Genomic DNA, 67,572 nt, shown 5'->3' with positions numbered 1-67,572 from the left:
CAGAGAGAGAGGGAGACACAGAATCTGAAGAAGGCTCCAGGCTCTGAGCTGTCAGCACAGCCTGACGTGGGGCTCGAACCCACAACTGTGAGATCATGACCTGAGCCGAAGTCAGTCGCCCAACCAACTGAGCCACCCAGGAGCCCCAATACTTGTTTCTTGGTAGAAAAGGATAAATGTGTCTTCGTGTTTATGGGGAACTGATGTTCTGTTCACGTAACAATTTGAGGAGTAAATGGGCCCTACGTGTCGGATACCTGGGAATCAAAGAATGCATACTAAGAATGGTTGGAAGGATTTTCATACACAGGTACCTCTTGATGGTGGGCCCCTGCCACAGGAGAGGTTCAAGTACAGTGGAAAAGAACACTGGTAATGAGTCTGTTATATAAGGCAGTGTCAGGCATCGTGTGCACAGGTGCTTGCCAAAACAGGCTACACACCAAATCACATGGGAAGCTTTTAAACAAAAAAATCTACTATGGATGGAGTCAGAAATCACTTTTTTTAAAAGCATCCAGGTGATTTAATTGGTCCATGATCTGCTTTGGGTAGCAGTGAGTGAGCTTACCTTAAGGCCTCTTCCAATTCTGAGATTCTGGACTGGTTTAGGAATAAGAGTCAAAACTAAAACTGAAAGCAATTTTAGGTTGCATTTGTAAAATTACAACATTAAGGTCTCCAGATCTGACAAATACTTCAAGAGCAGCCAACTTGCCAGAGTAGAGAGCACTGGAGGTATCCGGAAATCATGGTACAAGAGAAATGATTGAAAGAATTAGAAGTATTTAGCCTTGAGAAAACCTACAATGGGAGTCTGAGTGCTGTTCTTAAAAGCTAAAAGCATATTGTCAAGGAACTATCCTAGCAGATTAGGATAAAGGTTTGGAAGCTAAGAAAGATTTCCTTCTTGAACTCAACTGCTGTGACCAAGGTGGGATGGGTTACAGACAGGGCTCTTTAATGGAAATGAGTAAGAATCTGAACATGGATACTGTATAGTAGGGATTGCCACTATGGGACAAAGTTTTCTCTCGTCTTTTTCTGTTACTGAAAGACTCTTTGTTTTTTAAATTTTTTTTTTTAACGTTTATTTATTTTTGAGACAGAGAGAGACAGAACATGAACGGGGGAGGGTCAGAGAGAGAGGGAGACACAGAATCTGAAATAGGCTCCAGGCTCAGAGCTGTCAGCACAGAGCCCGACGCGGAGCTTGAACTCACGGACGGTGAGATCATGACCTGAGCCGAAGTCGGACGCTGAACCGACTGAGCCACCCAGGCGCCCCAAAAGACTCTTTGAATACAAGTGCTATCTCACATATTTTTCTGTCCCACATAATATCTTTACAAAGTAGGGGCTGAATAAATGACTACTGAATTGAAGGTGGAAAAATTAGTGACTTTTCAGACAATCCCCACTGTCCAGGCCTCAGAGAAATATTCCCATTTTGGTTGGTGGAGGTTCACATTCACAGGTATTTATTCAGTAACTACAGAGTAGCAGGCACTGGTAGCTGAGGGATACAGAAAGGAATTCAGTCATGGTACCTATCCTTAAGAGGCTTATATTCTAGCAGAGGAGGCAAACATTACCTAATTCATCAATAGTTACACATCCTATTATATAAGCTGCTGTGGGGGGGGAAGTACAGGCAGCTGTGAGAACTTGAAATAGGGGAGTCCTGACCCATTGGGTTGGGGAGGGCTCCCTGAGGAAGCCTTACATGAAGATTGGATCAATAGCAATTGGCCAGATAAAAGAATGAGAAGCCTTGGAAAAAGTGTTAAAGCATGTGTGTTTAAAGAAAAAGGCCAGTGTGACTGAAGAGTGGGGAGCACAGAAGAACAAGAAAACCTTCAGTTCTTTCAGAAACTCCTGGTTTATTGTTTTCTCGAAAGAGATCCCATCCTGACATCTGCTGGCTACTGTATATACTGCAGTTCCAAATTACACAAGAACAACGCTCAGTAACCTGTTTTCTTGGCTGCAGTAGGAAATTACAAATAAAGCACCAGGTCTTTTCCCTGCCCTGTGTTATGGACTTCACGAAGGGCCAAACGCGTGCTGTATTACAGGTATGCTTATGTGGTGCCACTTGCCTACGCTTACACAAGTTCACAAAAACGTAGAAATCGCATTTTGAAAAGTTGATTTGTTACTGAGATGTGAAAACATTACAAAACCACTTACTTTGCCTTTTAAACACAGTATCGGGGGGCGCCTGGGTGGCGCAGTCGGTTAAGCGTCCGACTTCAGCCAGGTCACGATCTCGCGGTCCGTGAGTTCGAGCCCCGCATCAGGCTCTGGGCTGATGGCTCGGAGCCTGGAGCCTGTTTCCGATTCTGTGTCTCCCTCTCTCTCTGCCCCTCCCCCGTTCATGCTCTGTCTCTCTCTGTCCCAAAAATAAATAAAAAACGTTGAAAAAAAAAATTTAAACACAGTATCGGAAGTGTTGCATGAAACGCTCTTAAATGGTTTCCGTCACAAAACACAGCTGACTTTAATCCAGTAAGCATTCTACTGAGGCTAAAGATGTGCTTTAAGCACACCTGATAATTTTCATCTTTTTCTCAGCCATATTAGTCATAGTACCTTCATTTTCCACTTCTGTCTATAAAGGACAAAATTGCAAAACAAACAAACATTACCTAAGCAGCTGTACTGACTGATACGGCTACATTTCACACTGTTGTACTGGCAATTGCCTCATCATGCAGTCGTTTGAAATATTCGTTAATCAACTGGCACTAAAAGGATAAATGGTGAACCGAGTGATTTCGAGACACAAATATGTACTGTAAAAAATGCATTGTTGGAGGTAGAGGTCTATTGGTTTGGAAAGAACACTAGAATTAGTTAAAAGTCCTCAGTTATAGCTTCAGTTCTGCTCTTAATTATGTGACTATATGAGTCATATTTTTTTTACTTGAAACACCCAAATCCAGTTTGGGTAGATTTAAAGAGAAAGGTAATTCATTGAAAGGATTATAGGTAATTTAGCAACACCAGGAGGCCTGGAGAACCAGGCTTGGAGACTAGGCAACTGGAACATCACTCCTTGTTACTTGGTCACCGCGTACAACCCAGTGCAGTGAAGAGATCTCTGCTGAGGATTAGATGCCACCACTTGCCAAAGCCACAGACCCAGAGCCCTGCACTATCCTGACAGCCAGTGTTCTAAGAACTTCATCTTGCTGTTTGACATGGCCACCAAAGAATTATGCCAAGTCTCCACTTTGTTGTCTCGCTTCCAACTGATGGTCCAGGAATATCTAATTTGTAGTGTCCGGGTCATGTGGAGAAGCAGAGGAAATAACTGGATTTTTGGCTTTTACAGTGAAAGATCTCAAAGATGAGGAATTCCCAAATGTAGGGAGTTCAGATAACTGGGCAGCCAATGGGATGACACGTCTATTATGTGGACCCTGAACAAATCACAGTCAGCCTCACTTTCTATAAAGCAGGGTAAATAAAGTTCACGTGGCTGAAGAGATCGTGCATGTTTACTTACTCATTTTGCAATGAATACCAACTGTGCTAGTTGAGCAAAGATGAGCAAGTCCTCTCTAGTCTAATAGAGGAGAGAAGTCAGTAGACAGCAAGTGCTAGAATAGAGGCATATATGAACGAGGTGTGGTCAGAAAGGAGAACTCAGTTGCAGTTTGCAAATGTTCTTATATTTAAGTACCTAAAGTTACATTTTCCGTGGAGCAACCGAGGCTTGCATCATTATTGGGAAAGGCAGACGGCACGCTCTTGTAGGGAGTTGCTGTTGCACTCTTTTGAAGGGCTTAGCTGTTCTATAGAAACACCAAAACAATGTTGGCTGGCACAAATCCAGAAAGTCAGGCTTTTGATTGCTTATTGACACATATCTAGACTGCCAGTTTCATACAATGGGACACTTTTCAAAGGATTAAACATGTCACACCTTTGCCAGTCATCAATTAGATAAATCATCAAGCTCATTGTATTGTGAACCACCCCTATTCTGATCTGACCTAAATCAGAGTGGTCTTTCTACTATATCTGGCTACTGTGTGTACAGCTTTGTGTCTTTGCTCAAAAGAAATTGTTGGCTTGGGGCTAAGGGTGTTTTTTGTTTTGTTTCAATTTGTAAAAGAAAGCAGCTGCATGGTAACTTGGGCCTCATCCAGAATCTGTAATACCAAATTCATCATGTGGTAGTAACAGATGGAATACATTTTTTATAGACTACATTCTATAGAACCAGGGACTAAAAGAGGTCAATGGGACCACAGGGGTCAGCTATTACCTCAGTCCAGTGCAATAATTTCTTTTTCACAGTATTCTCAAGTTAGATTTCGGTAGCTGACATTCTCTTTTAAAATTCAGAGGTCTAGGGGCGCCTGGGTGGCTCATTGGTTGAGCGTCCGACTTTGGCTCAGGTCATGATCTCACAGTTCATGAGTTTGAGCCCCGCGTCGGGCTCTGTGCTGACCGCTCAGAGCCTGGAGCCTGCTTCAGATTCTGTGTCTTCCTCTCTCTCTGCCCCTTCCCCGCTCATACTCTGTCTCTCTCTGTCTCTCAAAAATGAATAAACGTTTAAAAAAATTTTTTTTAAATAAAATTCAGAGGTCTATATCCAACTGCCTTTTTGATCACTTCATTTGGTGACACAGCATCTTAAATTTAACAAGTCCAAAAGTGATTTCTTAATCTCCCCCCACCTCTAAATATGTTCCCCTTACAGTAGTTAGCCATTTCAATAAATAGCACCTCCATGGGCCCCAGTCAGTGGATTAAGCTAGACTAGGAATCCCCTTAATGACCCCACATCAAACCGGTTTGATTACCTGAAAAAAACAAAAACAAAAACCATCAAATCTATTCCTCTTTGTCTTCACTATCATTACTGCAGTCCAAGTCCTAACCAAGCTCCCTGCTTTCACTCTTACTTTTGTCTATTATCCACATAGTAGCCAGCATCCTATTTTTAAAAGATACCAAACCACCCACACCCTCCACTTTAGTGGCTTCCTTTTACATAAAATTTTAAAATCCTTTATCATGGCCTACTAAGTGATGCATGATCTGGCACCAACCTACCTAAGTTCACTTACACTGTTTTCTTTTAACACAATAAGCTTCAGACGAACTGGACATCTTACATTTACCCAAAGAGCAGTCCTCTCCTCTGCCCCCCGCACCCCACCCAAAAGCCTTCCTTGAGGTTTTCCTTGCCTCTCATCAATCTGGCTATCTCCTTACCTTCCTCTGAGAAGTCTTCCCTGACCACCCTCCCTTGACCCATAATTTAAAATCAGGGTTCCTTCGGTGAACTATAATTTTAAACACATGTTTATTTAAATGGTATGTGATTGTCTACCTTACCGCTCAAGAATTTAGCTTCAGGAGGAGAGGAGCCATATCAGCTTCGTTCATTTCTGTGCCCATGATAATGCCAGCAGCAACAACACCTATGCAACATTTATTATGTGTTAAACGCTATGCATATAAGAATTTAATACATACTCCCAATATATCGCCTGGCCCATAGCCAGTGGTTAGTTTGTTGAATGGATGAACTCCGCTCCTGCGTGCACACCGAGTTGTTCACCACCTCCTGGAACAGCCCATTATCTTGACAGATAATTCTGATGATTGGAAGAATCTTTATATTGACCCCAGCATACCTCCCTGCAGTTTCCTCCCACTGATTCTATTTCTGCCCCTCTGGGGCCACGCAGTACAAGCCATAATCGTCCTTCCACAAGCTCGACTTGGCAGCATCCGAGGACCCACCCGCCCCCGGCGTCTCCCTCCCGCTCCCCTCCCTGCAGAGACTCCAGGCTCCTTGTCCGCTGCGGTGGTCGGGGAGCCCAGCTCCGGCAGCCAGCCCGCCCGGCTCCCGGCATCCCCCGCCTCGCGCGTCACGTGACGGCGCCCGCCCGCACGAGCCCCGCAGCTGTCCGCCTCCGGGCGGGGCTCTCGCGCCGCGTCCGCCCGCCCCTGGCCGAGCGCCGCAGTCCTCGCGGCTCGGCTGCGGCTCGGCTCCGGCTCCGGCTCCGGCTCCGGCTCCGGCTCTGGCTCCGGCTCGGCTCCCGCGGCCCGGACTGCTGTGGGCGAGCGCTCCGGGGAGCTCCCGGCAAGGTAAGAGAAGGCCGGCCCGCGGAGGCTGAGGGCGAAGTTATTCCGCGCGCGTCCCCGGGATGCCCGGGGCCCGGAGCAGGGGGCGGCCCGGGCGCCTGGCGGCGCCGCTAGGTCCTGGCAGAAGCTGAGCACCTGGCCCTGGCGGGACCAGGAGAGGGTGCCCTCAGGCCGCCCGCGGCCCCGCGCTCTGCTGGCACCTGGAGGCTCAGCCGCGCCTAGTGCTTCGTTTTCCCCTCCTGTAAAACGACCCGGCTGGAAAGGTGGATCTCCTCGGTTGCCTTCAGCCTTGAGGTTTTGCGAGTGTGTACGCGAAGCCCAAGAGGAAGAAGCCGACTCCTGGGGTGGGAAGAGCCCCCCTCCCAGGAATGCTGGGGCACTGGTCTGGGACCGGGCAGCTACTATTAAGTGTCCCCTGTGTTTTGTGCAAATCGCAAGCCTCTCGGAGAGTCTGTTTCTCCATCTTTAAAGTAAAGGTGGTAACACCTGCTCTGCCTCCCTCATAGGACTACGGCGGAGCACGGGTGGGAAAGCGATGGGAGGAGCCGGAACTCTGGAGTAAGTTAGACGTGGGTTCAAGTCCTAGTTCTGTCAGTTACCAGCTGTTGACCTTGAGCCAGACAGACCCCTCATCTGTTAAAAGACGATAATAATACTTAGCTCATGAGGTTGCTGTGAGGTTCAGTATAAAGAGCTTAGCACAGTGTCCGGCACAGAAATGTTCAATGGATAGTCCTTTTCATATAAATATTATTCAATTAATTTAGTAAGCTAGAGAGTGCTTCGCGTGAGAGGTGTTTAGAATAATCGCACTTCAGTTTCCCAATAGTTAGTCCTAAAAAGAGTGCTGCTTTGGTTTCCTAAGAAAGAGGCCAAGTGGGATCCTTTCCCTGTTTCTCTTTCTGGGCCCCCTTTGCCTTCTCATTTACCACTGGCCTGTGAACCTGTTGTTCCTACCAAATGAGTCAGGCAGGATGGGAACATTAATGTACTGGAGCAGATGGGTATCAGATTCCCTCTGAGGGGAAAGAAAAGTGCCAGGCATGTGCTGCCACCAAAAAAAGCACAGTACAGTGATTGACTGTTAGAGTAGGAAGATGCCTGGGAAACTGTCTAATCCAGCTGTCTCCTCTTGCACATGGAGAAACTGGACCCAGAATGAGGACAGGACTTCAGGCCTCAGCACCCAACAGGTTGTTGGCCCTAGGTGGTAGAAAGAACACACACTGTTAACCAGATGCTGTGCTTCCCCTTAGTCCTAACCTGATTCTTCATTATTCAGCAGGTATTTATGGAGCACGTACTGTGTGCTTGTACACCTACTAGGAGCTAGAGATGAAATATGTTTCTCTCCCTTTGCTTGTTCTCAATACATTGTATGATAACAATAAGTTCTGTCTCCCAGCGAGCTTTTGCCTTAGCAGCTGGCCCCAAGAGACAGAAGCACATAGAGAGGTCTGAATTATTTCATGATCTGTCAAGGCAGTCCCTGAGCCTTTCTTGAAGCCTCTGGAAACTGAAGAAAATGCTGCTTTGTCAGGGCTTTTAGGAAAGGATTTCCTTCTGGCCTGGAGCACTTGGATTTCTTTGTCTTTCTGGTTTCAGGCCTCTTATTGTGTATTATTTCTGAAAAGAGCCACCCTCACCACAGTGCCTTCGTTTTGGTTTCCATGGTTATCAGAAGAATTGTTTTTATGATAGCACAAGTAGCTGTTAAGTAAAATGTGGTCAAGCAATCCCCAGTTCGCTGTGGGTGTCTGTATTCTGGTGGTGGCCCTCAATTTTTTTTTTCAGTTGCAGTGCGTTCATACTATTCCTTCCTCCTTTATTCTTTCCTTTAACAAATATGTATTGGTTCTAGGCCCAAGAAGAGTGGGAATAAGCAGAAACAGATAAAAACAAAGATAGACCCTGGTTTGGGGAACTCGGAATCTTTGGGGGAATAATCTGTGGACATTCCCACATGCAAGAGGCAGGCAGATCTGTGGGGCTCTGATAAAGGTGTGGATTAGAAGCCAGCAGGAGTTCTCAGGTGAGAGGGAGTGTCCTGGGCAACCAAGAAGACATCACATAGTAATGATGCTCTTCAAGGAAGATGTAAAAGAAACCAGTTCCTTTTATGTGCCTCAGCCACATAGTAATAATACAGGGTACAAGAAGCCCTTGTTCTTTCCATTTGTCTTAGTGAATGAACCCTCTCTTAAGTCACCTCTCATGGGCTTTGTTTGAAATGCCTGCTAATTTCTCTCATTTCCCTCTGTGTGTTAGCTTAGTGAGTGACTTATTAGTTTCCTACTCATACATATGGTATTGCATGTATAAAGGTAGATAATAGAGCCATTTGATTAAGAGTTTGTTTCAGATGTTTAACCTGTGTGTCTTGTTTCACCTGTTGGGTTCTAATGCAGTCAAAAATTTATCTTTCCAAGTCATCTCTTAAGTCCTTTAATGCCCTCATTAGTGAGAATTCCAATATCTCCTACTTTCAAACTTTCTGGGAGCTTAGACGATCCAAAGAAGTCAGTCTTCCACTCTCCAGAGGAGAGAGAACTGCAGAGTCTGAGCAGCCCATCCACCTTGTTATTTCTGACACAGCTATATGGTATCACTATTGAAGAGCTGTCCTGCACAGTCCAAGGATGTGTGGTCACTGCTGCTCAACGCCCTTATTGGACCAGGTTCCCGCCAGCTTGATCCCATGCTTGGATTCCAAGGTTAGAGCTTTTTTTAGTTTGTGCTTACATGCTTAGCCATTCTCCCCAAAGCACCTCACTCTGGGCAGTGTGTTGAGCATGTCACCAGGCTGGGTTCCCCCAGTCCTCACGTGAGTTCCCTTTGGGGGCATATGGGACCCTTTTGTGCTAGCAGCCTTTGTCAGGGTCATCCCAGACCACCTAGATTTCCCTATTTTTCAAACCTTTTGTCAAGGTTTGGAGATTCAGTCCCTTCCTTACCCTAACCCAGGGCTTTTTGGCAAATTGGTTCTACTTTCCCTCCAGGATTCTGCCTACCAAGGATTCTCAGGAATGGCAGTTAGCTACCCCAGAACTTTGTGTGCCTATTCAACTTTTCATGTATAAGAGGGGTCCTCTGGTAACTCTTGGCAAAAACGATCTGTTCCCAGGAGACTGTTTCTCCACCTGTAGTGGAGAAAAGTCGGCATAGGGGCGCCTGGGTGGCGCAGTCGGTTAAGCGTCCGACTTCAACCAGGTCACGATCTCGCGGTCCGTGAGTTCGAGCCCCGCGTCAGGCTCTGGGCTGATGGCTCAGAGCCTGGAGCCTGTTTCCGATTCTGTGTCTCCCTCTCTCTCTGCCCCTCTCCCGTTCATGCTCTGTCTCTCTCTGTCCCAAAAATAAATAAACGTTGAAAAAAAATTTAAAAAAAAAAGAAAAGTCAGCATTATTGCAAAATTTAAGTGGTATATACCCTGTTAAAGATTTGGGGACAAGGTTTTAATTTAAAAATGAAATTCCCTCAACTTTTCTAAGGATCAAACAATAATTGATATATTTGTTTCATTGTCTTTATTTTAAACTTTAAAAATATTAGCTGTAACAAGAATGCATGCAAGGAAACCCCTCAAATGTGCATAAGGAAAATATACAGGGAACCACAGCCCATGTCAAGAAGTGGAACATTGCCAATACTCAGTAGTCTCCCTTCCAAATCATAACCTCCTTCCCAGAAGAAACCACTATTTTGACTTACGTGATAACCATTTGTTTTTCTTTGTAGTTTTGTCACCTATATCTGCATCCCTAAAACAGTATAGTTGAATTTTACTAGTTTTTTAAGTTCTTACAGAAAATCCTACCGTAGTGTGTGTTTTGTGTTTGCTTCTTTTGCCATACTTGTTTGTGTGTTGCATCCATGAGGTTACCACACTTATTTTCATTGCTAACAGTGTTTCATGATATATGTCACATTGAATTTGTGTCATTTGGTTTACGTACTTGTGTTGCTTATAGCTTCTGAATACCAAGAACAGTGCAGCCAAGCATATCCTTAGACATTTGCTATTGTGTTTGTGAAGCTTCTTTAGGTTATATATGTCAAAGTGGAATTGCTTTGCTAGATAATTCCAGTTTTCTAAGTGATTGTAGCAGTTTACTTTCTTACCAGCAGCATGTCAGAGTTCTAGCTGCTTTGTATCCTTGCAGATACTCAGTATTGTCTATTTAAAAATTTTAAACTATTCTCGTGGGCCTAGAGTGATATCCTATGTGGTTTTAATTTTTTTTTCCTTGGTTATAACTAATGTTGAGCACTTTTTTATTGATTAATTGGGTGGCCTCTTTTGTGAACTGCCTAATTCAAGCCTTTTGCCTGCTTTTCAGTTTTTCTTATTAATTTTTGGAGGGTTTTTTGTTTTTTTTTTTTTTTTTTTTTTTTTGGTTAGTGGTCCCTTGTCAGTTATATGGGGTTTTTTTTAAGTTTTTTTTTTTTTCCAAAAAATTTTAAAGTGTATTTGAGAGAGAACTAGCAAGCAGGGAAGGGACAGAGGAGAGGGAGACAGAGGATCCCAAGCAAGCTCCAGCACTGTCAGCGTGGAGCCTGATGCCGGGCCCAAACTCACAAACCGTGAGCTCATGACCTGAGTCAAAATCAAGAGTTGGCTGCTTAACAGACTGAGGCACCCAGATGCCCTGAGTTATGTGTGTGTGTTTTTTTTTTAATTTTTTTTTACATTTATTTATTTTTGATAGAGACAGAGCACAAGTGGGGGAGGGCCAGAGAGAGAAGAAGACACAGAATCTGAAGCAGGCTCCAAGCTCCAAGCTGTCAGCACAGAGCCCGACAGGGGGCTTGAACTCACAAACCACGTGATCATGACCTGAGCCGAAGACAGGTGCTTAACTGACTGAGCCACCCAGGCGCACCGAGTTATGTGTTTTTAAAGTATCTTTTCCTATTCTGTGACTCTCTTTTTACCCTCTTAAATGGTGATATCTTAGATCCTGTTTTCTAGAAGCAGGGCCTGAAATGGGGATTCTTGTTCAAGTGGTATATTGGGAAAAGTGCTCAGGAAAAGGAGAATGAGGGAAGCAGTATGGGGGGCAGGAGTGGGGGAGAAGTATAACCAGGTGAAGTGGCAGTTTTCTGAAGGGACATCTGTGAGTCCCTATGTGACACTCCATCTGGAGGATGCTAGCTAGTAAAGAGACACTGGTTAGGTTACTAATAGTATTCTCTACACTCCATTGAAATACATTCTTTTCTTTTGTTAAATTTACTCCATCCAGATACAGCTCCCCGATTCTGGTTGGTCACAATTTCTGGGAAAACTTACTAGAGGAAAGTTAGTGGGACAAATTACAATCCCTGCTGCTGTAGCTAGTGCAAAAGTGTAACTAAAGCCGTTATCTTCCTCCTCCACCATCCATTCTAGTTTCCTTTCCATGGTCCCCTGAGTTTTGGGGAGAACTCGGTGATGAAGCCATCAGGGTCTGGAACTGTATTTTCTTTTGTTGTGTTATTTTCGACTACAGATTCAATGTTTGTTTTTTAATTTTTATTTATTTTTGAAAGAGAGAGAACGAGAGTGAGCAGGTGAGGGACAGAGAGAGAGGGAGACACAGAATCTGAAGCAGACTCCAGGCTTTGAGCTGTTAGCGCAGAGCCCAGCGTGGGGCCTAAACGCACGAACCGTGAGACCATGATCTGAGCAAAAATCAGATGCTGAACCGACTGAGTCACTCAGACATCCCTTTGGTTTTTTTCTTTTAAATGTTTATTTTTGAGAGAAGGACAGACAGAGTGTGGGGTGGGGGTGGGAGACAGAGAGGGAGACACAGAATCTGAAGCAGGCTCCAGGCTCTGAGCTGTCAGCACAGAACCCAACACGGGGCTCAAACTCACAAACCGTGAGATCATGACCTGAGCCAAAGTCTGAAGCTTAACCAACTGAGCCACCCAGGAGCCCCCAGATTCAATGTTTTTAATGATTCCAACACAATTAAAAATTTTTCTTCTTTAGTTTTATCAAGTTATATTTTTCCAGGAATTGGTTCCTTTTAAGGTTTCAAATTTATATAAAATTGTTCATAATATTTCCTTGTTATTTTAATGTTTTCAGTGTCTGTAGAGATGTCCCCCTTCTCATTACAGTTCATTTTTATATTTTATCCCTTTAATTCTTTAGTTTCAGTAGAAGTTACTTTCAAAGAACTAGTTTTGTCTTCACTGATATTCTCCATAGTAAGTTGGTTTTCTCTTTCTTTCATTAAGTTTTGCTCTTTTTTCATTCTTTCCTTGGAAATATTTTGGGTTTTTTTTCCCCAAACTTCTTGAAAAGTTCATTCATTTTTGTCCTTTTTATTCTTTCCATTTTAGGCTGCACATTGTCCTCCAGATGGTACTTAGTATGTGCTCAGAGTTTTGATACGTGGTATTTTAGTCATTTATTTCCAGATGTTTTCCAATTTCCATTGTGATTTCCCCTTTGACTCATAGGTATCTTAGAAATGTGTTTCTTGATTTTCAAACATACAAGTATTTTCTAGTTATCTTTTTTAAGTGATTATGGTCAGTGAGTTCTGTATAATTTTAATCCTTTGAGATTTTTGTTAGGGCTCTTTGTGGTCTATTTTTATAAATGTTACAGGTGTGCTTGAAAGTAATATGACTTCGGCAGTTATTGAATTCAAATTTATTAATTATATTCCAATCTTCTTTGTTGTTACTACTTTATTTTTATCTATTCTAGCTATTACAGAGAGAAATGTGTTAAAATATCCAACTATGGTTATGAATTTGCCTATTTCACCTTTTAATTTTTTGCATTATATCTTTGAGCCCTATTATCAAGTGTACACAAATACGAAGTTATATCTTCCTGGTGAATTAACCTTTTATCATTATGAGGTTGCCTTTTTTATCTCTAGTAAAAGAATGGTGGGTTTTTGTTTGTTTGTTTGTCTGTTTGTTTGTTTGGAGGAGGGGAGGCCTTAAATTCTATTTTATCTGATACCAGTGTAGCTACACCAACTGTTTTTAGTTAGTCTATGCCAGGTATATCTTTTTCCATCCGTTTCATTTCATCCTTTCTGTGCTGCTTGTTTTAGATTTGTCTTTTATAAGCAGCATGTGGGTTTTGTTTTTTTTATCACCTGTTTTTGTCTCTTTGGAAAATTTAGTCTATATTTGTTTAATATAACCACTGATGTATTTAGGTTTACGTCTGTCTTCGTATTTTATGCTTTTAATGTATTTGTCCTGCAAGTACTCCATTTTGTTCTAGCCCTTTCTTCCCTTCTTTTGGGATAGTTTTAGTCACTTGCTCTTTTTCTAGTTTGGACATTTTGCACTTGCTCTTCTTTAATGGTTACCCTTGAAACTTTAACCAAAGTTGATAAATTATGGAGTGATAAATATCCCTATGCTTTTTTTGGATGGTATGGGGACCTTAGACCACTTGATCTCTTATTTATCCCCATCCTGCTTAGTGGTAGACTAGTTGTAACACAGTGTGCCAGCTTTGACTAGACACATATATGGACCCACAGATGGAACAAATGTAATGAGGGAGGAAAAAGGTGAGAGAGCAAAGAATTTACTTGAGAAAATGATATGATTTTGTCAGGACTCTGAACTCCCTGAACTCTAAAAAGAAAATCTGTTTGCTTATAAGACTGCATAGCTGGGGCGCCTGGGTGGCGCAGTCGGTTAAGCGTTTGACTTCAGCCAGGTCACGATCTTGCGGTCCGGGAGTTCGAGCCCCGCGTCAAGCTCTGGGCTGATGGCTCAGAGCCTGGAGCCTGTTTCCGATTCTGTGTCTCCCTCTCTCTCTGCCCCTCCCCCGTTCATCCTCTGTCTCTCTCTGTCCCAAAAATAAATAAACGTTGGAAAAAAAAAAAATTAAAAAAAAAAAAAAAAAAAGACTGCATAGCTGGATCCAAGAGTTCAAAAAAAATCTTTTTAGGACTATCTCCTCTCCATCTCTCTCAGTCAGTCAGCCTTGCTTGTCTTAATCCGGCTTCATTCCTCAGATGAACTCTTCTGAGTTGTCCCCATCCCTGGCAGGAGGGATGGGATCTTTTTGATTCTACTTTGGGTCAAGGATGAGGTGGAGGGTGGAGGCACTATGAATGACAGCCCCACCTCTAACTGGACTAAATGGAGCGGGAGTGTGTGGAGCTCCTCTAAGGAACCAGAAGAGGGAAGGTGTGCTGGGAGACAAAAGTGACAGCCACCACAGTCCACTGTGCCAAGTAGTGGCTTGGAAGAGTGACATGCAGAAAAAAGAGGACGTGATCGGAATTAAACTCTACAAGGAAAAGTGGGAGGACGTCACCTCCTCATGAGCCCACTGACAGGGAAGGAGGAGTCTGGTCAGACCATTCCTTCACCACCAACCAATGCCAGCCGGTGTTTTGGCATTGTTGGCTGAGGACAGCTTGGTAGTCCACAGCAGCAGAGACGAGGGAGAGCTAACGTGAGCCTGTCTGATATGCGGAGGTGTAATCAACAGGTCAGCCGTGGTGCTTGCCATTCCCATGGCCTTTCTAAGAGAAACTTCTACATCCACAACTTCTGTTCACGTCATCCCCACATAACCATGTTTTCTACCATAAGACCTTGCTCTGTCCCTGCTCCCTAGACAGAACTTACTGGGCCAGAGCTGGATGTCAGACCTAAAAACAGCCAATTCCTAGGCTCACCAAGGACCTGTGATATGACATGACTAGTGGAAAAGAGATGCATGTTCTTAGAAATTTGAACTGGGGATTATAGAAGAGCACTTAGCTACAGAAATGGAAGCTGACATGGTATGTAGAGAGAAGCCATGAGGTAGAGTCAGGCCTTTGAGGAGTCCTGGCTAGCTGGTACTATGAGGAAGCAGAAGCACTGAGGTAGAGAAAAGTGTGTAGAGACTCCAGGTGAAAGGAGATTGGAGCCAGCCCTTGGGGAGCGGCTGAGCCATGTGGTGAGTGAAGACCCACAGGCTAGCTGCTGATCCAGCCCTTTCATTCTAGACTCTGGGAGACCCAGCCCTACTGTGGTCCTATTCTATAAAATCCTTTATCCTTAATAGTCCACACAAACCCTTATGATAAATCACCCCCCATCCCTTATTTGCACTTGCTGTGATCAGAAGACTCACTAGAACAGATATTCAGAACTTAGGAGCCGTGCCCATGTGGTTGAATTTCCATTGCTGCTGATGACTTGTTCTGAAAAGAAAACTCACTCTCTCTGTCATTGGATGGTCAGCCGCTACAAAACTTGTTGGCTCCGTTATAATAAAGAACACACCCACTCTTTGGCCTGGTGTCAATGTCTGCATTGTTGGCCAGGGAGCTCCCCTCCCTCCATGGTCTCCTTGTTCCTGACCTCACTACAGAAAACCCTAACTTATTGCCTATAATTAATTTTTGTTTCTAAGATGTCGGAGGGTTGGTTCAAATGCATTACAATGAAAGAAAGGCATTTAGGGAAAGAAAAGGGTCCTAGGAGAGAAGGAATTCATCACCATTTATTGTGTGTTTGCTATGTGTCTGGCACGATGTTAAGTGATTTCCATCCATTCCCTCATTTCATCCTCACAACAACTCCCTAAGGTATTATTATCCCCACTTTTATAGATAAGGAAGCTGAGACATAGGATGGTCTGACTCCATTGAATGTGTAATTTGTGGTGTAAAGCAACAATCACTTGGTGTGGAATTGCCTCAAGCTGAGATTGATTAAGGAGAAATGGCTGGGAACGGGTGTGTGGTCGAGTGGGGGGCAGGAGGTGGTGAAAAAGGAGCTGGTCAGGTGTTCCCTCTACACGCTGTGCCTGCCAAGAGTCCCATTGCTCTAACACTGCATAACAATTGCAGGATTAAATTCATTCATATTTCATGATCTGTGAGTTTATGTGTCTGCAAAGTGAGGTTAGAAAGTCCTCTACCATGATTTCACAAGTTAAGAACCCCTGAATCTCAGGAAGGGAACCAGGAGGCAGGCTGTTGTAGTGGAAAGAACAGAGACTTTGGACTCAGTCCAGGTTAGGAACCACAGCTGTCTTGCTTACTAACTGAAGAGCAGAGGCACTTTATTCCTGGAACTGTGGATAAGAAGCCACTGCCTCTTAAGTTGTGTTAATTGCTCCTTGAGATAACATAAAAAGCACCTGGTACTTAGTCCTCAACACACCTTTTCCTGCCCCCTCAAGGTCACTTAGTTTATTAGAATCAGGACTAAAACCCAGGTTTTGGGATTCCCACCCCAGTGCACTCTGTAGGTGAACAGCAATGGATGGGCAGTGCATTGAAGGAGGGAGAGAGGGCCCTCAGGGCTCCCAGCCACGCTCAGCACCAAACACACATCAAAACACAGCGTTCTGGTCTGTGCCATCAAATTTCAAAGCTGAAATAAGAAACAGCTGGTTATTTTTCAGGCTGCTGAAGAGCTGAGGTTTGAAGAAATGATGAAAAGCCCAGCTGAGATGTTTGTCATCTTCAAAGTTTTAGGTTTTGTCTCATTTCCAATAGTACATGTGTAGGTATATATGCAGGGCTCTTTCTTGGTTTACAGTATTTTACTCTGTGTGCTTTCAGACTAAAATCCACAGAACTCTAGAAAAGTTTACTTTTATTTGAAGAAAGATCTAAAATCATGAACCTGTTACAACTGCTTAATACAGTGTGTAGTTACACTGGTGTTTAGTATGCTTCGTAATGTGAGAAGATATATCTTTTTTTCCCCCTTTGTGCATACTAGAGTTCTGAGCTGTTCTAAATCCACCCCCCCCCCCCCGCATTTTTTCTTTATTAAAAGCAAAATTCTTGCCACTTTGACACTGATATGGTCTTCTCTGGGTAGGAAGTAAGTGCATTTTCTTCAGTAAACAATGAAGAACATGAAAGCTGTTTGCATAATGTGCAAAGCTGAGTTGTGGAGTCCCCTGTGTTCAAGATTACCCAGTGAGGGAGTCGCAGAACCCAAACTAGAAGCCTTTTGAGTCCCTTTTGAGTCCTCTTGTTATGGGGTAGGTTCTTTTGTGCTGGAACTCAGCACAGTTCCCCACTGACTTCCAAGTTAACGAAAGCTCTGTGAACCCATCAGTTGGTCTTTCTTCCTGACTCTTTCAGGCTTCTGGAGCTGCAGCCAGACTGAGCTTCTTCCCGTGTACTCAGCCTGGCTAGAGGTTTCTTACCCTGCAGCTTTGTGGACACTCTTTTCCTCTGCCTATGGTCCCCTTTTCTGCATTCTCTGGATGCCCCAGCCCTACCCATATCTCAGAGTGCAGCTCAGATGCCCGCTCTTGTTAAAAACCTAGTCTTTGGGGTCAGACCTGGTTCACAAGGGGATTCTACTGCACTCTAGCAAAGTGATTTGGGGTAAGTCGTTTGTCACATTAGTTTCTCCCAGACTTAGTTTCTTCATTTGTAAAATGAAGACAGTAATACTTTAGGTCAGTGCTTCTCAAACATAAGTGTGCCCATCAGTGCCCTGGTGATCCTTGTTAAAATGGCAATTCTGATCCATTGGTAACGGGACAGTGCCCAAGATTCGGCATTTCTTTTTTTTTTTTTTTAAGTCTTTTTTATTTATTTTGAGAGAGCCAGAAACAGCACAAGTCGGGGAGGGGAGGAGAGAGAGGGAGACAGAGAATGCCAGCACGGAGCCTGACATGGGACTCGAACTCATGAAACTGTGAGCCCATGGCCTGAGCCAAAACCAAGAGTCGGACATTCTACCGACTCCCAAGAGTTGGCATTTCTAACCAGCTTCTAGGTCCTAGGAACAGCATTCTGAGTTGTAGGGCTTTGAAGGAATGTTGAGAGAATAAAATGAAATAATGCATGAAGAATGCTTAATGTGGTGTCCTTCAAATATTTGTGCTTAGTAAATGGTAGCTGTTGCTGCTTTTGTTACTTTCTGTTACTATTGGCTGATTCCCCTAGCTGGAGGTCACATTTACAGTCTTTAAACAAAGGCTTTCCCTCTTATGGCAGCTGAGTAATTTTTCACATATACTGTGGTTTTGTGTTTTTTTAAGGGGTTGTTTTTTTGGGTAGAGATACCTTTGTCTCCTACCAGACTTGAGGATAGGATCTTTGTCTTATTCCTGATTTGCTCACAGTGTTCACCACACAGCCTTATACATTGTAAGTGTGGACTATGTACTTGGGTTTTATTTACTTATTTTTTTATTCCATAGGGATCTATATGTCACAGAAGGAATTCTGTGGCTAATAGTCTCAGCTATTCTAATATACCAGATAATGATGATGGTGATTACTCATTTATTTGGTAAATGTTTATTGAGCGCCTATGACGGGCAAGACAGAGTTCCAGGTATAATACAAAGCAATGATATAAAGTTTCTGCCCTTATAAGACTTGCTCAGGAGAGGTACACAATAAAGAAAAGCATATTATTTAGAAAAAGATAAGCTCCTTGAGGGCAGAGAGTGTGTCTAATTCATCACAGTGAATTTCCTCATGGTAGGTATTCAGACACTGAGTCACCTGGCCAGTCTACATCTGCATACACCCTCTGGCGTTTCACACGGGTAGTCCTTGTGGTGTAACGCGGCACTCCCTCGTGTCCCTCCCACCCACCCCACAAATCCCCTCACAGAAGCCTAGGTGAAATATATAGATGTTACTAAAGGTTTTAGTCCTGACCCCACCTTGCCTGCCCATCATGACGCACAGCAAACTGGCCAGTATTCCTGGACTGACTCCTGTTCCATTTCATGCCCTTTAGGTGTTAGGCTGGCGAGGACTTGGTCATCAGACTTCTCTCTCTTTCTCTCTAGTGATCTCATCCCATCCCGTGACTTTAAATGTCATTCAGGTCTCTGTTCAAATGTCACTTCCTCAGAGACCTTCCTTGACAATGCTGTCTAAAATGGCACATGTGCACGCATACCCCTTAGCCTGCTTTATTTCTCCTTATAGCATTTATGCTTTTGTTATTTGTTAAGTTTATTTATTTTGAGAGGGACAGAGAGAGAGAGCGCAAGCCAGGGAAGGGCAGAGAGAGAGAGGACAGAGGATCCAAAGCAGGCTCTGTGCTGAGAGCAGAGCCACCCAGGCTCCCCAGTGTTATTATTTTTAAAATGTATTGTCTGTCTCTAAAGGTAGGGACTCTGTCTTGTTTATTGCTTGTTAGTACTTAAAATAATGTCTAGCACAACAGTAAACAATCTATGACTATTTGTTGAATAAACGATTATTTGTCTTTGGAAATTCTCAAAATTCTCATGAGGTGTTGCAGGACAGCCATCATTAGCCTGTTTACAGATGAGGAAATAGGCTCAGAGAAGTTAAAGTATTTGTCTCAAAATCACAGGGCTGGGAAGCAGTAGAGCTTGCTTGTTGAGAACCAAGTCTTAAGGGACTCACCTCCCAGGAGGGCGGCCTCTGCCCACCCACTGAGGCTGGGGACACCAGGTGGCCCAGAGGGTTAGGAGGGTGCCACACAGAAGCCCTAAGTTCTCACACTCTTGGGAACACACAAACAAAAGGAAACAGCTTGAGCCCTACCACAGGACCTGCTCCCTCCTATCCCAAACAAGTGCCCACTGTTGTTTCTCCAGCTCCTTACAGGCTGACACTCCAGGTGCATGAGCCCTGGGAGACACTTGTTACTTTTAATTCCATAGCTCAGAGGCCCCAGTGGCAAAAAGGAAGGGCAAAACTTGAATACCTTTTTTTTTTTTTTAAGTGTTACCTGGTTATGGAAATCCCTATTGCTGCATGAATCCCCATGGATTAGTGTAAAGATACAGTAAATAAAGCCAAATGGAACAACAGGGAATGGGACGGTTGAATAAAAGGAAATACTCTTTGAGTTCAGAGGGGTTCTGAGGGTAGAATTGTCAGCCTCATTCTAGATTCAGCCCGTGAGGTATTGCTAGCATTGAGGACATGGCCAAGTTTGGAGGAAGGCAAGTGCTGAAGGGTAGAAAATCCCCTGCTGGCATGTCTTCCTTCCCTTGACAGGCCTGCTACTAGACCCTTAGCTTTCCACTATTGGGTAGGCTTCTTGGAATCCTGAGCAAACTGAAGTTCCAATAGTTTCTCTGGCAGGGACCTTTGCCCCAAATCCCCTGGAGATCCTCACATCATCCTAAGGGAAAGAAACTGTCATTTTATATTTGCAAAGTTGTGAGTTTCTGCCCTCACCGTTCTTCCTGACATACCTCTGCTGGATGAATCTCCTTGAAATATAGCTCTGATCAGGCCACTCCCCTCCTGAGCAACCTACACTAGACAGAGTACAAGCTTCCAAGTTTGGCATCCAAGGCCTATGCCAAACATGCAACATGTAAAAGAGACCAGAATTCCAGTGGTCCCGGGGTAACAGAACTGAGACTAACTGAGGAAGTAACTAAGAGCTAGATTTTGGCTCAGTTGTAGGAAATACACTGAAGTTGCTGCAGACAAGCCATGGAATGGGCAATCTCATGGTGTCCAAGGGCTTCATACTAGTGCCCTTTAGAGTTTCACATGCTCTATCAGTCGAGAAGGGCTAGGTTATACTGTAGTAACAGTCCCCAGATTCTTAGTGCCTTAACCCAAAACAAAGGATTATATTTTATAAATGGTATGCGTCTATTTTGGGTCAGCATGGGGATTCTGCTTATCCTACCAGAGTAGCCATCATCGCAAATGTTGCCAGTTGCTATGCCAGAGAAAAACAGAGCTCCGGATGATCTTGCATAGTCGAGAAGTAGCACATACCTCTTCTACTCAAAACTCATTAATTGGGACACATGGGTGGATCAGTCGGTTGAGCATCCAACTCTTGATTTCAGCTAAGGACATGATCCCAGGGTTGTGGAATCGAGCCCCACATGGGGCTCTGTGCTGAGTGTGGAGCCTACTTGGGATTCTCTCTCCTCTCTCTGCCCCACTCCCCAACTAATATATTCTCTCTCTCTCTGTCTGTCTCTGTCTCTGTCTCTCTAAAAAACAAAAAACCTCATTGATTAATACTAGCTATGTGGCCCCACCCAACCATAGGAAGGACCAGTGCAATCCTATCAAGTGCCCAGGAGGGGAAACTGGGAATGGTTGGTGAAAAGCACTGATTACCAGCACAAGGTGCATTGGATCTTATTCATTGTTACAGCTGTCCTTTGGGGGTAGTATCAAGGTCTCCAATTTATATATGAGGAAACTGTAGCCCAGGGTATTAAGTGACTTGCTCAAGGTTTCATACAAGACGGTCCAGGTCTTCTGACTTCAAGATGATACAGGGGGGCCGTATCACCCAGAAGGTTGAAAGTTGAGGAGAGCCATTCATTGAGGATGCTGCACCAAAGTTTGGAATAGGGGCCCTTTTTATGCATTCACCAGGAAGCCTGATGAGCATGCAGGCAATTGGTTCCATTCCAAAGATTCTCATTTTGAAGATGCGAAGTGGAGCTAGGAACAGGCCCCGGGTGATTTTGAGGTAGGTGGTCAAGAGTCACTTTAAGAACCACTGTTATGGGAAGTCTCACCAAGTCTGGTTTAAAAATGTTCTTTCTTAATGTTAATGTTCTCCTTAAGATTCTCTCTCTCCCTCTGCCCCTCTCCTGGCTCATGCTGTCTCTTTGTCTCTCAAAAAAATAAAAGATGTTCTTTCCTTTTGAGCTCTGTAAGCTGCAGTACTCCAATTCTTTCTATCCTAGGTTGTCCATTTTCTATCACTTTTTTCTCATCCCAGTATCCCCCACACTCCATAAGGGCTATATTGACAAAACAAAGGAACCAAGGAATAAAAGGGATTTTTATTATTTAATTTTTTTTATTCACCGTGGAACTTTAAGAATTTCTACACAGGAGTTTCTGTGTGGATACAGGAAACTTGAATGGAGAGGGAAGGTCTTTGAAACTGGGTTTACATAGTAAACTTACGTAAGTTTACAAAAATAAATTAACTAAAAATTGGGGTGGGGGCATGATGGAAATTGACCTCTGCTTATTCGTTTACTTAAAAACACTATTATTAAGCATGTAGTTTGTGCAGGTATTCGATAGTATGTTTGGTTCTTGCTGTAGTCTCTATAATGCAGTTGTGGTGACCCAGTGTATTGCTTATTGATGGACTGCTATGGTAACTGGGAAAACTCATCTGGGATAGAAGTTGACAGTGCTGGGTGCTGTGAGATGTCACATGGGGCATACATATGGTAGGTTGGCTGTTATATAATGAACAAGGTTCAAGTCAGCAGTGAGGTAAGATGTGGTTATCAGGGTGAGTAGTTGTAATTTGGGTATAGTGACCATTAGCAATAGGTCCCAGAGGAGGCCCTACCGGGCAGACCTACAAAAGGCCATATGGGAGTCTCTCACCTGGAAGGCTATACAGGTTAGGTCCCTTAAGGTTAGCTGATCCACTCTCAAACAGCTATCAGAGTTGTCCCTAGTGGAAGGAAAGAACATCATGGATAAGGTATGTCAGAAAGTACACAGTGTATGGTGCTTCCAGGAAGAACACCATACAGTTCTAATCAGAGAAGCTAATAACTTGGGAAGTGGGAGGTAGAGACAAAGAACAAGGAGCATAAGAGATAAGTCAAAGCTCTTAATGATCAAAAGATACTCCTTCAAGGGGCGCCTGGGTGGCTCAATTGGTTGAGTGTCGGACTCTTGATTTCAACTCAGGTCATGATATCATGGTTCGTGAGATCGAGCCTATACTGGGCTCCACGCTGATGGTGCAGGATTCTCTTTCTCTTTTGTGCCCCTCTCTCCTGTGCACCACAAGGCAAAACTCTTGGTTTTCTGCTCAGGTCATGATCTCACGGTTTGTGAGTTCGAGCCCTGTATTGGACTCTGCTCCAACAGTGCGGAACCTGCTTGGGATTCTCTCTCTCCGTCTCTCTGCACCCCCCCTCCTCTCAAAGTAGGTAAACTTAAAAAAAAAGAAGAAGATAACCCTTTGGGAAGAAATGCTTGGGTGGTTAATAATTTACATGCTTTCATATAGGAACTTGTTAAAATGAGGATAATAGTGTTCTTCTGATGATTTTACATTGAAGTGCAAAATAATAAAGAAAAAACAGGTGAAGCAAAGACAGCTTAAAAAGTATTATAAATGAGCTCCTTTTAATAGGGAGCTAAAAAATTGAAAAAGATAAATGTAAACCATATGGGACACAGACGATTAGAGGGGCATCTAGTATTTGGGAGAAGGAGGCTGTATCTGAGCTAGTCACAAGAAAGGGACTGTGTGAAGGGTCAAGACCAGCTAGAAGCAATGTGATAGATGAAGTCACTGAATTCAGAGAACCCTGTACAGGTCACCAAGACCTAATGGGAAAACAGCAAAATAATTTTGTTGTTGTTATCTTTTTTTTTTTAATGTTTATTTATTTCTGAGACAGAGAGCATGAATGGAGGAGGGGCTGAGAGAGAGGGAGACACAGAATGGGAAGCAGGCTTCAGGCTCTGAGCTGTCAGCACAGAGCCCAACACAGGGCTTGAACCCATGAACCATGAGATCATGCCTGAGCCAAAATGGGACGTTTAACCAACTAAGCCACCCAGACACCCATATTGTTGTTATCTTATGAGTGAAGTGAGCCAAAAACAGTTGGAAGAGAGGGCCTAATTGAGACTGAACTACATCTAACCCACTCAGAGTGGCCCTGGCATCAGAGCTCCTTCTTCATGCAAATGACATCATAATGAGAAGAGCAACATTCAAATTGGGAAATGAGTAATTAGAGGCAGAGCCACCTAAGGTCTGGGAAGAAGTTTGAGAGGGATGTGGAGTGCAAAGATAGGAAGTCGTGAGGGAAAGAAGGAGTTCTGTGAGAGTTAAATATATATAGAAGGGTTAACTTAATCTTATCAAAAGTTCTGCTGACCTGTTTCTTTTCCCACTGACTCTGGTCAAGTCAGTTATGGGTAATAATAAATCATGTAGTTATCTCCTCTGGTTTACTTATTGTCATCATTTCCTGTAAGAACCCAGAACCTGGGAAAAACCAGTCTCACTCTCGTCGTATCTGGGGAGAGTGGACCTGGTTTTAGAGTATCCTAATATCCTGTCTAATATTCTAAACTAGGTATCCCGTTGCTTAGAATGATTTTCTTGTCTGTTCTGTTGCCCTGAATAGTTGGAGTAGAAAAGGGGGTCAGACCAGGTATTGAGCCTTCTGAGGTCAAAGTATCCAGTCCCTATCCCCAAAGAACCCCTCAATCTAACAGAGGAAATAGAAGTCTACTGAGAGGCCTTAGAAACAGGGTGGAAGTAAACATCATTAATACCCTGGTTGTGGTCTTGAAATAGTGCTTCCATTTAAAGATACCAGGATACGAGTACCTGGGTGACTCAGTTGGTTAAGCATCTGATCATGATCTCGCATCGCAGTTCATGGGTTTGAGCCCGTGTCAGGCTCTGTGCTGACAGCTCAGAGCCTGAAACCTGCTTCAGATTCTGTGTCTCCCTCTCACTGCCCCTCTTCTGTCTCTCTGTCTCACTCTCTCTCAAGAATAAATAAACATTTTAAAAATATTAAAAAAATAAAGATACCAGGACAGAAATAAACTCAACTGATTTTTGTCAAAAGTGCAAAAGCAATTCAATGGAGAAAGGATAGTCTTTTCCACAAACAGTGCTGGAACAGTTGGACAACCATAGGCCAAAAAACAAAAAAAAACAAAAACAAAAAACCCAAACCTTCAACCTAAGCCTTACACTTTAATCGAAAATTAAATCAAAATGGATCACAGACCTAAATGTAAAAACTAATATTATAAAACATTTAGGAAAAGCACAGGAGAAAGTCTTCAGGATTCAGAGCTAGGTGAAGTGTTCTTAGACTTGACACCAGAAGCACATTTCATAAAAGGAAAAGTGTCAGAAGCATAGTGCTAGTGTGGTGCTGTCATAAGGATTAACAAATAGATCCATGAAACAATAAATCACCCAGAAATAGACCCACACTGTTGTCATTTGATTTTTGACAAAGGCACCAAAACAAACCAACTGGGGAGAGGAGGTTCTTTTCAGCAAATGGTGTTGGAATAACTGAATACTCACATAAAAAATTAATTTCAATCACTACCTCATACCATAGCAAAAATTCATGATGGATCATAGATCAAAATGTAAAAATTAAAACCACAAAACTTTTAGAATATGGGGGAATATCTTCATGACATGGGAATTAGCAAAGGCTTCTCAGTTAAAAGGAATCATTTTAAAAAGGTGAGGAGTGCCTGGGTGGCTCAGTTGGTTGAGCATCCAACTCTTGGTTTCAGCTCAGGTCATGATCCCAGGGTCGTGGGATTGAGCCCCACATCAAGCTCTGCACTGGGGGTGGAGCCTGCTTAGGATTGTCTCTCTCTCCCTCTGCCCCCTCCCCAACTCATGCTCACATTCTGTCTTTCTCTCTTTCAAATAATTAAAAAATAAAATAAAAAAGGTGAATTAGACTTCATCAAAATTTAAAACTTCTCGGGGCGCCTGGGTGGCGCAGTCGGTTAAGCGTCCGACTTCAGCCAGGTCACGATCTCGCGGTCCGTGAGTTCGAGCCCCGCGTCAGGCTCTGGGCTGATGGCTCAGAGCCTGGAGCCTGTTTCCGATTCTGTGTCTCCCTCTCTCTCTGCCCCTCCCCCGTTCATGCTATGTCTCTCTCTGTCCCCAAAAAAATAAATAAACGTTGAACAAAATTTAAAACTTCTCATCAAATGATACCATTAAGAAAATGAAAAGATAAGCTACAGACTGGGAGAAAATATTCACAGAACATCTGTCTGGCAAAGATTACATTAAAAAGTCCTATAATTGAATAATAATAAAAAAAAACCTAACTAGAAAAAAATAAATGTTAACACCCTTCTAAAAGGAGATTTATGAATGGCAGTAAGTACATGAAAAAGTGCTCAACATCATTAGTCATGAGGGAAGTGAGAATTAAAATCAAAATGAGATGCCATTACATCCCCCCAGAATGATAGACCAACAACCATAAATGGTAGTGAAGTTGTAAAGCAACAGTATTTCTTACACATTCTCGGTGAGAGTGTAAAATGTGCGACTTCTTTGGAAAAAAGACCCAGCAATTCCATTTGTAGGTATTTACTCAAGAGAAATTAAAACATATGTCCACAAAGCACTTGCCTAAGAATACTAACAGCATTATTCATAATCGCCCCAAATTGGAAACAGTTCAGTTTTCCATCTATAGGAGAACTGATTTTTTAAAACTGTGATACATTAATGTACAATGAAATAACTACTGAGCAATAAAAAGGGACGAGCTACTGATGCATGCAACAAAATGAGTAAGTATCAAAAATGTTATGCTAAGCAAAAGAAGTCTTAACACAAAAGAATACATATGGCGTGTTTCCATTTATATGAAATTCTAGAACAGACAAAACTAATCTATAGTAGAAAAGTCACAACAATGGTTGCCTCTTGGGATTTGGGGTAGGAATTGACAGAAGAGTCGTGAGGGAATATTCTATTTTTGATACGGTTTGAGATTATATGCATGAATGCACTTGTCAAGATTCTGCAGATGTGCACTGTGGCACATCCACACCCTGAAATGTTCCTCAGCTTTACAGAGGAACAAAGTACTGATGCACACAACTTGAATGAATCTCCAGGGAATTATGCAGAGTGCAAAAAAGCCAATCCCAAGAGATTAGGTATTGTATAATTCCATTTACACATATCTTTGAAGTGACACAGTTTTAGAAATGGAAGACAGATGAATGGTTGTCAGGGATTAAGAACAGGGAAGAGGAGTCAGCAGGGTGGTAGGTGTGATCATAAAAGAGTAACACGAGGGATCTTGTGTCAGAATTTTTCGGTGTCTTGACTGTGGGAGTGGATACAGGATCCTACACAGGTGGTAAGATTGCATAGAACGTAATACAGACACAAAAATGAGTACAAGTGAAACGGGAGATCTGATTAAGGTGGTAGATTGTGCCAGTGTCACTATGCTGGCTGTGATCATAGTCTTGCACAATGTTACCACTGAGGGAAACTAGGAATGTATGCAAGAGCTGTCTCTTATTTCTTACAAGTGCATGTGGACCTACAATTATCTACAATTATCTCAATAAAACTTCAAAAAAAAATTCGGGGCACCCCGGGTGGCTCGGTCAGTTAAGCATCCAACTCTTGATTTCGGCTCAGGTTCATGGGATTGAACCCCATGGCAGGCTCTGCGCTGAGAGCATAGAGGGATTCTCTCTCTCTCTCTACCCCTGCCCCACCTGTGCTCTCTCTCCCTCAAAATAAATAAACATTAAAAAAAAAAGCACAAATTCTTAGAGAAATGTCTGATGCCATGTCTGGGCAGTAAATGTAAAAAATGAGTCAGGGACATCTTGACACCACATAGCAAGGAAGCTATCAAAGATGACTGAAGTTGTATCAAAATGACTGAGGAACCAAATTGAGGCCAAAGATGACTCAATTTGAGCTTCAGTAAGAATAGTAATTTCAGACTTGAACCCTTTAAAATAGGTTTAAAGCCATGAGTTTGTACTAATGGTTTACACACACACACACACACACACACACACACACACACACACGCTAGTTACCTTCAAAGAATAACAGGGAACTAGTTCTTTGTCTTGAAACCTGGAAAATAAAAGGAAAGAGGCCTTTCCTAAGTGCACAGTAAAATTGGATAACCAAATGTTAGATGAGGAGCAGCATCTCCTAATGCAATTACTTCAGCAAAGAAATGAACCCAGTGATACAGTTAGTAGAGCATCACCATTTTGTTACCTCCAATAAATTTATGTAGCTAAGCATTGGGCATTGGTGAATACGAACATCAAAAAAGAGACAGCCAGGATTGTGGATACTTTATGATTAAAAGACACAATGCCACTGGTAGGCTTGCTAAAGAGATCAAACCTGAGCCTGCTGAAGCCTCTGGATCCAGCTGCCAATATGCAGGAAATCCAGACGGTAGGGTAACAAATTGAACTCTTGAGAAAGCATATAGTCAGCAAAATTCAGACTGAGAAATTGGTCAGATGGTTGAGGTTCTTCGACAGGCAACTTGTAAAAAAAGGGGGGGTGGGCAGGAGGATGGATGGAGAACCTGTGGGTGGAACGAGAATCAAACACACATCAACCTAAAAACCTGAGGACAAAACAGATTCTAGTATCTAAGGAGACATACTTACGTGGTAAAAGCACAAAGACCTAAGGAAGTGATTACTACAGAATCAAGAATATGTGTATCTTTGTGGGGAGGATCACAATGGGGCACATGGGGAGGCTTCTAGAGTGGCTGACAAAATTCTGGTTTGTTTTTAACATTTTTTTTAAGTAATCTTGAATTCACAGCCCTGAGAGCAAGAGTCACATCCTCCACTTACTGAGTGGGCCAGGCTCCCCAAAATTCTGTTTTTTGATGTAGGTTAGTAGGATGTTTGCCTTGTAAAACAATTCACTAAACTCTACATTTGCTCTGTGTAATCCATTTTGATTTACACTTTTTTTTTTAAGTTTATTTATTTTTAGAGAGAGCACATTGAATGAGAAGTAAAGGGCGGGGGGGGGGGGGAGAGAGAGAGAGAGAGAGAGAGAGAGAGAGAGAAAGAGAGAGATTGATTGATTGATTCCTAAGCAGCTCCATGCTGTCAATGCAGGGACCATACTCACAAACCATGAGATCATGACCTGAGAGGAAACCAAGAGTCAGAAGCTTAACCAAGCGAGAGCCATGCAGGCACCCCTTGATTTACACTTTAAAAAGGCTGTGATAGAACAGTTCTCAGATGGCTGTGGGGTGCCAGAGGAGCCACTAAATGTCTGAGGAGAGAGGATGAAGAAAGGCCCTCTGAGCAAGGTGGTGTTGGGAGAGTAGCATAGATGGGACAAATGTCAGTGGTGAGGCTCGAGAAATAGATAAGCTCATGACCTACGGATGCGTACTAGGTTTTATCCTGGAAGCCATGGGGAGCCATTGAGGAATTCTAAGCTGACAAGTGGCATGACCAGGTTTATATTTTAAAAAGATTCCATTGGTGGCTGAATGTGAAGTGGATTGAATGGAGGAGGCAGGGCTGGTTCCAGGGAGACCAGTTGAGAATCACCTGTGGTAATCCAAACTAAAGATGGTGAAGCCAGAAACAACATGGTGACAGAAAGTGGAGAGAGGAAAGGACTGATTTGAGAGTGCTAAAGGAGGTGGAAATACCAGACTCGAGAGACTATCTGGGACAGAAGTAGAGAAAAGAAATCAGTTACCAACAGGAGCAGTGGAAGATGATGGTGCCATTAATTGGGACATGGAATAAAGTGGTAGAACAGGGGTGGAGAGATGATAATCTATACTATTTTTTAAATTGAGATAGTTTGCATACAATAAAATGCACAAAACAGAAGCATACAATGCAGTGAGTTTTTTCAGATGTCTGCACCCATGTGACTCATGTACCAGTGAAGATGTAAATATTTCCTTCACTCCTGAAGTTTCTTTGTGACCCCTTCAAGCACTGTTCTGATTTTTTTTTTAAGTTTATTTTTATTTTGTAGGTGGGGGTGGGGAGGGAGAGAATCCCAAGCAGGCTCCACTCTGTCAATGCAGATTATGACCTGCATTGAGATTATGACCGGAGGCGATCAAGAGGCAGCCGGTCAACCAACTGAGCCACCTAGGCACCCCAAGCACTGTTCTGATTTTTATCACTATAGATTATTGTGGCTGTTTTTGAACTTTACCTGTGTGGAATCATACAATATGTTGTCTTTTGTGACTGGTTTCTTTTGCTTAACATATTTTTGTGGCTCACCTGTCTATTGTATATGTCAGTAATTCATCTCCTTACCTGCTGAATAGTATTGCGTTGCATGAATACACCACAATTTGTTTATCTACTCTTCTGGTGATGGTCATTTGGGTTGTTTTCCAGTTTTTTGTTTGGTTATTTTACTATTATGAATAAAGCCTCTGTAAACATTCTGATATAAGTCTTTTCATAGGTGTACATTTTCATTTATCTCCAGTAAATATCTAGGTCATAGCATAGGTGTATGTTTAATGACAGAAGAGACTACTAGCTTTCTAAAGTGATTATAGCATTTTATGCTCCTACCAGCAATGTGTGAGAATTCTGGTTGCTTCACATCTTGGTGCTTTGATGCCTTTAGGGTTTTCAGTTTCAGCCAATGTAGTGAGTGTAACACACACATCTCTGTCATTATGGTTTTAATATAAATCAAGTAATGAATACTAATGATGTTGAACAGCTCTTCTTGAACTTTTTGGCCATTACTTTTTCTTTTGTGAAGTTTCTGTTCAAATCTTTGCCTGTTTTTTGTTGGATTGTTGTTGTTGTTGTCGAGCTGTAGGATTTCTTGATCTTTTCTGGATACAAGCCCTTTGTCCTATACATGCACTGCAAATATTCTCTCCTGTTCTTTCATTTGTCTTTTCATTTTTTTTTCATTTCTTAACTTTTTTTTTTTTTTTTTGAGAGAGAGAATGTGTGCACGTTCACGGATGGGGGAGGGCGGCACGGAGAGAGAGAATCCCAAGCAGGATCTGCACTGTCAGTGCAGAGCCTGACACTGGGCTTGATCCCATGAACTGAGAATCACAACCTTAGTTGGACACTCAACTGACTGAGCCACCCTGGTGCCACAGTCTTTTCATTTTCTTAATAATGCCTTTTGAAATTCTTTTTTTTTAACGTTTATTTATTTTTGAGACAGAGAGAGACAGAGCATGAATGGGGAAGGGTCAGAGAGAGAGGGAGACACAGAATCCGAAACAGGCTCCAGGCTCTGAGTGGCCAGCACAGAGCCCGACGCGGGGCTCGAACTCCCGGACCGTGAGATCGTGACCTGAGCCGAAGTCGGATGCTTAACCGACTGAGCCACCCAGGCACCCCAATAATGCTTTTTGATGAGCAGAAAATTTTAATTTTGAGATAAATTTTAATTTATTGATTTTTGTCTTTTTATGATCAGTACCTTTTGTGCTCTCAGAAATCTTTGCCTATCCCAAGGTTGCATATTTTCTTATGTTTTCTTCTAGAAGCTTTATAGATTTGTTTTTTGTGCTGAGGTCTAAAATCAGTCTTAAATTTTTGTACATGGTATGTGTCAAAAGTTCATTTTTTTCATATGTAGGTCAAGTTTCCCAACACCAATTGATGAAGACTTTTGTTTATCCACTGAATTGCATTGATATTTTGTCAAAAGGTAGTTGCTCAGTACACATATTTGTTCTGAACTCTATTTTCCTCATGCCCATACCACACTGTCTTGTGGCTGACGTGTTGAGGGAGTCTAGATTATGTTGTCTTTTTGTTTTTGTTGAGTGTTAAATTGTATTCTAACAGTTCAGTTACTGGCAGAACCCTTTGATCCTATCAGGCTTGCTTTTATTCTTCCAATTTGAATATGTCCCTGTGGTATGTACTTTCTGAGTCTCGGTGTGAGACTCCATATTCTGGATTGGACTTCCATTGGCTCCCAGCTCTGTGTGATCTCTAGTACCCCCATTTACCCTGTAGCAGGTGATCTCTACTAGGTCCCATGAAGACTTGCCCTGTGCTTGTGCAGTTCAGCCTTGAACCAAGAAACTGCCCACCCACCTCACTCTGCCTCACAGATTCCAGGCACTCAAGCATCACAGAACTCAGATCTTCCTGCTCAGTGAGACTGCCACTCTGCTTGGGCATCGTCTCTCTACCCCACTATGAGAAGGTGCCCTGAGTGAAAGCTAGAACAGTCACACGCTCCCCTCCTTTGTTTCCCTTCTCTCCAAGATTACAGCCCTGCACAGCTTGCTGTTCAGTGCCTGAAAGCATATATTCAGAGCAACTTTATAGGTTGGTTTTTTTTTTTTAAGTTTATGTATTTTGGGAGAGAGAGATGGGGGGAGGGGCAGAGATGGAGAGAGAGGATCCCAAGCAGTCTCCACACTCAGCATGGAGCCTGGCACAGGGCTTGATCTCATGACTTTGAGATCATGACCTGAGCCAAATTCAAGAGTCAGGTGTTTAATCAACTGAGCCACCCAGGTGCCCCCAGAGCAACTTTATAGTTTTTCATGGCAGGAGGGAGAATCTAGTTCCAGTTATTTTGTCATGGCCAGAAGTGGAAGTTGAGGTTCTGGTACAATGCTGAATTTTTAGTATCTGTGGAACATACAGATAGAAATGCTCAGCAGGCAATTGGGTACCCATGTATGGAAGGCCTGAGAGAGACTATTGGGGCTAGAGATTCAGATTTTGTAGTTGAAGCCAAGGGATATGATCACCTAGCTATACGTACTTTCTTACAATAGTTAGAGAAGGAGGGAAGACCAATTTTCTGGGGGTGCCTGGGTGGCTCAGTCTTAGCTTAAAGCATTTGGCTTCGGCTCAGGTCATGATCTCATGGTTCATGAGTCAAGCCCCACATTGGGCTCTGTGCTGTCAGCTTGGAGCCTGCTTCAGATCCTCTGTCCCTTCTCTCTCTACCCCTCCCCCTCTAGTTCTCTCTCTCTCTCACTCTTGCTCTCTTGAAATGAATAAATTAAAAAAAAAAAACAACAAAAAAACCACTTTTGTCTTAAAAAGCCTAAGAGGTATGGCTAAAGAAGGAGGTGAGGAACAGGACACACAGGACACGGGTGTCATAGAGACCCATTCACACTGTGAATAAAGCAGTGTTCATTTGAGAGAGTGACAGCTATCAGGAGCCCAGTCTTTGCTCTGTAATGCTTACCAGTCGAGAGCCCAGCTTTTCTCCATTGCTGCTGAGGACTTAGTAAAGTGTCACTGGGTGATCATTATAGAAAAACCTACCTACCCAGGCCCTCATACCAATCTGTAAAGGTAAAGTCACACCTGTCATAATGACTCTCAGAAATCTTGCAGACATAATCACACATTTGTGCTTCTAGCCTTCCTGGGCCTAGGTAGGTGACGGGTATGATCATCATTTTCATAAAATGGGGAGGAAAACCAAGGCCCTGAAGAGGTTAACAACTGGATTACAGTTGGCTGTGAAGTCTGCCCTATTTCCAGTTTGAGTTTCTAGTTGTCTAGAGCCTTTATAGGGTTTCAGACTTGGAAGTTGCTCTAGGTCATCTAACACAGTCCTCTTGTTTTTTAGGTGGGGAAATTGACACTCATAAATGAGAGGGCTTTAGCTAGGTATAAATGACAGAAATTCAATGAAGCCAACTTAACCAAAAAGGAGAATTTATCACAAGAGCACAGAGCTAGCTGATGGAATTCAAAAGGCAAGGATAAAGCTGAGCCTTAAGCATAGGTTGGAGCCGTGACCTGGAGTGCCATAGAGGAACTGGCATGGTTTCTGCCCTTTTCTCTGCTCATTTCTTTGTCTCCAATTCGTTCTTCTCTCAATATAGACTAGCTTCTTCTGCCCTTCTTCCCCCCCTCCCCTCCCCAAAGAAAATGGTCATTAGCAACTCTTCCTGAGTTTATGGCTCAGGAAAGAAGCCTTTCGTTCTTCTCCATTCAGGAAAGAAGTCAACCTGATTCTAGAATTGCAAATCCTATTCCAGTGGAGATTTCAGTGGTCCAGTTGGAGCCATCCAGCATCCCAACTATATGCTGCTAAGGGCCTGGGGAGTAGTGTTCCACAGACAGAGCTACCAGGGAGCTCTGAATCTCTAAACATGTGGGGTAAATTGTTGGTGGGGCAGAAAGCAAGGGTGCAGATGGCTGGGCAGCCAGCATGGTAGGTGTTTAGGACACAGGGTTGCATCAGTAACCAGCCACAGAGCCAGGACCAAAACTCACAGCCTGACCCAGCATCAGTCTTTCCTGAGGCTGCCTCACATGGGAGTACAGTGTAATTATGTGATCTGGTAATGAAGAGAGGCAGACAGACGGACACTCACTGCCTCAGTTCTCATTCCTCTTGCTGTGAAGAAATAGAGGTCCCTTCCCTGGGAGTCTGGGAAGTCCAGAGCTCTAGGACTGAAACAGTGAAAGGTGGGTTCCCTTCTGTATTAGTCCAAAACCTTGTTACAAGTCATAGAAACCCAAATCAAACTAACTTGAGCAAAAAAGGGAATTTATTAGAAGGCCATTGAGGTACCTCCTGGAAGTGAGGAAAGAACTGCATATTCCAGAGCAGCTTCAGGAGTGTGGAGTCAGTACCACCAGGACACATATACGTGTGATCGCTTTTTTTCTTTCTTTCTCAATTTTCATCTTTCATCTCCTCATCTCTGCCTGGCTCTGGTACCCACAAGGTTCTTTCCACAAGTGGGGAAAATGGCTGAACAGCAGTTTGGGGGTTATATCCTTAGTTTCTGACCAAGAGAAAAGAGAGTCTTGCCTGCTGAGTCCAGGTGGAACAATCCCAGAGGAGGATTCTGATTGAGGGGATGGAGCTCTATGAAGGGCTGGGCCCTGTTCTCTTGCACACCCTTGGGGCCACGAGAAGGCAGGGAATATTTTAAGAAGAGGAACTGGGGGCACCTGGGTGGCTCAGTCGGTTAAGCGTCCGACTTCGGCCCAGGTCATGATCTCACAGTCCGTGAGTTCGAGCCCCGCGTCGGGCTCTGTGCTGACGGCTCAGAGCCTGGAGCCTGTTTCAGATTCTGTGTCTCCCTCTCTCTGACCCTCCCCCATTCATGCTCTGTCTCTCTCTGTCTCAAAAATAAATAAACGTTAAAAAAAAAAAGAGGAACTGTAAGAGGGGTCAACAAAAACCTCTTTGGTTTTGTGTTTGCTCCCAGGTGACCATGGAGGCCGGTGGTCTCCCCTTGGAGCTGTGGCGCATGATCTTAGCCTATCTGCACCTTCCCGACCTGGGCCGTTGCAGCCTGGTGTGCAGAGCCTGGTATGACCTGATCCTCAGTCTCGACAGCACCCGCTGGCGGCAGCTGTGTCTGGGATGCACCGAATGCCGCCACCCAAACTGGCCCAACCAGCCCGATGTGGAGCCTGAGTCTTGGAGGGAGGCCTTCAAGCAACATTACCTTGCCTCTAAGACATGGACCAAGAATGCCCTGGACTTGGAGTCCTCTGTCTGCTTTTCTCTATTTCGCCGGAGGAGGGAACGCCGTACCCTGAGTGTTGGGCCAGGCCATGAGTTTGACAGCCTGGGCAGTGCCTTGGCCATGGCTAGCCTGTATGACCGAATTGTGCTATTCCCAGGTGTGTATGAAGAGCAAGGTGAAATCATCCTGAAGGTACCCGTGGAGATTGTAGGCCACGGGAAGTTGGGTGAAGTGGCCCTGCTAGCCAGCATTGATCAGCACTGCTCCACCACACGCCTGTGCAACCTTGTCTTCATGCCGGCCTGGTTCTCCCCTTTCATGTTTAAGGTGGGTGTCCATATCCAGATAGGTGGCCTCTCCAGTCCTGACCCTGGGCTTTGGCCTCTTTTTAGTGGGTTTGCAACCCCTTTTTGTTGGAATTAAGAGTTTTGTCGTTATTCCTGTAACACGCTCCTCTGCACCAGTTAAGAAATGGACACAGTAACAATCAACATTCTGCTTTATTCCTGGCAAAACTGTATTAAAAAATAAGCCAAGGACTCAGAACCCGAACTGCTTTGTACTCCTCTTCCCCACTGGACGCACTTGAACCACAGGGGAGTAGCTAGGTGGGAAAGCCAAATCTGGGAGTATGCCACATGGTCGCAGGAAGCAGAGAACAACACTTCATGCTCAGAGATAGGCAAAGCCAGGGGAGGCTATGCAGGACCAATGACCTTTAGCATGTCAGCCCCACCCTGTGAAGGAGGATCAAGGAAGGTCAGGCTTTCACCAAGAGTGACTTGAGAGAGGCTCAGGAAATACCAGCCCAACACATATCCTCTGGTAACACAGAGCACACAGGCTGTATTCAAAGCAACGTATGTATTGACGCGTTGGTAGGTCCTGGCAGAGCGGTTTACAGCTTTACCTTGCATAGAAACATTGTAATATGTAAACTTTGTACCTAATCAATAATAATTATGTTGCCACTATTCTGCCAGTAACAACAAATTGTCCCTCAAGTTTGTAATGATCGCTATACTACCAGTCGTTTATGGTGCACTGACTGTGTGCCTGGCGTATGCTTTACTGCCATTAGTAAGATGTGTAGTGTCATCCGGTTTTATAGATGAGCAAACTGAGGCTCAGCAAGATTAAGTGACATAGTAAGAGACAGAGCTAGGATCCAAAGCCTATATTGATAATCTAGGTGACTTTGCATCGGTGACTTCATTTGATCCCCACAACAAACATTCGTGGTAGGTAGTACACGTGGGATCCCCATTTTGCAGATGAGGGGCACTAAAAAGCTCAGAGATGCTGCTAAGTAACTTTCTCAAATGCATAATTAGTGAAGTTAGAACTGAAATCCAGAACTCAAATTGTAAGCCCCTTTGAAGTTACATTGTGTTGGATTCCTTGGAAACCTAAAAGCCTACTTTTTAGGCCTAGATTGTTTCAGAAGGACTGATGAATGATTCCTATGTGGGTCTGTAGACCCAGAAGAAAGTTTGATTCCAGACCTTCGATGTTTCCATTTACTCTGAGGGTAAAATGTTGGTTTCAGCCTCTCCTTCCCCCTTAGAAGTGCAGCTGCAGACCCTCATAGGGTGGGGGCCTGGCCTTAACACTTCTCTGTAGCCCAGCCCACCATCTGGCTTAATGCTTGGCATGTATCAGTGCTCCACTCGTGATTGTCTTTTAACTGAAAACAGGACAGGGGCTAGGATGACCTTGCCTGAAAAATGCAAAGGCCAGAGTGATTTCACAGCAGTTTTCAGTGACTTCTGAGGAGAACCCTAACAACAGCTGTGCATCTCCAGAGAGCTGGTGTTCATCTACAGAGAGGACCAAGTAAAAGAAAATAGACTTAAATTGTAGCTAGAAAAAATTAACTTAGCCATAAGGAAGAATTTACAGAGGTTAAGGCAAGTAAGGTCCAGGCCAGGCTCTCAAGGGTGGTCACTGCTAGAGAATGTAGAAACTGTTCATGGGGTGGATGTGTCTGGATCACTCAGTGGAATCATGGAACATTCCCTCATTTTACAGTTCAAATCCATCTGGTGGCATTTAGCATGAAATCCAGAAACAGTTACTTTTCAGGAATACAGAGTGGCTGGGCTTCTCAGTCAGGCCTGGGAGCTGAGGGGCTCAGGGTAGTGGTGCTGTGGGGTTCAGCACTTCCCTCCCCGAGAGGAGTCTCTGTCCTTTGTGTCCCTGACCCCAGGTAACGATAGCTAATTTTTATTAGGTGCCAACTTTGTATCTGGCTCTCCGCCTTTTGCTTCGTTAGCTGGTAAGCCCCCTATTGCAGACAAAGAAACTGAGCCTCAGAGAGGTGAAGTCCTATCCAAGGTAACATGCTTGAAAGAGGCAGAGATGGGAGTGCCCCATGCAGTCAGACTCCAGAGCCCATCTTAACCACTGCTCAGTGCTGCCCAGCTGTGGCAGCATACCTCATCCCCCTCTTTAGGGACGTAGCCTGCTGTCCTTTGCTGTAGTCCCTGCTATGTTCCAGTTGCCAGACAGGCTGGATTCTTTCCCAGTACCTGTGGCTGGGCATCCTGTACTGCCTGCCCCAGCCCAGGCAGGGCTCAGCCCCTCCTGGCCTGTCTTCTGTTAGCCCTCAGGGTTCTGCCTGGCTCTGTCCTAAGTTCAGACACCAAGCTGATGCTCTGTGGGGTGCTGCAGGGCTGAGAGAAGATGGTGAATGGAAAGTGGGCTGAAGGGTTGAGACCTAGCACAGCACCTCGTGACCTCACACTTCCTTCACATAACCGAGATACCGCTTTAGGATTCCCTCCCCCTTCAGGGGTCACAGTAAAGTCATGCTCAAATCCCAACCAGTTCTTGTGTTTCTCACAGTTCAAAGCTGTCCCTGTTATTCCGTATCATCTCTATAGTGACATTCCTTCTCCTGGTTACCATTGATCCATTTCACACAGCATCCTTCTGAGCATTCAGCTTCTTCCCTCTTCCCCATCCTTACCCCTCAAAGTTTATGTTCTCACTAAGCATTTCTTGAGTATTGGGAGAATTTACTTCATATTTGAGGTCTTTAGGAAGGGCCCTGCTGCACGGCGTGAACTTTTTCCTGCCATTATCCGTTTCTACTTTCATCCCCCTCTCTTTGGGATTAGAAGGAGGGAAAGGCAGGCAACTCCAAATTTTCACCGCTCTGATACAGTGCAGCTTCCTGTCCGGGGGCCTGACACATGCCCTGGTGGGGGGGGTGTTTGGGGGGGTGGAGGATAGGATCAGCAGGACAAATGGCCTCTCCGTGCTCCACCCTCCTTAAAGAGCAGTTAGAGTACTGCCTAACAAAGTAATTCTCATCCCTGTTTTATCCACTCTCTCTTTTTTATTCCTCAGACAACATCGGGTCATGTCCAATTTGACAACTGCAACTTTGAGAATGGGCATATCCAGGTCCATGGCCCAGGCACCTGCCAAGTGAAGTTTTGCACCTTCAAAAACACCCATGTTTTCCTGCACAATGTGCCCCTGTGTGTCCTGGAAAACTGTGAATTTGTGGGCAGTGAAAACAACTCTGTGACTGTGGAGGGCCACCCATCTGCAGACAAGAACTGGGCCTACAAGTATCTACTAGGGCTTATCAAGTCCTCCCCCAGTGTGCTACCCACGGAGGATTCTGACTCTTTAATGTCCCTGGACCTGGAGAGCAGGGACCAGGCTTGGAGCCCAAGGACCTGTGACATTGTCATTGAAGGCAGCCAAAGCCCTACCAGCCCAGCTTCTACCTCCCCAAAGCCAGGCTCCAAGGCTGGTTCACAGGAGGCAGAGGTGGGCAGTGATGGGGAAAGGGTGGCCCAGACCCCAGACAGCAGCGATGGAGGCCTGAGTCCTAGTGGTGAGGATGAGGACGAGGACCAGCTCACATACAGACTGTCCTACCAAGTGCAAGGCCCACGCCCTGTACTGGGGGGCTCCTTTCTAGGCCCACCACTTCCAGGAGCATCCATTCAGCTGCCCAGTTGCCTAGTGCTGAACTCTCTGCAGCAGGAGCTGCAGAAGGACAAGGAGGCCATGGCACTGGCCAGCTCCGTGCAGGGCTGCCTCATCCGCAAGTGCCTCTTCCGGGACGGAAAGGGAGGCGTCTTCGTTTGCTCCTATGGCCGAGCCAAGATGGAAGGAAACATCTTCCGGAACCTGACTTATGCAGTGCGGTGTATACATAACAGCAAGGTGCTGTCATAAGGCTCACTCTGCAAATTCATGAGGCCTTCCCGGGTCACTGGGAACATGATTTTGATTGATGAGATAGGCTCCTGTGGCTATACATAGGAAGGCTATTTTTTTAAAGCATCTTTATACAAGCTTCTAACACACCCTTATCTTATGTTCCATCATCTGGTTTGGATAGAGCAGAAACTATTGTTCCCATTTTACAGAAGAGGAAACAGGGCCCAGAGGGGGAATGTGACTTACTCAGGGTCACACAGCAAGTTAGTGGCAGAACTGAGACTAGAACCCAGGTCTTCCAACTCCTTTTGCTATGTCATGCTGCTTTCAACCATGTCCCCCTAGTCCTAGAAGAAGGAACAAGGGCTCTTTAGCTGGATGAGAGAAAATTAAGGGACATATGATTACTGGCTTTGATCCAAACCAGAGAAGGCTCCCCAGAAGAGGTGTCTAAGCTGTAGGACGAGTAGTGGACAGCCAAGCAAAATAGTGTGCATGTGGTGAAAAGGGGGTACAGAGTGAGGGCATTCTAGGCAGCCAGAACATTCTGCACTGGGGCCTGGGTGTGGGGCTGAATTCAACAGTGTTCTGGGGAGGGAGGAGTGGTTGGAAATGAGGCAGGGGAGACGAGCAGAAGCCACCTTGCCCAGGGCCTGAAAAGCCCCTATGAGATATTTGGACTTTATGCTAAGTCCATCCTGCCCCTGATACAGTCATCACCCTGCAGGCTCTTCAGGGTGCCGCAGGACAGTCTACAGATCCTGCAAGCCACTGAGCACAGGAACAGCCTCTCAGAGGAAAGACATGGCCTTTTGGAAGAAAGCATGGCCTAGCTCCTGAGTTTGAATCTTGCCTCTCCTCTGATCCACCATGAGCATTACTGTCCTCTTCTGTAAAATGGAAACAAGCTTCCCTGACTTGCCTCTCTCACTGGGGTTTGTGAGGATCCAGTACCTTAATATTGCCAAAGCACCTAGTAAGCTGAGGGGCACTGCACATGTGTCACATGGGAGTCTTGCAGATCTCTGCAGCCCTCTAGAACAGTTAGCAGCAATCGCATTTAATTGCATTTTGCCCAGTCCACTTCCAAAGAGGATTTTAGATGATGTTACCAGGAAAGCACAATATCAGCCTATAGAAAATAAGAGATAATGGTCAGATAAAAAGGGTGGGTGATAGTTTTGCTCTCAGGTACCACGATGATAGGATCTGGTCCGAGCCCTCCAGGAGGGTCTCCCCCGACCCTCCCACCTAGTATACTTACCAGGGGTATGGCTTCTGAGTCAAATTCTGGCTCTGCCCCTTATTAGCAATGTGTCCTTTCGACTAATAGATACTACCTGTCTCCAAGGTGCAGTAAGGATGAACTAAGGTCATATATATAAAGTGCTTAGTAGTATGTCTGGCACATAGCAAGTGCTCAACAAATGTTTTTTGTTTATTTTTTTAAAGTCCGGTGTGAGAGATGCTATGATGGAGGTACCATGGGTGGCATAGGAGCCCAGCCTCAGGGAAAGGTCTCTTGGAGAAGCAGTGCCCAGGCTGAGCTTCCCAGGAGGAGTAGAAGTTGGCAAGGGGAGGCTATGAGACCGTGGAGGTGTGTGTGTGAAGGCCCAGATGTGAGAAAGGACACCACGCATTTAGGGAGTTACAAGTAACTCAGATGGCCAGAGGTTCAGGGGAGGCTGTGAGATAAGGGAGTCAGCTAGCTGAGGCACAGAGGTCTTGCCATAGAGATTGGAGTTTGCCATGAGGCAATGGGAACTTGCCGACAGATTTTAAGCAGAAAACTATGGTCAGATCTGTATGTGAAGAGCTCATGCTGTCAGCTTTCTGGAGAATGGAATGGAGGGGAACTAGGCAAGAGGCAAGATCAATGAGGGGCAGTGGAGAATTGTGATTCAGAAACTGGAGGGGACAGGGCAGTCTGGAGAGGTAGGAAGGAGGGCTTTAGGAGGGAGTAGTCAAAGCCCTGAGGCTTAGATTTCTGGCCTGAGTGGCTGAGACAATAGCAGGAACATGGGAGATTAGGACATGGAGAGAGATGCTGAGTTCAGTTCCGGGCATGCTGAGTTTGGAGCATTTCTGACATCTAGCATAGGTGCTGTCTGGTTTCCTGGGTTCTGGAGCTTTGGAGAGATGCACCCTGCCATGCAGACTTGGGAGCAGGTGGTAGCTGAGAGTCATCGAAAAGGAGAAATGAAAAGTTACACAGCCTTACTTGGAGCCCTTTTGAACTGTTGCTTCCAGAGGCTTTGGGAAGAAATTGTGCAGCCTGTAGTTCCTTGTGAGTCTCTAGCAAGGAACCTGAGAAACTGATATTCCTGATTTTTGACTTAAAAAAAAAAAATCCATGGTTTCTCATGAGTACCCAGCATCAGGTACAATTATATGCTAAGTGGCGTTCATACAAGCAGGAGCTGTGGGCGTGCAGGGAGTGCAGGACCTGCTGAGCTAGTCCCATGCCTAGAAGCAAAGCCTTGATCCAGTGGCCAGAGGGCAGCCACCCTTCCCTGCCTTCTAGAACATCTCCAGGAGAGTAAGGCTGGCAGAAAGCCCAGTTGCTTGGGACTCCACAAAGAAAACTGTGATGTTTTTCTTGCTGTTTTGTGTATCTTACCATTTTTAGTTGAAAGTCAAGTATCTGGGAAAGTAGAAATTGAGGTCAATCACATTTATGTGTGGAAATGGGCACACCTCTTCTCATGCTAGGCCTTTAAAGGGCCAGGTTTGGGGTCAGTCTAGTCAGGATTAAGCTAGTTCAGGTTTTGTTGTTATGATTATCCTCAGCATTTTTCATGTTCTTCTTTACTGTATGCTGGTTTTTTCCTCTGCTTTTAGGGTCTTCTCTTTGTTACTCAGGGGGTTGGGGGGACTGTCTCCATGGTCTCACCCCTCCCAGCAGATTGTGGTCACTTGTGGCTCTGGGCTGGTGGGAGGTTTTCTCCTGTGTCCCAGTTTGTCCTTAGTCTTAGGCAGGTGCTGTGTCTATGGGTCTTGGAAGTAGGCACTTTCCAATGGTCCTGCCTCACCCCCAGCATTAGGGAGGTTCTAAATATCTGGGCCCAAGGTGGGGTTTTCTCTTTCCCTTCCATGACAGGGTTTGCTGCCCTTCCCCCCACTGCTGAAGACTTGTTCTATAGGGAAGTTGGAGAGAAAATTCAAAGAGGGGCTTAGTACTTTCCTACAGTAGTAGCTGCTCTTCTTTTCCCCCATGCCTCCACCATGTGGGAGGCTATCTGTCCTCAGTCTCTTGTCCTGTCCCCCGGTCTTTCCTTGTGAGCATTTCACAAGGTCTCTGGAGAAGTGGATACACCTACTCCCAGGGCTTCTGCACTCTCACACTGGTTCACACTTGGCCTTCAACAATGCATTGAACCCTGTAGCTGAATCCTTACCGGTTCATGTGGCTCCATATGCAGCTGTGCAGGCAAGTGCTCCCATCTTGTCTCCTGGGAGGTGCCTGTTTTCCTTGGATTTCAGGCTTGTTGGCTGCCCTGCAACCTCAGTTTTCTGACACGTTCAAGAAAGGCTGTATTTTTGTGCATTATCTGATTCTGTTCTTGTAAGTGGGGGAGCAGTGACTGCTCTGGTCAGCGTTCTCTGTCCTAAACAGCTTCCCTTTGAAACTGGACTTCCATTGTACCTTACCCTCCTAGACTTTTATTTTATTTTATTTTATTTTATTTTATTTTATTTTATTTTAATTTATTTTTGAGAGAGACAGAGACAGAGTGCAAGCAGGGGAGGGGCAGAGAAAGAAGGAGACACAGATCTGAAGCAGGCTCCAGGCTCTGAGCCGCCAGCACTGAGCCCGACGTGGGGCTTGAACTCACAAACTATGAGATCACGACCTGAGCCGAAGTCAGACACTTAACCAACTGAGCCACCCAGGCACCCCTAGACTTTTATTTTAATGTAGTCTATTATTTACTAGTAGTGTACAGTTTATCCTGATATAATATGTTTTTACTATTAATCCGCAGTTGCTTAGAACAATACAAATATATTCTGAATCTTTATACCTATTAAGTATAAAAAGAAAATGTAAATGGCAATCATTCCCTTAAATAAGCTCTGTGCTGGGTTGTAGTACCTTGTTTAAATGCTTCCTTGTACCAGTGCTTCTAATTGTTTCCCTTAGAACTCCAAACTAAGGAGCACCCCAGGATAATACACCCAAGAAAGATTCAGAATGGACAAGAATAGGCCTTTGTCTCATAAAGTGAAAGGGAAAGTGGGGAGGTTATCCTCAGGTGCTTTCTCAAGCAGGTGAATTTTATTTTATTGTTATTTTTTTTTTTATGTTACTAAACTTTATTTTGAGAGAGAGCAAGCGTGAGTGGGGCATGGGCAGAGAGAGAGAATTCTAACAGGCTCCCGGGCTGTCAATGCAGAGCCAGACACAGGGCTCGATCTCATGAACCGTGAGATCATGACCTGAGCAGAAATCAAGAGTCGGACACTTAACTGAGCCACCTAGACACCCCTCAGACAAGTGACTTTAGCAAAGGCACATGTGGACCTTGGTTCCATTCGTTGTTAGCTGTGCCCTTGGAACCTGGGGAGATCTCCATGTAACCCCAGTGCATGTAGAGTTTGAAGACCACTAAATCCCATCTTCTCTGAGGGTCCTTTCCATTCGCTGAGCCATTTGTTCTGTTCACAAGTTGTGAACACGGGGCACGGGGCTGAGCTTAGGTCCAGGTTTTATTAACGAACCACTGTGGCTGGTAAGGAGCCTACAGGGCAGAGGCAGGCAGGGCACAGAGCTCCTCAGCTCCTGGGAGCACACCAGGTGGGAAGAGGCCATCCTTGTCTGCTGGTGGAATAGCAGGGAGGGAGCAGATGGTAAAGAAAGGACTCAGGTGTTCTTTTAAAAAAAGGTTTTTTAAAAAAACCTGTGACAAGAAAACAAATGGCTTTCTCTTTTCTGCCTAGATCGTCATGCTCAGGAATGACATTCACCGCTGCAGAGCGTCAGGCATCTTTCTTCGCTTGGAGGGCGGAGGCTTGATCGCTGGCAACAACATTTACCACAATGCGGAGGCAGGAGTAGACATCCGGAAAAAGTCCAACCCACTCATACTGGTACTTTTCTCTGTCTTCATGCTCTTTTCAGAGTAGCTTCTTTTCAGAAGCCTTTTCTGAGATTATTTAAATAAGTGTTGCCACCTTGAATTTATATTGCTTCCTGTTTGCAAGTGGTCCCTGGCCTTTTCTCTGTGTGTCCTTGTGACTCTCTGTCTTCTTTCTTCACGTAATAGGAATGGCTTTGAATAAATCACCTCCCTACAGTCTCCTTGTCAGGAAAAAAGAGGACCAGATAGACAGGGAAATGTCACAGAGCACTTCCTCAGCTCTGATAGGTTCTGGTTGGCTTTGAGTTTGAGAAGAATAAAGATATTGTATCTGCCCTGCAAGATACCTGGATCTAACTAAAACGTTAGATCATTCTTCACTATAAAAAGGACATTTATGATGTTTAGTTCTGAAGATTATTTGTCTCATGAATGTTGTGAAGCCATGTGGATTTGATTTTACACCAATGTGAAAGCCACTTGAAATGGTAGAAGATAGGACCAGTGACATGAGAGGCCTTTTTCTGCTCAGGCCTTCCCTTAGAGACACATATTCCAGGAACTAAGGAATGGCCCAGACTTCTTATGGCCTTGAAAAAATAATATCTGCCTTTATGCCTAGTGCTTATCACTTTGTATGTATGTATGTATTTGTGGTTTAATCTTTACCACACCCTGTGTGGTAGAATTAATATTCCATTTTATGGATAAAGACATTGAGGCATAAAGAGACACTAAAGATGTCTCCCCAAATCATACAACTAGTGACAGAGCTGGGATTTGAATCCAGGCCGTCCTGACTCAGGATCGATGTTCTTAACCCATTATATTAGACTGCCCTTGGGGTGCCTGGGTGGCTCAGTCGGTTGAGCATCCAACTTCGGCTCAGGTCACGATCTCACAGTTTGTAAGTTCTAAACCCACGTTGGGCTCACTACTGTCAGCACAGAGCCTGCTTTGGATCCTCTGTCGCCTTCTCTTTCTACCCCACCACCCCCCATGTGCTCCTTATCTCTCTCTCAAAACTAAATAAACATTAAAAAAAAAAAATCCACCCTCGCCAATGCAGATGAAGGAAAGTTCCTAACTATGCAGATGAAGGAAAGTTCCTAACTATATTTAAAAAGACACGCCTAGCCAGTGTCCTCTTTCAGCCCCTTCCTCTCACTGTATTTCTGCCATGCAGCTGGCGTCTGATGCACGGGCCTTGCCTGAGGAAATGAATGCCACTGTTGCCAGAGAGATGAGAGGAGTTTGCCTTCCCAGGGACAGAGGGGACAGGCCAGTTTAGCAGGTGGAGGGGAAGGGGGTGTTATGTTTCTGTCCTGGCTTCGTGAAAGGGTGTGGGGATGGAAATGCCACTGCTTACGCTTCTCTCTCCAAGCTCTTCGCTTTTCACAACCGTGTGAGGGACTTGTGTTAGGCAGTGGTTGCCCTGGTGAGTCTGCCAAATCCTTCAGGAGAAAATCTGGAAAGTGAGTAAGAATAGGATTGCTTACAGCGTGGAACGTTTTATTTTTTTTTTTATTTTTTTTTTTTTTAAATTTTTTTTTCCACGTTTATTTATTTTTGGGACAGAGAGAGACAGAGCATGAACGGGGGAGGGGCAGAGAGCGAGGGAGACACAGAATCGGAAACAGGCTCCAGGCTCTGAGCCATCAGCCCAGAGCCCGACGCGGGGCTCGAACTCACGGACCGTGAAATCGTGACCTGGCTGAAGTCGGACGCTTAACCGACTGCGCCACCCAGGCGCCCCAGTGTGGAACGTTTTAAAGCAAACTAGAACTTTGCTTCTGTGAAATCGTTTTGGAAGAGAAACAGCTAACTTCCTGGTTTAAGTATAGGAATGTATTTAGGCTCTAAATTAACAGAGTGAAACAATTTTATTATCATTTATTATGACCTGAAAATGTCGCTGCACAAAAGCTGCTAACTGGGAAGCAGGAGAACTAGGTTTCAGATCTGGCTCTGCTGCATACTGTATGGCCTTCGGCCAGCATCCCCATGCGTACAAAGAGATATTCGAAATAAATCTAAGGGTCTTTGTTTGTAGCACATACAGCTTCTGTGATCTCATGCCCCATGGAACAATCAGGCTCCCCAGAGCCACACCTTTCCACAGGCCTTCCCTGAATGGGAAGTGGGGAGTAGGAGCCAAATGGCTCTCACTCTTCCCTGGAGGTGGCCCGCTTGGGACTGCACGTGGCCAACATTGTCATGTAGTGGGGTGCTGAGCTCTCTGGACCCTGGACCGTGTGGCCTGGCTGGAGTATTGTGTTTGGAGGACTCTGGAGGCTCAGCAGTGTTCGGTAGCATGCCTTGCAGATGGAGAGCAAGAGGCGGGGCACTGAAGACTCCTCTCTCTGGATTCTCACTTACAGCTTTGCATGTGTGCACCAGGGCAGCAGCGTGGCCCATTCACTTCGTCATGTGCTAGGCAGGGGGCTTCAGGGGCGCTTTCTCCACTGTGTTCACCCCGGCCCTGCTGTGGGCTGGCAGTTGAGCACTCGGTTTCTTGCTGGCAGGTCTGATCTGTCTTCTGTGGTGTCTCCTGTTCCCTTGCAGTGTAACCAGATCCACCATGGCCTTCGTTCTGGCATTGTTGTCCTTGGCAATGGGAAAGGCGTCATCCGGAACAATCAAATCTTTTCAAATAAGGAGGCTGGTATTTATATCCTGTACCACGGAAATCCAGTCGTGAGGTATGTGTGCTGTACCCAGACCATCCTCAGCCATGGTCCCTTCTTTCCTCCCTGATCTCTGCTTCCTACACTGTGATTGTCCTCCATTTGAAAACATTTTTGTTTACTGAAACAACAGTATAGCAAAGCAAGCAAAGGAGACTCCACCCCGATCCCACTGTAGTAACACAGTGCTTTTGTTTGCATTTCCTACCAGTTCTCCTCAGCAGACGTTACTGAGCACCTCTAATGATAACAGAGGAGCACTCTGCTCCCCCAGAGCTCACTCTAGCATGGAAGACATACGTGACCAGAAATAACTCTAAGACAGAGACGGCATAAAGATTTCCACTTACCTGACAACTCTGTTCGGTTGAAAGCAGCTACCTAAGATGCTGTGTTAAGATCCAGGGGCTCCATCTGGCCTCAGCACAAAAGCGTGCTGTGATGGATCAGCCATGTGAGCTGTTAGGCGAGAAGGGGCAGTGGCATTGCCAGGAGCATGGGGCTGCCATCCCAGCTCTCGAATGGGGCAGGCTGATAAATGCTACTGAAGTGCTCCCAAGGGAGACAACCATTCTACTGGGGGGATGTGGGAAGGCCTCCTTACAAAGGGGCGTTAGAGTTGGACTTTGAACTGTGGGTAGAACATGGACTGTCATGGATATGGGAGTGGGCATTCCTAGTAAAAGAAACAGCATGAACAAAGGCAGCAGAACACGGCAGATTCAGGGGTTGGCTAATAGTCCACTGTGGCTTGAGAACATGTCTGACACAAGTTGTGATGTTGGTATAAAATGTTTTAAATTGGGACTATCCCAGAAAATTGTGGGTCCTGTGGCTGCTGCAGCATGATCTATATCTCTGTGGCAGAGTGGAAGGGGTGATGAGAAGAAAGCTCAGGGCCGGAGGAGGAAGCCTTATGTGGACCCAGCTGAGGAAGGTGGCGTTTAAAAATTTTTAAACAGAAGACTCACACAGTTATGTCTTGCTTTAGGAAAATAACTGGAACAAATGTGCAGCAAATATATTCTGAAGTGTTTTTTCCCCTTGATTATTCCAGATGTGCTTTTCCATATTGTTGCATGGCGTTTATCAGTTTTGGAAAGTTTCAGAACATTCCATCTTTTTGGTATTCCATAATTTTTGAACCAGTCCTATTACTGTTAGGCATCTATTTTTTTTTTTTTTTAACGTTTATTCATCTTTGAGAGACAGAGAGCATGAGCGGGGAAAGGGCAGAGAGAGGGAGACATCCCTCTTGGGAGAGGGAGACATTCTTCCAAGAATCTGAAGCAGGCTCCAGGCTCTGAGCTGTCAGCACAGAGCCCAACGCAGCTCTCACGAACCATAAGATCATGACCTGAGCCGAAGTCAGAGGCTCAACTGACTGAGCCACCCAGGCGCCCTAGTTAGGCATCTATTTTTTACTGTTACAGACATCTTACTGAAAACAGTTAGTGGTCACAGAGTTCTTTCTCCATCTTTTGCATTATTACCTTAAGAGTATGTGTTTATACATATGCTTGCTATAGATTTAACACACATGGAAGTGTTTACTGTCTATGTAAGGGGACAGTGATATAAAAAGTGTGTAAGAACAGTCTCTGCTCCATGGTGTTTACGGTCTCATGCTGGAGACGGACACACAACCATGAGGGAGACTCATCAAAACAAGTGCTTTAATATGTCTTTGTGTAAGTGACAGAATGACAGAGGAGCCAGCCATAGTTTCAGCTGAGCGAGTCAGGGGAAGAAGGCACGAGTTGTGTGTAAAGGATAGGTAGGATTTTGTGGCCAGGGAGATGGCATTCTGGGCTCAGGGGCAGTGAAATTCCAGGATGTGTCTTGGAAAAATGGTATTAAATGTGGTGCGTCTGCCACAAGAGGCCCAGAAGATTGAGTAGAAGAGCAGCCTATGAAGGCGGGTTGATGCTGGAACACAGAACCTCTGATACCGAGTATGATCTGCAAAATAATGACTCTCCAGATCAATCCACTTCCTAATCCTTGGCACGTGCAAATATGTTATCTTTCATGGCAAAAGAGATGTTGAAGATGTGATTAAATTAATAACCTTAAAATGGGGAGACCATCATGGATTATCCAGGTAGGCTCTTCTATAAATCATAAAGATCCTTAGAGGGAAGCAAGAGAATCAGTCAGGAGGAAGAAATGTGACAGTAGTAAGCAGAGGTCAGAGTGATGAGACTGTAGGCCAAGAAGTATGGGCGACCTGTAGAAGCTGGAAAGGACAAGAAATAGATTCCCCATAGACCTTCCAGAAGGAACATAAATCTGCTGCCACCTTGATTTAGTCCTGTAGGACCCATTTTGGACTTCAGACCTCCTAAACAAGAAGGTAGTAAATTTGTATTGTGTTAAGGCACTGTGTGTATGGTAATTTGGCATAGCAGTCACACACCAAATCTGGGAAGTTTGGACTTTACCCTGTGGGTGCTAGGGAACTGTTGAAGAGCTCTGAGCAAGGACTGTTACAGTCAGATCAGTGTCTTGGTTTTTAAAACAGAATCTCTTTGAGGGGCTCCTCCTGGCTGGCTCAGTCAGTGGAATGTGCGACTCTTGATCTCGGGGTTGTGAGTTGAAGCCCCATGCTGGGTGTAGAGATTACTTAAAATCTTTAAAAACGAAAAACCAGAACTTCTTTGAGAGAATAGGTTGTGTTTTTTCCCTTTATGTTTCTTTGTGATGGAAGGTAGGTATCTGGGGGAGGGTACAGAATGAATTTTGAAATCCCCGAAGTAGCCTGGATAAGGCCATGGCAGTCTTTTTGCCAGTGAGAGTTTTATAACCCTTTGTGTTTCTCTTTTTGCCTTGGCTTCAAGGAAGCACAGGGTTCAAACTGTCTCATCTGCCATAAACATCCTACCATTGGTTCTTGGAACAATGATCTGTCCCCTTTTCCTAAATGTTTTCTGATCCCTCTTTTATCTTTGTTTTGCTCTCCCTGCGTACATACACTCTCCAAGTGCCCACGGGTCTCTTCTGGAGGTGAGATTTGTATTAAACTATACCAGCCATGCATTTGCTGCTATGGCACAGCTCTCAGAAATATGGATGCCCTAGCCCAGGGACTATGTCCGACCGTGAATTCTAGAAACCCACAGTAACCATCTGCTGACTGAATTGTAACCAGATCAAAACAGACTCTTTAGATCTGAGGGCAAAAATGGGGATGTCTTTAACAAATGATTTCTCTTGTTCCACTCAAATGCATAGGTAGGTGCAGTTGACATTTGGCTTCCCCAGCATCAACATACTTTGCCGGGTTTTTTCCCCAAAGATGTAAACCATTTGGACCCTGCCCTAGGAGATGGGAAAACTTAGCCAACTCCTACTCAGTAATGTTCTGTTGGATGTCAGGCCCTGAGTTAGGCTCTAAAGAGCCGGTTGAATACTGGACCTAAATCCCTCAGCCACGTGGAAGGAAGTAGGAGGGTTGTCTCCTAAGAGAGGAGGCGGGTGCCCTTCTAAGAAGAAAGGAGGTCACAGCATTCCTGTTAGTAAAAATAACAAACAGCAAATGTGTGTCCTCCAGGGATAACCCAAGTGTGCTAATGTCCAGGTGTGACTGGCTTTGTTTTAACAGGCAGGAAACTGCGGTGCAGAGACAATGCATGTCCTTAACATGTTCAGGTGTCTGGTGTTTAATTCGCAAGGCCTTTCCATGGCAGTGAGGGCTGAGTATTTCTCTGAGCAGGAGCATGTTTTCCTGTATCGTCCACATGTGGCTCAGCCAGCCCATGAGGTCTCACATACACATCCTCTGATACTCTCAAAACCCCCTTTTAAAAAATCTGGTTTTCTTTTTTTAAGGCATGTCATTATTTTATGTTGTCTTTCAGGGGATAGGTGATTAACAGAAAATAAGATAAAGAGTAGCTGTTGGATATGAACAGGGATTGTAGGCTCATTACAGGCAGAGACTCTGACTCAGCTTTGGGCACAAATCATGCCCAAAGCAGCTTAACACAGCTTCCTAGGAATTCTTGACATGACCAGTTGTGGACACAAACCTGTGCACCACGATGGCATGTGTTTCAAACAGCTTGCATGTGAGCGACAGTCAAGAGAGGTCACAGAAACTCGAGTAGCATTGTGATTATATGGCATAGTTATTTATTTAGTTCTGGATCAAGTTGTCTGCAAGTTCACTAAAGATTTATAAATGGCTTCTAGGACTGCAGAAATGCTTTATGCCCCTGTGGACTTGTGTTGTTTGGGGAAGGCCACAAAAGAAGGTAGTCACCTTGAGCAGGCATTGGCTTTGACATATGATAGTGGTCTCATCTTACTCTTTTTCCTTGCATTTTAGTGGGAACCACATTTTTAAGGGCCGTGCAGCTGGCATAGCAGTGAACGAGAATGGCAAAGGCCTCATCACAGGTAAGGGTGGGAAATGCCTAGAGCCGTGGCCAACCAGGCAACCAGCAGCTGAGCCAACATCCCCGGCCTTGCCCCTGCCCAGTTCTTTACCTCGACAGCCTGGCCACCTTCTGTCTTTGTTGCTGTTCTGTACACTGGCCATGCCAGCCTCAAGGAGGGCTAACAGGGAGGGAATGTCTGCTCTTTGCCAGGCCCGCTGCTTACAGAATCTCACTGGAAGGCTCACATAACACTGTCAGAAACATTTATGGCACACAAACTGAATCCTTCCTCTTGGCTTTTGTATGGGCTTATGCCTGCTCAGGAAACCCATCCCCATTTCCCCTCCACCTGGCCAACACCTGCCGAGCAGATCCTTTGGGTCTCAGCCTAAATGTCACTTCCTCAGGGAAGCCTGCCCGGACCTCCCACTGTACACATAAACACTCGCTGTACCCAGCAGGCATGCTCTGTGGGATGTCTTACTTAATTTCTTAGGGATCTGTGTAAGGTCAGTCTCCTTTAATATAAGGAGGTAAGTTCGCTAAGACAAGGATCAAGTCGGTGTGGTACATCACTATAGCCTCAGCACGGAGCATAGCCATACCTGGGACATAAAAAGAGGTTGATCCAGTAAATCCCTCTGACTGAATCCTGCCTTCATTCATCAGATGTTTATTGAACACACAAGGTATGCAGGAGATGGGGATACATCAGTGAACAGAACAGTTCTGTGAACAGTAACCCTTGGGTTCCTGACATTTTAGGGGAAAATAAACATGTACACACACACACACACACACACACACAAGAGGCGTATCTGTGAGTGATAAGTGCTCTAGAGATAATTATATATTATTAACTGATATATTTACATAAATGTATATTATATGTAAATATATAATATGTAAAATGTTATGTTTATATGCAATAATTGAAATAATTTATTGAAATTAATTAAAATATAGTGATAGAGGGACTATATGGGTATTTAGGATTGTGTGGTCAGGGCAGGCATTTCTGAGAAGGCCAGACCTGGGTGACAGGACAAAGCCTGAGAAAAGAACTGGAATTCTAAGCAGGGCCACCTGTGAAACACAGTTGGCATGCCTGGGGAGCAGGGAGGTTACTGGTGTGACTGGGTGTGGTGAAGGAGGAGCAGGGAGTCACAAGTCAGACAGGGTCACAGAGGCGGGAAGGGGCCAGTCACACAGGGTCTCCTGGGCCATTGCACTCCAGTCTCAGGAGACTGAGAGTCTGCCCAGCCGTAGTATTGGGAATATCAGTATCCCAGCACCAACCCCCTGACTTGTGACTCTTCGGCCCACTCCCAGAGAGGTAGTGGATGAGGAGAGGAAGGCTGTGGTCAGTCCAGAGCTGAGCCTGAGAAGGACCAGCTTGTGCCTCCCCAGGCTGGTGGGGGAATGGCTGCATTCTGCCTCAGCCCTCCTAGAAACAGCCCCAGAACAGGCAGCCCTGCCTGGCCTTGGTCCAGAGACTCTAAAGCCAGTTTATTCTTAGTTGTTGTTCCTTAAGGCCACTGAGTACAGCGGGTATTAGGAATATAAGAGAGCACAAGAAAGATACAAACCTTGCCCTTGAGGAAAGAAGACAGCACTCAAGTCCCTGAAAAGCCAAATACCAAGCAAGATTCAGGATGCTGATTGTTGACAAGGCAAGGCCTGGTGTCCTGGTCCAGAAGGTCCTTTCTCTCAGCTGTCCAAGTCCTCATGGCCAGTGTGGGTGGTCCTTGGGTCTTGACCCTCTCTTCTGCCTCTCCATAGAAAATGTCATCCGTGAGAATCAGTGGGGAGGTGTAGACATCCGTCGAGGAGGAGTCCCCGTCCTCAGGAGCAACCTCATCTGCTTCGGCTACTCAGATGGTGTGGTCGTGGGAGATGAAGGCAAAGGACTGATAGAAGGAAACACCATCTATGGTGAGGCGCATGTTCCTGGGGGAACGGATCTTGGGTCTAGCCCAGCCAGGGAGGCAGGAAGCCCAGATTCCATCCTTAGCTTGTGGGTCCTGAGAAAGTTACAGTCTTCCCTGGGCCTCAAAGACGTCCTGAAGAACAGGTTGATCTCAGGCCACAGCCACACAGTCCCTCTCAGAGTACAAGAGCCTCTCATAAATCACCTTGTAACCCACGGGATCGGTGAAACAGCTTCATCCCCATCTAAAATCACAAAAGTCAGGAGTTGTGTAAGGACGGAGCCATTTAGGCACTGATGTGGGCATCTGACTCCTCTTACCCCTTTCTTTTGATCTAGAGAACTAGAAATAGAATGGGAGAAATAGGATAGTCCTAAAAAAGAAACTGTTCTCACTCATGCTGTGACTTTGAGCAGAGCCTTACTCTCTGGACCATATCTCTAATTATTGTTATTTACCCCATTTTAAAGATAAGGAAACTGAGACACAGAGAGGTTCAATAACCTGCTGAAGGTCACACAGCTAGGAAGTGATAGGGCTGGCATTCAAACTGAGGCCACCGCCATCTCTATGCAGGAAGGGGTTGGGCTGGGTGAACTCTGAGGACCCTCTGGCAGTGTCACTCTGGGCTTCTGTGCTCTGGAACTGTGGCCTTGACAGTTCTCAGAGCACTTTTACACCCCATGGAAGTATCCTGGTTGTGAGACTTACCTGGTTGTTACCCTCTTGTATGAAGGTGAAGCCTCCAGCCATAAAGTGATTTGTCCAAGGCCATTAGCACGCCAGGGACTCTTGTCTCCCAGGCCAGTGCCATCTTTGCTTCACCTCTTGGGGAGACACTGGGTGCTGCCTCACCCGCTGCTCAGTGTCCATGACCAGCCCCTTTCACCATCCCAGCTAATAAGGGCTGTGGTGTGTGGATGATGTCGTCCAGCCTGCCCCACGTCACCAGCAACCACGTCAGCTACAATGGCCTGTATGGAGTGGCAGTGTTTAGTCAGAAGGAGGGTTCTGGTGAGTTCCCTGGAGGTCACGGGGCCCAGGAGAACTTCAGCGAGGATGGGGACGCCATCCTTTGGGAGACAGAGCTGGAGAAGGACGATGACCCACTGCGCCGGCCCATCGCCATAGCTCTCGTGGAGTCCAACAGTATTAATCACAACGGAGGTGAGTATCCCCTGCTCCAGAGCCTTCCGTCCTCACACTGTCTTAAGGACCCTTCCCGCTTTGTTGGCTACTGCTTTTGGCCACTTACCCAGTACCCCGGACCTCTGGCCATCACCTTCCCTGAACTTAAATCCATCTTTCCTGCCCCCCTATCTCACCTTGCTCATGCTGTTTCTCTTCCCTGAAATCTCCTTTCCCCCATCCACACATCCCAAACAACTTGAAGTTCAAGGCCCACTATGAATGCACCCTTACCCTCTCACCCCACTGGCACTTCCTGGGGGCCTGGGACTGGATATGTTTCTGTGGCTGTTTTGTCAACTCTGACAGGCTATGAACTTGAGGCACGGAGCTGAATCCCAGTCTGTCGGCACCCCTGCCCCAGCAGATCCCACATCCCACACCTGGCATATATATTTCCAATCTGAGACACGTTCCCCACATCTTAGCATCTAATAATGTGCATTCCCAATTGATGGCATATCGTGGTTTAATTGGCAATTTTTCTTTCTTGTACAGAGAGTAAGAGTGGGTTTTAAATCCACAGGTTATCTTAAATTTGGAAAGAAAAAAAAAAAACAAAAACAACTTACAGAGTTGATCTAACTCCAGGGCTCCCAAACCTGAAGGATGATTAGAGCCACTGTAGAGGGCTGATGAAGGAAGTCTTGTTAAAAGAAGGCTCTTGGACACTAGCGAGCTCTTGTCCTGGGGAAGGCAGAGGGCAGGGAGAGTGGGAGCCAGCAGAAGATGAGTTCTGTCCACTCCTAGTTCAGGGCTTTCTCCACATGGCCATGCTGTCCAGTAGGACAGGCAAAGCCACATAAATTCATGGATATTTGATTTATATTTGCTCTTCTCCACCAGGCAGAAGCAACAGGCAGGTGGCATGAGAGGTTGGAATTTGCAGACTCCCATGTGAGCCCTGGTGTCGTCCTCCCCACAACCTCCTCCCGATGCCTCTTGCTCTTGTGGGTGGATATCACCCCTGGGGAGTCCTCCTCCTCTTCACCTCCAGGTCCCCCTGCCATGCTGTCTCTTTTTGACCAAGCCACGCAGCTCTAAGCCTGCTGATTTTGTGGGGTTTTTTTTTTTTCTATAACCATGTAGTGTCTCTAAGCATATACAACCCCAAACATCGTTTTCTTTCCCAAATTTTGAACATTTTAGATACTTAGCTTAATAAAATTACAGAATTTCCCTTGTAAAGAAAATTTCCCAAAACAATAGGGAGGCAGATGCCATCTCAGTACAAGAAGAGAAACATGCAGAATAGCTGTCCAGCAGGTGGACCTGTCTGGAGGGGGAACAGGCAGCCTTAAGCAGGGAGTGAGCGCCCCATCACAGATGACAATATCGTAGGAGCAGGTGAGCACAGGAGAGCCGCATGGGCAGCTGAGCCAAAGCAGCCTTCATCACCTTTTCCTGTTTACTGAGGACTTAGTTCAGAAGGAACAGAATTTCCCTGATGCTCCAGGGTTTCTTCCTGCTGGGTTTGTCATCCATCCTGAAAGATGTGACTCCCAAGGGCTGGTTCCAAGTGTTGCTGCCTCTTCTGCCCCACCTCTCTCCCGGGATGCACAATTCCACCAGGGTTTTTCCTGACTGCCGTTGTCAGGACTGACCCTGCTCCCTAACCCCTCCACCCGCAGCCTCAGGACTGTACGTCCAGAGCAGCGAGGCGCTGCACGTCCTCACCAACGTGATCCATGCTAACGGAGACAGAGGCATCACTATAGCCCAGAGCAGCCAGCTCACCCGCGTGGCCAGCAACAGCATCTCCTGCAACCGGCAGAGTGGGGTCAAGGTCGAGGCCCAGTGCAAGGTGGAGCTCCGGGGCAACGGTATCTATGACAACAGAGGCCATGGCATCATCACCAAGGGCGACAGCACCGTGGTCATCGAAAATGACATCATTGGCAACCGGGGCAGTGGGCTGCAGCTGTTGCCCAGGTCCGACACGAAGGTGTGTGTGTGTGTGTGTGTGTGTGTGTGTGTGTGTGTGTGTGTGCGCGCGCGCGCGCGCGCACTGCATGTGCCAGCACAGGGCCCAGCCCTAGGACAGCCCTTGCACCCTCTCTACTGAGAAGCCCGAGGCACCTGGCACTGCAAGGGACATCATTCCTCCTGTGCAAACCCAGCCTGGTAGACACAGGTGGGGCTTCACACAGGAAGGGGAACAATGTGAACTGAGCCCTGCAGGATGGACAGGAAATAACCAGCAGAGAACTAGGATGGGGGTGTGTCCAGGGGTATCTTTGTGGTCTCCAGGTCCAGCTCAGGGCTATTTCAGCCCCTCCCCCTAACAGAACAATCTCCCACAGGACCTAGTATGCGCTGGGTGCTTCATGAGGGGGCCTGCGTGCACACTATTCCCTGCGTCCCTGCGGTACCCTCCCCCTTGTCTGCCTCAGTCCCACAGCTGGGCTGTCACTTTCTCAGGAAGCCTTCCCTGACCCCCCAGCCTGTCTGAGGTACCCCTTGTCTGGACACCAGAGGTGCTATTGTTTCCCACCTCCCCCCCACCCCCACCTCACACAGCACTTCCTGTATGCTCCTCTGCCTCTTTGTGCCCCCCCAGAGATGAGCTCTGAGCTCCCTTTTTATGCAAAGCACTGCACTGGGTGCCAAACTGACCCAGTCCCCACACTTGAGAAATTACCATCCCGAGGCCTCTTTTTGGCTCTGCAGCTTCATGAGTAGTGACTCCGGCAAGGAGTAAAGAATTTCCTGGGCTCTGCATCTGGGCACTGTGGAAGCAGAGGAAGGGAGCAGGGACACGCTCCTGCCTCAGTCGAGGTGCCAGTGGTCCTTGCCACTGGTACAGTCTCTCCTCTCTGCCAGGCCTTTGTACGTTGTTCCTTCTTCCTGGAGCAGCCATTCCCTGCTCTGCACCTGGTAAACTTCTACCACTTACCCATCACCTCCTTCGGGAAGCCTTCCCTGGTTCTCCTACCTGATCTCAATATCCCTTCCCTGAGCTCCCATGGCTCAATGCTGACCTACCTTAGCAGTGTCTTACCCCTCAGGTTTATAACTGGTATTTCACTTCCAGTGAAATACCCAACCAGTCTGGGAGTCCCCAGGGTGTGACAAACTCTGGCTGTCTCTCCCAGGTGATAAAGAACCGGATCCATTCATTCCGGGCCTACGGCATTGCAGTGCGGGGCCGCGCCAAGGCCCTGGTGCAGGAGAACATCATCTTCCAGGGCAAGACCAGCAAGACGATCTTTCAGCAGATCTCAAACAACCGAGAATGTATCATGCAAAACAACAAGTTCTTGGTGTTCAAGAAAAAGTAAGTGTCTGGGATCTGCCTAAACCAATCTTCTAGAACCACAGGGAGGTGACTAGAGAAGCCAGGCCCAGTGATGCTGGCTGTCCTTGCTCCCTGCAGTCCTGCCAGCTTCTGGCTCTGGTCAGATAAAGGCCCGTGCTTGGACTTTAGTCAGGCCGGTGCTGAGGACCTGCATCTGCCTCCTTGGGAGAGAACAGGCTTTAAGAGTCAGGGGGGTGTGATTTTAAATCTCAGCTCTGCCAGTTTCTTGCGCAAGGCACTCAACACCTTGAGTCTTAGTAAAATCCAGTTAACGTCTGCTTTGTAGCACCAATTTAAGATACAGTCAAATCATGTGACCTAGCACAAGATCTGAGGTATTACAAAGACGTTCATTGCTGCTGCTGTCACTTATTTATGATACCTCTGCCTCTGTGTACAACTGCTTCACACTTATCTTCCCTGAACCTCCCTGTCCCTCCCTGCTCCCCATTTCAGTGACCTCACCCTCTGATCTATTCTGGCAGCAAAACCTCTGTGACCGATTTCTCCCTAACATCAGAGTTCAGTCAGTCATTACTAGGTCCTCTTGATTCCACTTCTGAAATGTGCCTGTATCTGGCACCTTTTCTCCCCAACTGCCATCACCCCTGCTCACATCTCAGCACCCTTCACCCTGACCTCTGGCCCCTGTTGCCAAGGTGCTGTTCTGCTGGTGAATGGATGGACTCTGTTCTGCTTGGTTGGTGCTTTGCTACACTGGTTATACAGGTAATAACTGTTATACCACCGCTGCCACATTCCTCTCACACTGGTGACAGCCCTGGCTGCCAGATGCATCCGTCTAAATCGGCTCTGCTCATGTCACAGCCCTGGTCAGAAACCTTTGATGGGTCCCCTTTTCCTGTAGTAATGATCTCTATTCCTTTTTTTTTTTTTCCCAACATTTTTATTTATTTTTGGGACAGAGAGAGACAGAGCATGAACGGGGGAGGGGCAGAGAGAGAGGGAGACACAGAATCGGAAACAGGCTCCAGGCTCTGAGCCATCAGCCCAGAGCCTGACGCGGGGCTCGAACTCATGGACCGCGAGATCGTGACCTGGCTGAAGTCGGGCGCTTAACCGACTGCGCCACCCAGGCGCCCCTCTATTCCTTTTTTAATTCTACACACGCTCAGCAAAAATATTGAGGAAACCTCATATATGTTTTATACAGTCATAACTTATAAAAAAAAGGAATTCTAATCTTTTCTGGACAGAAAAGCAGATATGATCCCAGCAGATCATATCGTGGATTCCCTGGGGTCTGCTTCCTCCTGTCCCTTTGGAGACCCCAGGATACAGATAGCACAGACCTGGCAGCCTGCATCATCCACCATGCACTGTTGAGTCCTGATTTTCCTGTCCAAGCTTGCTATCTGCTGCCAGACTCGAATGCTGGCAAATCTTTGAACACAGTAGCTAGCTCCTCACCATCCACACCTTTACAGTCCTACTCATTGTTACAGAATCACCATAAAAATGCACAGAACATATGGTTACTGGCTTAAGCAATTTAGGATTTGGGGTAAGAGGTGGTCCCTTGTAACTCAAATGACAGAAAGCCCCGACCAAAGCTTTCCCTGACCCTTCAAAATCTCTGTAAGAGCCTGAGGAACTGGAAACCTACCCATTCCTGTCCCCTATAGCAGTTTCCAAAATGTCATTTAAGGAAATCGCACAGTATGTAGTCTTTGGAGCCTGGCTGCTCTCACTTAGCCTAATGCACCTGAGATTTGTCCGTGGTGTCACATGTTGTTCATTCTTTTTGTTGCCAAGTGGCGTTCCGTTGTATGGATGGACCACACTGTTTATCCATTTGTCAGCTGAAGGGTATGTAGTTCCTAATTTTAGGTGATTATGACTAAAGCTTCTGTATACACGCAGGTCATACACCTAGGAGGGAAATAGAAAAAGTCACCGACCTTCTCCAGAGCCTTATAGAGATGGGGAAGTTGAGGCTTACTTGTCCAAGGTTACATGCAGAGCTGGAACTAGAATGCAGGACTTTTGCCCCCTAGCTTCCCACACATCCCACCTCCTTGAGCTATCACTGATTTGGAGGCAGAACCGACACCCAGATTTTGAACACCTGGATCTCGAGCCTAAGGTGAGATGGTGTGGGGCATTCAGCAAATGCTCCAGACTCTCACAGTTCACGGACTGTCGTTTTGCACCTCTAGGTCTGATACGTGGCGCCTGGTGAACCCACCAGCACGGCCTCACCTTGAAAGTTCTCTCCGAGGCCCCTCTACAGCCCACAGTGGACAGAAGGTGACGGCCATGGCGACCAGGATCACTGCCCGCGTGGAAGGTGGTTACCACAGCAATCGTAGCGTCTTCTGCACCATTCTGTAAGGAAGGGGAGCTGCGGCATGGGGCGGCTGAAGGCGGTGCAAAGACTCCAGGAGCAACAACCCCATACCCAAGCTCAGGCTCGGGCTCTGATGGGTGTTCAGCCGAGCTAGGAGGTCAAGGCAGCATCGGGATGAAAGCAGCAGCAGCAGCTGAGGGGCTCCGGGCCTCTCTCAGTCCCCCTACTCACTGCACCCTGGAGAAAACAGGCTTCCGGGCTTCCTGGGGACTAAGAAAAGAAACAGAGTGGTGGGTTTCCTGTCACTCAAGCTCTTATAGAAGTTATGAAGAGTTGGGGAAAAACGATACTAAAGCTTTGGTCAGGTCTCTCTGAATGACAGGGAAGTGTTGTTTTACACACACCAAACCCAGACTCTTGTCAGGGAAGAGCATTTACTCCTGAGGGAGGAGGTGATTCTAGTAAGGTGGAAAGAGATAGCTGCCCCAGAATTTTCCCCTTTCCTGGACCTCTCTCGATCCCTACAAGCACATGGCCACACACTCCTGGCTATCTGCAGAGGCTGGAGGAGTTGAGCTTGGTTCCCTTCAACTTGAACATGAACTGTGAGGGGGACAGGGAGCCCTCTGGAAAGGCTGCCCTACGATGACAAGGGACTTGCTGAAAAGAGGAAGGCCGTGTGGAGAAGTCCTCCTTTCAGCGGCCCAGGTGCCCGGCTGGGTGGGGCAGGGATGCACGAGACCCCACTCTGCCCTCAGGGAGCTCCCAAACTCAGGAGGATACTGGCTCGAGGCCCTGCGTGTACCCACACCAGCCGCCCTCCTGGGCACCGGACTGGTGGAGATGGAGGTGCCCAGGGCCCCTTGTCTGTGTCCATGTTCTCTCATGGATGACTGCCTGCCTTTACTGACCCTACCACGGTTCCCCACTCTGTGCCTTGGCTCATGCTCTGTCCTCTTCTTGGCATGCCCTTCTCACCGTCTGCACTTGTCCACACCCCACCTAGTCTTCGGGGGTTTAGCTGAGACACTGCCTTCTCCGCAGAGCTCCCCTCCCTGCAGTGACAGCGCCTTCCGCCCTTCCCGCTCTGAGGCTCCACCGCCCTTTCTCTGCCCCCTCTCAGGTATGGAGCACTTTCTGCCTTGCTTTGGAGTTTTCTAGGCCCCTGCCTGTGAGCTCCCTGAGGGCAGGACCTGGCCTCAGTCTGTTCCCAGTTCCCAACCCAGGGTTGCCGTGGGGTCAGTAGCCTGAGGGAGGGGAGGAAGGGCCTCCTAAAGGGCTTTACTGAACTGTACTGTGAACGTGTCAAGGTCCCAGAGCCAGGTGGGCTCAGATCCCACCTGCTTGAGGACGGGGGCTGATTGCAGCACTGAGCAGCTCAGCCTGGACAACCCCCTCCCACTCGGCCTTTCATGTGGGGCCTTCGCCAGCCTATAGGGGGTGCTGTGGTACACTTTGCCACTCGCTTCCCAGGCTGGTTCCACCGGGGCCTCGGTGCTGCTCACCTGGGTGGGGTGGAGGGGTAGCTGGAGATGGTAGTAGCTGGCTTCTCCCCGAGGACTTTGGGCACAAGACACGGGCCCCTCCTGTCCCCAGCACTGTCCTTTGCACTTCTCTGGTGGCCCCAATGTGAGTCGCTGTACAAAATGCTGCCTTTATTATTTTGTAATGACTTTTCTGTGAACCAAATGCTTATGAAAATCTCTGCAACCAAAATAAAGTTTTATATTTTAAAAGAAGCCCTTTCGGGGGACTTGCCTCGTTCTGGGTACATGCTAGGTTCCTGGGCAGCTGGATGCAGTTCCCTGCTTCACCTTCCTGAGGCACTGCTGCTTCTTCCGCTGAAAGAGACAGATGATCTGAATGTCCTGTCCATTCAGCAGGTTCCGATTCCGGGCTCCAGGGTCTGGGTTCCCATGTGTCGGGGGTTATACTGTGGCCCTCCCCACCCCGTGGGCTGTGGAGATCAGCAATAACAGTACCCGGTGTAGCGGACTGGACAGTTTGCAAACGGTTTTGAGATCAGGAACCACATTTTCCCAGCTTCAGCATCTTCATTTTTGCCGTATCTGCATGCCACCTAAGGAGAAAGTTAATACTTAATATTTTTCCTTAAATTAATACTTTATTTTATAGAAGAGTGTTAGATTTACAGCACAATAAGCACATACATAGTACAGTGTTCCCATATCCCCCACCCCCACCCCGAGTCTCCCCCTTACTAACGTCTTACAGTAGGGTGGTACATTTGTCACAATCAACCAATACTGCCTCACTGTTAGTAACTGAAGTCTGTAGTTGTTATCCAGTATTCTTTTTCCATTCCAGGACCCTATCCAGGACATTTAATTTTGCTGAACTAAAAAGACATATTTACATCACTACTATAAATCCAAAGTTAGGGTTTTCTAATACACATCGAAACTATTAAAATGAAAATATTCGTGATACCACAAGCAAATAAGCCTTTGTTGAAATGATACATTTGGGGAGAATTGTTACTGCACTTTATCCTGGCCAGCAGAACCTCATTTATTTTGGTACCCTAAAATTGTGTTCCATCCATAGTATGCTGAATACTCGGTGAGGTCGTTGCCCTATTTTTCACAGAAGGAATTGAGGCTCTGAATAGTAATGCCTGTAAAGGTCCAGAAGGTGAAAGTTCACTGTCAAATGTTAAGAGCTTGTAGGCAGGAGAGGGGTAGATAGGGCTGTTGCATAAAGCTTTGGCAGAAAAAGGAACAGTGGAGACACGCACACACACAGTGCCCATCTCCGCCAAGTCACTTGGAGGTGAGACACCCATCCGTGCCCTCCTGTGGCTGGAGTAGAGTGAGGAGGGTGCTGCCCTGCAGGGCCTGCACACCATGGTTGAGTGGGCAGGGCTTGCTGTCCTACACAGCTGGCCAGACCCGCCCAAGAGAACCCATTCTGATTATTTGTCCTTAAGTGAGCCAAAATCTTATCTCCCTGGCTAAATCCTACCCATACTTCAGGATCCTACTTCATTATCACTTCACAGAACACCGATCCCTTCAATCTCCCTTAAGTCCTTCCCCAACCCTTGCTCTCATGCCCATGCCCCACCCCCACCCCAGGTTATTCTCATGGTGGCACTGAATCTTCTGTATTGAAAAACTCTGTTGATTTGTCTGATCCCCTACCCCATGCTCTGTGAAGTCATGCCCAATTGATCCTCTATGCCCAACGTAGACCAACACTCAGTGTTGGATGCAGGGGTAGATGGATGGGTAAATGGACAGATGGATGAAGAAATAAACCCAGCACCACTCCTAGCATCTCTACCTTCTAGAGCCCCCAGAGGGCATCTCTTCCCTGACAACTCTCCAGAGATTTACAGACAACATCCTTATGCCTCTGGGGTCTGCCCTGCTCTTGGCCACCTCTCATACATGCCACTTTGCAGACTGTTCTCCCCATCCTGGTCATTTCTCGAGACCCACTCCAGTAGTCTGGGTGTGTCTGGGAGAGCCCAAAGGCAGCACGTAAGAATCCTATCCTGCATCTCAGGAGGTATGTCCCAGCTCTGTGCATAGCAATTAGATCTGAAGATAGGATTCTCTAAGGTCACTGTGTTTCCCTGGATCATTTGCTTTCAGCCTGCAGTAGCTAAGGGCCCCCTTCACTGAGTTGTCACTGGTGAAGGCTTAACCCTGGTACGGAGTGCAACAGGTCAGCTGCCCCCATCAGGTCAACAGCTTATACTGTGGCCTCCCTGGGCTTTCCTGCTGGCCAGCCAGGCCCAAACATTGATGCCTTGTGATAGGAGTGTGCAAACACAACAAAGACCAACACAGCTTCACCCAGGTCTCCAAATCCTGTTGAGGCCACTGCCTTGGTGTCCAAAGGAGATCCTGAGTACAGGGAATGGTAGACATAGTACGGCCAGACCAGACAAGAGTTAGTTGTGTCTTAGAACAGCAATAACCCTACATGGTCCTCAGCAGCCCTGGGCCCACCTTGCCACTCCTTCCTTCCGACAGCACAAAGAAAGTCTCCTCTCCAAAGTCTTCTCTCCCATGAGGCCTGATGGGCTTGTTCCAACACTAAGCAGTTTCTTCCTATTTGAACATGCTCATCCCATTAGCTCTTTCTCCCTTCCTGTCCTGAGCTTTGTACAGTGCATTTATGACCATGGGGCTCCAGAACCCCTCCACCGTGATTAGCATTCTTTTTAAATGAAGTCAAGCCTAGCTATGGCCCTGCTAGTACAGAGAAACTCACAACTGTCAACATCTTCTTGAAACATTGTTCTTGCCTGAGTGCAGCTAAAGATCCTAATTGTCAGTATGGTGTCTCACTTCTTGGTTTTAGCCCATTATTCATGCCCTCTGTTTGGGCTCCTTGGGTAAAAACCTGATTCCAGGGCTAGAGCAGGGAAAGTACAAGATGGCTGGACTATCTTGGTCCAGAAAGGAAGGAACCATCCTTAAAATGATGGGGATACAGGAGCTAGTTCGAAGAAACCCGAATTGGCCAAATGTGGTACAATCTGAGCCTCAAAATAAAGGATAGTAACAACGTTCATAGAATAAGAATCGGCGTGTCTATCCTGATAACTAAGTGAACAAAAACATTTTAACAGGAGGGAAAAGAGGGCTTCTTTTGTGTAAGAAATGAATGATAGGGTTAGAAAATCACCATACTGCAACCATCTTGGTAACTTATTCAACAAGAATCAACTAGGGCTAAAACTCATGGTGCCTTCATGATGGAGAGAACACAACCTAATCGAATAATGAAAGTTAACATCACAAGTACAGGACAAACATCATGTGCCTCTACTGTGATGCACTTAGAACACAGCACCATGTCTGATTTTCCTGCCCAAAATGTATATCCAGAATCTAAACCCAAGGAAACACCAGACAAACCCAACTTGAGGGACACCCCACACAATAAATGACCTTACTCTTGATTCAGATAGATTAAACAAAACCAAAGAAGTGTGGTGGACAAAATTTGAATATGAACTGAGGACTAGTTGCTAGTATTGTTTCTGTCTCCCCACTATTGATGAATGTGCTGTAGCTATAAGAGAAAGGCCTTGTTCCTAAGACATGCACAGTGCAGGGGGCGCCTGGGTGGTTCAATCGGTTCGGTGTCCCGCCCTTGATTTCTGGCTCAGGTCATGATTTCACGGTTTGGGAGATTGAGCCCGACATCAGGCTCTGTGCTGACAGCAGAGAGTCTGCTTGAGATTCTCTCTCCCTCTCTCACTCTGCCCCTCCCCCGCTCACGGTCGTGTGTTCGCTCGCTCTCTCTCAAAATAAGTAAATAAACTTGGGGCACCTGGGTGGCTCAGTAGGTTGAACGTCTGACTTCAGCTCAGGTCATGGTCTTTCTGTTCCCGAGTTCAAGCCCCACATCAGGCTCTGTGCTGACAGCTCAGAGCCTGGAGCCTGTTTCAGATTCTGTATCTCCTTCTCTCTCTCTCTGCCCCTCCCCCGCACATGCTCGCTCACTCTCTCTCAAAAGTAAACATTAAAAATTTTAAATAAATGGGGTGCCTATGTGGCTCAGTCAGCTGAGCGTCTGGCTTTGGCTCAGGTCACGATCACATGGTTTGTAAGTTTGAGCCCTGCATCGGGCTCTGTGCTGATAGCTCTGAGCCTGGAGCCTGCTTCAGATTCTGTATCTCCCTGTCTCTCTGCCCCTCCCCTGCTCACTCTCTGTCTCTCAAAAATAAACATTAAATTAAGTAAAATAAATTAGATATAAACAAAATTAAATTAATAAACATTAAACAGTAATATGTATTTTTATGTTACATATATTTTGTTATAAACATATTTATATGTTATAAATATGTATATATATTTATATGTATGTTATATTTATATGTTATAAATATGTTTATATATATTTATATGCATGTTATAAACATGTTATAACATTTTATATGTTATATATATGAGATATATATATATATCATATATATATAAACAAACTTTTAAAAAAAGACATACACACTACAGTTCTTACAGGTAAAAGGGTGGGATACTTTTCTCAAATTTTCTCAAATGGCACAAAAAGAAATCTATAAATGTATAAACAAATAATAAATACAACACATCAACAGCATGAGAATCCGGGTAAAGGATATACAGTTCTTTGCACTATTCTTACAACTGTTTTCTAACAAGGATATTATGTAAAAACAAAAGTTTTTTAAAGAGGACACTTTAAAGAATTTTATCTGATTAGCTTTTTCCAGGTTGGGGTCCCCTATAAGTGTGTTACATTTAACTTCTTTGACCTCATCACTGTTCCAGTGTCCATTGGGTCCATGCCACAGGCAGACACTCCCCTCCCGGAAAAAGACTTCACTTCGCTAGCCAACACCCAAAAGTTGAGATTATTCCACAAACTGAAAATCCCCCTAACGGTACAAGCATCCAGCCCACGGTCTTCCTTTCTTCAAAAAGGACATCTGGGGCACCTGGGTGGCTCAGTCAGTTAAGGGCTTGGGCTCAGATCATGATCTCATGGTTCATGAATTCAAGCCCCACATCGGGCTCTCTGCTGTCAGTGCAGAGCCCGCTTCAGAGCCTCAGTCCCTCTCTGATCCCCCACCCCCTCTCTGCCCCTCCCTGGCTTGCACTCTGTCTCTTTCTCTCTCTCAAAATAAACGTTTAGAAAAAAAAAGACAAGACATCAGGAGACATTTTGGCAAAAAAAAACTTTGTGGGATTAAGGTATCCTCTGTGAATGTATTAGTAAATAAATGGGTTTTTAGAGCCAGAAGAAAAAAACCTAGTACGATTCTATTATTTCACAAGTGTTACTGTCTAAAATCCCTGCCATGAAGAGAAGGTGCAGTTCACGTATTATGACTCATTTAACACACACTGATTGCTATACGTCAGGTACTGGGCTAGGTTCTCTCTCACAAGACTTGTTCAGGTGGAACAAGGGCCCCCCTTTTGAGCCTTTTGATCCACAGACCCTTTGATGTACAGAAATGTGCTTTTCAGCCCGCCCCTGAGAACGCACCCCCTACATTTAGCGAGGTACACCTGTGGTCAGCCAAGCCAAGTATTTGTCATCCCAGACTTCTCCTTGTCAGTATCATGCCTCCGTGTGAGTGACTGAAGACGGGCTGCTCTCTTACTCGCACAGAGGTGGTTCAGAATCCTGCTCACATGCTAGGAGCCGACCATTCCTGGAAATTAAGTCTCACAGTGTCCAACCCATCAGAACCTAAATGTATTCATGAAAACACAGTCTACCCTATGAGCCACTAGTTCGCTTCCCAGAGATCCATAAGGATCTTCTTTTTCCTGGTGCAGAGTCACACGCTTGATTTTCACAACAGCTTAAAGAAAAACGAGGTGTTTAGATTTCCTGCTCACCCCTCTGCTGGAGGGAGACAAGGATGTACTGACGCCCACTACCGAGGACTGGAAATAAACGAGACAAACCACAGCCACCTGGAAACATGCACTGTAGGCATGGCCTCACCTCAGAAGC

The 67,572-nt window shown here is 45.7% G+C and overlaps 1 protein-coding gene across 1 annotated transcript; it reads left to right on the top strand.

Annotated features, from left to right (window-relative positions):
• Positions 1-34,751: 34,751 nt before the first annotated feature.
• Positions 34,752-61,817, top strand: FBXO10 (F-box protein 10). Its single transcript, XM_032595642.1, has 10 exons — positions 34,752-35,342; positions 38,370-39,203; positions 44,142-44,291; positions 46,847-46,983; positions 51,299-51,369; positions 53,133-53,285; positions 54,179-54,448; positions 56,101-56,414; positions 57,565-57,746; positions 59,948-61,817. Exons 1-10 carry the CDS (start codon positions 34,758-34,760, stop codon positions 60,120-60,122), a joined length of 2,871 nt encoding a protein of 956 aa, XP_032451533.1. The 5' UTR covers positions 34,752-34,757; the 3' UTR covers positions 60,123-61,817.
• The last annotated feature ends 5,755 nt before the right edge of the window (positions 61,818-67,572 follow it).

Source organism: Lynx canadensis, chromosome D4, assembly GCF_007474595.2.
Source record: "Lynx canadensis isolate LIC74 chromosome D4, mLynCan4.pri.v2, whole genome shotgun sequence".
In the NCBI taxonomy this organism is placed as follows: domain Eukaryota; kingdom Metazoa; phylum Chordata; class Mammalia; order Carnivora; family Felidae; genus Lynx; species Lynx canadensis.
The sequence above is the reverse complement of the archived record's forward strand: the minus strand, read 5'-3'. Positions and strand labels throughout refer to the sequence as shown.

Bases quoted from the DNA above. Each gene is read 5' to 3' on its own strand.
- FBXO10 (XM_032595642.1), top strand. From the start codon at position 34,758: ATGGAGGCCGGTGGTCTCCCCTTGGAGCTGTGGCGCATGATCTTAGCC. The intron at 39,204-44,141 runs GTGCTGTCATAA...TTTTCTGCCTAG, and splicing joins GGTGTATACATAACAGCAAG to ATCGTCATGCTCAGGAATGA. The intron at 57,747-59,947 runs GTAAGTGTCTGG...TTGCACCTCTAG, and splicing joins TTCTTGGTGTTCAAGAAAAA to GTCTGATACGTGGCGCCTGG.